The sequence below is a fragment of the Mytilus edulis genome, chromosome 7 (assembly GCF_963676685.1).
Source record: "Mytilus edulis chromosome 7, xbMytEdul2.2, whole genome shotgun sequence".
Classification (NCBI taxonomy): Eukaryota; Metazoa; Mollusca; class Bivalvia; order Mytilida; family Mytilidae; genus Mytilus; species Mytilus edulis.
The window spans coordinates 67,111,573-67,175,122 of NC_092350.1; the positions used below are offsets into that span (position 1 = coordinate 67,111,573).

General features: G+C 31.7%; 2 protein-coding genes across 2 annotated transcripts; both read left to right on the forward strand.

The window, feature by feature from the left end:
• Window positions 1–8,374: 8,374 nt before the first annotated feature.
• LOC139482033 (mannosyl-oligosaccharide glucosidase-like) lies at window positions 8,375–12,637 on the forward strand. Its single transcript, XM_071265673.1, has 2 exons — window positions 8,375–9,051; window positions 9,546–12,637. Exons 1-2 carry the CDS (start codon window positions 8,434–8,436, stop codon window positions 11,367–11,369), a joined length of 2,442 nt encoding a protein of 813 aa, XP_071121774.1. The 5' UTR covers window positions 8,375–8,433; the 3' UTR covers window positions 11,370–12,637.
• A 20,079-nt stretch (window positions 12,638–32,716) lies between these two features.
• Window positions 32,717–60,051, forward strand: LOC139483355 (uncharacterized). The gene is made up of 5 exons (XM_071267380.1): window positions 32,717–32,944; window positions 34,388–34,463; window positions 49,747–49,848; window positions 50,831–51,133; window positions 59,846–60,051. Exons 1-5 carry the CDS (start codon window positions 32,717–32,719, stop codon window positions 60,049–60,051), a joined length of 915 nt encoding a protein of 304 aa, XP_071123481.1.
• Window positions 60,052–63,550: the final 3,499 nt, after the last annotated feature.

The following is a 63,550-nucleotide window of genomic DNA, read 5'->3' on the forward strand; positions in this document are numbered from 1 at the left end:
ATTATTCAATGTGAAGAGTCAAAAATTAATTTTATGGTTCAATAAATTAAAAATAAATAAAAGCCATTCATTAATTAAAATCGTCTCGTTTGTCATAGATTCTGGTACTGAGATGACTGCTGATGTCAAATTCGGGGTATAAATCTATAAGCAGATGAAGCCGTCTCTTATGGTTTCTTTGCATTCTAGTTTTGTGGAAATATATGGATGGAACCGAATTACATTATTTTGGATTGTTAATGAAAAGAATATACAATAGAATCAGGTATGTGCGGTTTGGGCTTTGTTCATTGTTGATGGCATACGGTGACCTATACTTGTTAATGTCTGTGTGATTTGGTTTCGTGTGGAGAATTGTCTCAATGGTAATCATTCCACATCTTCTATTTTGTGTTAAGCAATCAATGCTCATTTAGGCAAATACGAACATGTAAAAACAGTTATAAATATTCAATTTATCCATGTAAAGTTATAGATTGGAATCATCTGCCACAACTAACAGTGTCATGCAGTACACTTAATGTATTCCAGACTATAATCCCAGAATTGCTCTCATCCATATTTTCTAACCTTAGTTATTATTGTTGTTAAATGTAAATAATTTTATCTAAATGTTATTTTGTTAAATGCACGTACATGATTTAAATTTTTGATTGTGTTTCCTATTTTGTGGTCACTTTGTAAATTATAAAAAAATGTATAGTCGAGGCACGACGAATGTTTTTCAATGATCGAAGGACCGTTAGAAACTGAAAGAAGAAAAAGAGAACATCATGAATATATCTGAATGTGACATTAGATGATCTGCCTTCTTTGATCTTGTTTTTTGACAAATGTCTGAAGGAACGCCGATTCATATGCAAGTTAGAAGAGGTCAACAAGGGGAGAGCACAGTTCGTCAATTAGGAAACTCGACAATTTCTTTAAAAAGTCTTCCTCCAAATTCAACAAATACGTTGTCAAAAAGAAACCCTAGCATACTGATCCCTTGTTCCTCAGTGTAGCATGTTTTACGCTTTTGTTCACCTTTAATAAAATATGCCGTATGGTATCCCAAAGTAATACAGCTATAGCGTATGCTACAAGTTTTGTGTTGAAAAGCATTGTAGATTATTTCTTCATGTTCTTTGAGACGATTTTTCAATTTCACATGGGGTATGGGGAGTACAGGGTTGAAAATATACATTTTGATAAAACTAATTTCAGGGAAAGATCGAGATATAAAAATCCTCAAGAAGTTCCAAAGAGTTGTTTTAAAAATCCACATATAGTAAATAGCACCACGCTAGTAACAATTTCCCAATTTTTCTAAAGACTCTCTATCACTGGTGAAAAAATATTTGTAATTTTAATTAAGTCGAAGAGGGAAGAAAGATACCAGAGGGACAGTTAAACTCATAAATCGAACGTGCTGATGAGGCGACAATGCACGGTGGTGTTATGAACGTGTTGAAACTTTGGTATCAAATACAAACAATGTTAGTCCTCCGATTTAGTACTCAATGCAATGGTCATTGAATATAATTCACCAAAATCTCATCCTTTTTAATTGATGTTTTTTGTATTTGGGAATATATAAGGGGTAAATAATTCTTATGATTTTACAACACACTCGTAGAAACCATGACGACCGTCTAGACACTTAGATGTAACTGAACTATGTCAATCGCATAACCAAACCCTAAATATTTCGATAGTATACTTGTTCTGCCATAATTTCTTGAAAACTCCAATGTAGATCGTTAGATTACAAAACAGATTCAAACCTACTATTTGCTTTTTAATTGCTCGTTTCTTCGCCAGGTCGCTTTAGTTGTACCATATCTGAATGCACCAACTTCTAATTTTTAAATTTTAATTGTAATTTATACCATTTCATAAGTGATTTGTACGTAAAATTTAACCGTAATTGCCTTTAAATATGTATTTCAACCGTTAGGAAATGCAGGATATATACAGATGACGTTTTTATTTTAACTCTATGTAATTTTAAAAGCCAAATGTAGAAATTCTAATGGGTCTGGATTGTGCACACTTTATTTGAAATACATAGAAGCAATATTGTGCAAGGTATTCTAACTTTTAAATAATGCAATGATCTTATAAATTGGTTCTATAATTTTATGTTTTACTATTTTTTCTTGAAGACAGCATTTTTGTGTCATTGCCCGGCAATTTTTTTTTTTTTTTAACGTTTATATATCTTCCAAAAATAACAAAAGATGTATAGACTTGTTACCAGGAAAATAAAATCATATTTACATGATCAAATAAATGTTAAATCACAAACATAAATCTATATTTTACAGTTGTTTTGTTGAATGAGTCCGTTAAGTCTGATATTATTCATGCTAGTTTTTTATTCTATAATTAAACCTCTTTAAATCACGTCAAAATGTTAAAGTGCGGGAAAATAGTTTGAAAGCCCTCAATTTCTACCAAACAGTCATAGTTTCAAGTTTATTTCTACATCTTCTACATATTTCAGATATGTTATTTTTGTTTGTAACATTTTTAGTTTAATTCATGTTTCTGTGCATGATTATTTGTGTAAAGTTTCGACTAATTATCTTTATTTCATTTTTTTATACTGTCCAAGTATACCTCTGGCGGTCTTCCAATCATAGGGTTTCGGACGCAGGTTTATAACTCCTGTCCACTACATATCTAGTATTTGATGTTGTTTGACCGAGTTAACTCGTTTTAGTTGGTGTTCCTGGCCGTCGTTGATAGAGACTTTGTTATTATTTGGTATCTAATTTAAATATACAACATTTATCAGCATTTAGTAATCATTTAATTGTAATTATTTATTTAAGTATTCATGCTTATGAATTGTATTTTCAACTTATTAAAATCTGGTGTCCTTGAAACCGTCTGGGTTATCGACAATATGAATATATTGTTTTGTTTAATTAAAGCCTATGTATTTAGGGGGAAAGACGTTAAGGTAATACGGGCATATATAGCATGTTTCTCAAAGAGAGGCGGAAGAAACCAGAGAGAGGCCATGACTGAAAAAGGACATACAGACAAATAATAGTACACACGACACAACATAGAAAACTAAAAAACTAAGCAACATGAACCAAACTAAAACAGGGGGTGATCTCAAGTGCTGTGGAAGGATAATCAGATCCTGCACCACACGTGGCCCCCTTTATGGTATTCATGTTATTACAAATCCGGTTAATAGTATTAATCGGTAGGTCGCATTCGTTAAAGGGGAATTGGATTGTAGTTACGATAAAAGATATGTCCGATATCATCTGTGAGACGGATATTCAATAACGGTCAACCAACTCGTGATGGCGTCCGTAAAGTCTACATACGGATAATTTGAACTTCACTATTTAGAATTCCTTGGGTACACCTTTTCTAACAATTCTGTGCAGTTTTTTTCCGCATTATTGGTATTTTAATGTAATTATGTATAATATATATTTTTTAACATATAGCTCTTCAACGATTTTCGGTACTTATACATCTTTGGATTTAAAATGTTTGGCTTTGAGTGTTCCTGATGAAGGTAAATCCAAAAAAGCGCTTCGGACGCAATAAATTATTAAACGTGTTGTTTTATATTTTTACTGTTCCGTATATCTTGAAATGAAAAAAAGCACAAAAAACACACAATTTGAACATTGATTATACCTTTCATTGTTGAGAGTGCCTTTCAAAAACCTTTATTACCTTACTGACTTTATAAAAATCATCATGTTTAGATGATAAATGAAAATCCTGTAAATACGGTAGATTTAAGGATTTTTTCACTCAGATATTTGTTTCTTTCATTGAATGAATAAAACATCTTTTATCTTTTGTTTATCTGTTCAGATCATTCACAGAGCTTTCAAAAACAGGTTTTTGTTTTAAAATCTATTCAGTAATAACCATTTTAGAGGTTTTTTTTGAGTGTTCAAATAGGGGGAAATGGTGCTTTTTAGGGGTGAAGATAACATAGTGCTTTTATGACGTCATGTCTTTATGATGTTATAATTTAGAATTATTCAAACGTAACGAAGTGTATATTTATTCTATAATAAAAGGGAAAAGGAAAAACAAACAATATAAGGTTGGTAACCAAAGACATTTATTGCGTTTTGAATCCTTTGCAACATATCAAATCTGTGGTGTTATTGATGGTGTTGCTACAACTACAGCTCCATCTACACAAGTTTGGAAAAAAAACATCTGTATAAATTTCACCTGCACCACCTAAACTTAAATTTTCTTATTTCAATACAGATTTGACAGCTAAAACCACCACTGAATATGTCTGGCGTGATAAACTGTGATATTGGTAATGATAGCGCGTGACTACTTTTGACTAGTTCAGGTATATATCCTACATGTATGTCAAAAGAAACAATGCGGAGAATAACAATAATGTTTATAAGACGGTTGTAGAACTTGCTGAAAATGAAACAGAACAAGTGGTTTAGAATTTAAGAAGGTGAAATCAAACTAGGGTTTAATGAAAATAGTCCCGTAAAATTACAAATAGATGGTACCGATCAGGGTGTGCATATATAAAGTAGGCATACAATGGGACAAAATTCATCAAAAGCATTGGTATTGCCTGATATCATTGGTTTTCACCTTGTAAACACACTTTTTAGAGGTGGTGCATGGTAACGCGGCAAGGTTGTGACATTAATGTCCATATCACGAGTACTGCACAGAAAATACTAGAAGGTATATATGATCCTTTCAGTGAGAAGTTTCTTTGGTATGAAATAGGTAAAAACAATTGACCAAACTTGATTTACTTGTGGATTATTGTACTACTGATAAGGATGCAAAAAGTGTACAAGGTTTACATGAAGTAATGCAAAAAAAATATTTAACCCTTTATGGACAGTTAATAGACTTGCAGATACTATACACAGGAGTCAAAGTCAGTACTCCGAGCAACATTTAGTGTCGGTATGTTCTCTGGAGTTGCAAAGGCACAAAGGAGTGATAATAAAATAGATTTTGCCAATGATTTAAAATTACGTTTACACGGTATAATGGAATCATTATTTGCAAAATATAATAGTGACCGACAACAAATTTCAAATGTTTGCCCCGTATTGTTAAGTCTGGTGTAAATTGTTATAGTGGTAATTGAAGTGATAAATGTAGATGGAGCATACCACTATGTTATGGTAGTATAAACACTAGCCTGTGGAACAAATCTATTAACCTTAGCAGTCATGGTTAACAAAACGGGTCTTTGAAACCAAACAATACAGACAAATTATTAATAAAATCATTGTTAAAAATGAAACTTTGTCAGACCGCATTAAATTAGATGCAATTTTCCCGCAATACTAATAAGTGTGAGTCCGTCAATAGCAATGCCATAGACTGTTAATCTGCAGCAGTCTTGAACGTCAGTAATAAAAGAGATGCTGTATTGGTAAAAACTCTAAAAGCTGTAGATTGTGGTCTAGTTAGAAAGTCTCGTGCGGTAGTGGCTCTTAAAAAAAATACGTAAACATGAAATATATGATTGTGCATATCAACACAGTTTACGGGTCGAACTTGACAGGTTAAAGGCTCGCAAAAAACATGCAATCAATTTCTTGTTAAATAAGATAGTGAGAAAAAGGCTGAGTGGATATAAAAAAAAACATCAGTTAGAACCAAAGCTATGTCAGAATGCAAGTCCTAAAACATTGCTCCACAGCCAGGTTGTAGTTTTTGGCCAGATTAACATTGGCATTTAAAGGTTACACAATTTTCTTTTCTTCATCCTTTTAGGATGCTACTGCATTTTTAGTTTATCTATTTACCTAGTATTCTAAATATCTTATCATGTATTAAAACAAACACTTTTTGCAGAAATGTATCAGCATGTTTTTAGTTAGTTGTGTTTTTTAATTAAAAAGCTCATTTTAAGTTTGTTATGAAAATTGGACACTGAAATAAACTTTGTATCAGACACAAAGACCACTTCGTATTTCCCAATGCATACGTGCATGCAGTCACAGTACATGCATTTATTGGAAAAGACATACAATGACATGAAAACAAATTATAAACCATGTAAAATGACTATTACAACAGTCACAGTTTGCCTTAATTTGTAACTTGATGTTATCTTAGCAATTATGTTCATTCTGTTACTCTTTATTTTGTTTTGTGTTGTCTTATTCTAATAATGACTGTATTTTGTTCATTTATTAGTCTATATGTTTCACTTTCATTTAGCTATTTAAGCATGTTTACTTCTATTGGTTGAATGACCTAATTTTCTGACACAGTGAATGAAACCATCAAGAGTTACTCCCCTTGCACTGTGGAAAAAGTAAAGACTGGTAAACACAACGCATGAATATTTTCCCGTGAGCTTATAATCTTGCATAAACATGCTACCATGTTTGTCTCAATGTCTTGGGGTATAAAGGTGGCTTTTTCTCCCATTTTCATTTTTACTTGTGTTAAAAACTCTGAAGATCAGAAATTCTGGATAATGATTTATGTGGAGGTAAAATGTGCAAGGAATGTTTACGTCCATGTGAATTTCTTTGATATAAATTCATATCAAATCACAATTTTAGATTCCACATGTAGTTAGTATAGTTTGTGCCATGCATAATATGTGTGGTGCATTGGTGTGAAACTGCACATATGTTTCTGTGATTGTAAATGTTACTAGGTTATAAAACAATATGGTCTGAATTGATACACAATGCATTGTGACACAGGTGTGAAGCATCTAATATTTTTTGTCTAAATCAGGAGATTTCAATTACAATTTGTTTTTCTAAACGTGCAACATTTATTTTAGTTCGTTTGGCATTTTGGTATGTAACATTAATCATCCCTAAAATATAAGTATTTCTCCTCTGAGTGGTCCCGGTTCAAATAATGCATGTCCCGTTTTTTGCCTCTTTACTGTTAAAAAACATAAAATTTGTATGTGTTTAATAAAATCAAAAGTATTGGAAGCTATTTTGTATTGGTTTTTTTTATTAAAACGTACTGAAAGAGTGTTACTGACCTTGATTTCAGCAGTAATTATCATAAATTGAAATCACTGAACCATGGAATATTCCAATGTCACTCTTTTCATTAAATCATCCCAAAATTCTTATCATTAAATTCATAAAAAAAATCATTTTTTTCTCATAATTCATTTAAGGTCAAATCTACATATTTCTTTTCTCATCGCAACAGCTCTATAAAACATTTTTTTTTTATTCATTTATGTCCATTTGTAAAATCACAGCATCCACAGTTGTATCGCGGACTAACATTTTTTTTTAATTAACGTTATCTGAGTTCCTCATCTCATGCTCCCCTAGTGATATTGACCCAGATATGAAGTGCATGGTTTGGTGTATCTAAAATTCAGGTAACCAGTGCAGTACATGCAGTACGGTCTGAGGGCCAAGAGTAGGTGGTGTGTGTCTTGTCAAAATTTTAGTTTACAACTGTCCTATAGTTGACAGAGGAATGTTGCACACGATATACATGTACCATAACTGTAAAAATACCAAAGAGCATATATTTCTTCCTTGTTTGTAATATTTGCTTATTGTATTGCTCTGTGGCTAAGCAAAAGACCAAAGCAGCTGGTCATAAAAAATACGTTGTCAATACAGATACAATCACGATATTTAATGTGTATTAATTAATAGTGATTGCCTTTATTCAGTTTTTTTTTCCATTTCACAAAAGTTGAACATTATTTACTTTTAAAATAGAAAATAACAAACCTTACTTTTCTTGTAATAGCAATGTAGCCCAATGATATTCTGCTGATTCGATGTGTCTTCTTCGTTATCTGATTGTATATGCTCCCCTTTCAAGTCACTATCAAATGTTACAATTTATATTTAGATACAACATATAAATTAAGGTTGGAAAAGTACTACTATTGCATGAGAGATGCCAAAATAAAAAGATGAAAAAAACTATGGGTAGAATGTTGTTACTTTTGAGAAAACTATCTTATTTAGCCGGTGACCCCTTCTCCTTATTTTCAAATATAGTTTCAATATACATATTGGAGGAATCAACTTTTCAAAGTATGAGAAACTCTAGATCTTTCATTTGAATTGTAGGCACCTATACCATGTATACCTCCTTAATAGTAATTATAGGCACATTTGAGCGTTTGAACCTGTAATGTAAAAAAAAATAATAATTTATAAACAGAAAATGTAAACTGCGGAGTAAAAAATAAAGGATGCAAAAAATACATTCTGACTGATATTAATTAGAATACAATTTTTTTTAAATGTAAAATACTTATTTCATTTTCCTTAATGTACTGGTTTTTCTATAAATATACCGACTAAGAATAATTATAAATGTGAAACACTTCCCGGATTTATTTTTAGATGATTATTAATCCATGTAATCCATATTCACCATTGGATACCTTTGGGTGAAAAACTAAAACAGTTATAATATACATCATAAAACTTGACAGACATGCAAATTTCCTCAACAAAATCTGGTTTAAAACCGGGTACGGAGAAATCTGACAATGGAAGTGACTCTGAAGATGATATATTCAAATCATCGGACATTGACAGAGGAAGTTTTAGGATTTATTTATGGATCATTTTTCCTATAGTTTCTATAGTTTTCTGTGTAATAGTAGGTCTCTACTATGATGGAGACACTGATGTCAACAACCAATACCTTCTAAATAAAACAGTTTCACCGTTAAATATATCAACACTAGTAGCATCTAGTTTAGGAAGTCAGGAAGATATACCTCAAACGAGCCTGTCGGAAACGTTCCCTCACAAAATGTTTTGGGGGACATATCGTGCTAATTTGTATTTTGGATTTAAAACTAGGTCACCAAAATCACCCGTTATTGGTCTAATGTGGACAGAAATCACTAGATTAAACAACAAAGGTCGACACTGGTGTAATAAGGCAGATGATATTCTCAAATATGGCTGGGTAAAACATGATGGTATGAATTTCGGTATCCAAGAAATATACGAAAAGAATTTTAATCTGACTACTTCGTTCGTTAAACGCTCAGGTGGGAGACATGGAGGTGACTGGTCGGCCAGAGTTTCAGCCGTATCAACGGTAAGTGTTTTGTCAATATATGTATCCGTAAAATGACGGAATGCTTTTAGTTATAAAATTAATTTACAGATAGGAAAAGATTGCACCCAAAATTAACATTCTTATTTTGAGACGAAGAACGAAACATCACGAAGCCCTTCTTGTCGGCAGACAAGCCACATATTTACATTTTACCTTGATAAGCACTCAACCAATGTCATAGTCTGATTACACATCAAGTTAGATAGCTTAAATACCATACGCTATTTTTCGAACAGTGTCAATAAGTGTGCACATATTTGAATTGATTATTCATTTGTTAAACTGCCAATTTTTTTCACAAATGTATTCGTGCATGAATTAAATCACAACTGTAGGTAAAGTGTCTTCTTGGGATAGTGATTTTTTGCCAATATCGGATTCATTTCTCGAGTGAAAATAAAGTGTAATACTGACTTATACTTAGGATAAATGGAATTGTTGATGAGTGATGTATATTTTGTTTTTAATTACAGGGAAAAAGTGGAATAATGGTATCATTTTTTACGTATTTAGCACTAGACAAGGACGGTCACATTATGCCAAAGCTAAAAAGAAATCGAATTGTAATGATTGATGGCTATATTAAAGAACTTGGAGATTTTCGATTAAAGTTTCCAGAAGCGTCTCATTCTCCTAAAGTAAAATACAGCTACTTAATCAAAGACACAGTTGAATTAACTGACATAACAAATTTGATTTCTAAAAACATGTTTTATGTTGACTGGAATATTACCCATAAATACAGCTCTTTGAATGGGAAGTACAATTTAAGCGATGCATTTAGGCCAACAGTTATAGTTTGCCAGATAACTGCTATGCTGCCCATTCAATTCGAAATTATATACAAATCTGGTAGTTTTCGTAACAGTCCTAACAAATTGCAAAATGATGTTTTCACAAAAGAACTGAACAAATATTCAAATAAATTCGAAAAACGGTTCGGTCAAGTGTTTCAGTTGGATAAAAAAGGATATAATGAGAATGAAATTGCTTTTGCAAAGGCAGCCATTAGTAACTTGCTTGGCGAAATTAGTTACTTTTACGGTTCGTCTCTTGTGAAATCTAAATACAAGGAGGAACCAGTAAAATACTGGAGTACTGGACTGTATACATCCATACCATCAAGATCATTTTTTCCGAGAGGTTTTTTGTGGAATGTTGGTTTTGATAACCTTTTGATAAGTCTATGGAATAATGAAATTTCCGAAGACATCATATGCCACTGGTTAGATTTACAAAATATTGAAGGATGGATACCAAGAGAACAAATATTAGGAGAAGAGGCGAAAGAAAGGGTCCCTAAAGAATTTATAGTACAAGACAATGAACACGCCAATCCACCGACGATATTTTTAACGCTCCAGCATATGATCGAAAACGGATTGGCAGATAAGAATTTTCTGAAAAAAATATTTCCAAGATTAAAAGTCTGGTTTATGTGGATAAATAGAACACAAGTTGGCAGTGAATCTTTTACCTACTATTGGAGAGGCAGAGATAACAAAATAACAACGGAAGTAAACCCAAGAACACCTTCATCAGGGTTAGATGATTTTCCTCGAGCGTCACATCCAAATTTGAAAGAACGTCACCTTGATATAAGATGTTGGATAGCTCTCGCAACTGACGTATTGACGTATATTGCAAAAAAAATCAAAGAAGACTGGCATGAATATGAAGCAACTAATCAAGCATTGATAGATAACGAATTACTTGACAAGTATCATTATTCAACAAAGGAAAGAATTTATAGCGATTACGGATTTCATGCAGACAACATTACACTTAATAGAACGAGCAAATCCAGAGTAATATTAGAGGAACCTAAATTTCAGTTTATAAACGCATATGGATATGTCAGTCTGTTTCCACTTATGCTAAAAATTATCGACCCACATACAACTCGGTTATTTGAAATTCTTTCTGATCTTACCAAAACAAATCGACTTTGGACATCATTTGGTTTAAGATCCCTCTCACATGATTCTCCCTTTTATGGAAAATATAATACAATTAACGATCCACCATATTGGCGAGGCTCAATATGGATTAATATGAATTATCTCGTATTGAGAGGTCTGCATTATTACTCTAATGTTCACGGAAAAAACCAAAAACTTGCGCTTGATATTTATTGTAGACTAAGGACAAATATCGTGTCCAATGTAATCAACCAGTACTACAAAAAAGGTTACATATATGAACGGTATGATGATACTACAGGCGAAGGGCAAGGTTGTTATCCGTTTTCTGGTTGGTCAGCGCTTATTGTTGCAATCATGTCTGAAAAGTATTAATTTCTCATGATTTTCAATCTTTTTTGCCTTGCTTATTCATTATTTATCGAATTTTCTTTTACCGAAGTACTGTTTCAATAATATGATGCATATTTGTAGAATTAACAATTTTTGTTATAAAAATATTTTATAATTATGTTACAAGTAGAAATCGGGTTTCAATCATGCCACTTATTCCAGACATGCACATTAAATTACCAACAAAAAAGAAGCAGGTTTTGTTTTCCACTTTCGTTGACCTCTCCTTTAAGCATTTCACAGTACATGGCAGATTATGGAAATACTTCTGTACTTCTCGTTAATCCGTCGTCTCTTATTGGCTCTTCGCTATTCGATTTGACCCAGGAGAAATTCAATACAGAATATAGGTTAAAACCGTTGTATTTGAACTATAACTTGTATATTTACGTAGTATGAAAAGAAAGTAGTTAGTGCAAAACAAATAAATATCAGGCAACCCTATGATATGGGTGGCACAACATAATTGTTATCCCACTGAATTTTTGGTTCCAATGCAATGTTTATATCATACAAAGGACATATATGTCAAAGATATTTTAAAATCAGCAGTGGATGGCTCAGAAAATGATTTTAAAATTCACTAACAATGCAACAAAATTTTGTATAAAATGAAGAGTTATCTCCCCTTTTCAATGAATTTTCAGTGCTTTCTATGTATTTGTTTTCCTTTTATTTGTTGAAGTTATTAAAAAACAAAATTTAACTTGGAGAAATAATGAATTTGTGAAATGAAATAGATGAAAAAAACTTGAAAACAAAATATGTCATATGCCATCCACTGCCTGGTTTTTCAATGAACACCCTCTTAAATGATAAAGTAATGAATTTACGTCTGGATTTGTTTATGTTTTGTCTAAATATTCTGCAAAAATAGTAAAAGACTTATTATTCTTCATTATTCTGATTATGCATTTGTATGTTAATCAAAATGTAACAATCTCAACTCGGCCTATATGTGTCTTCAATCATATATAGATAAATGAAGATGTGGTATGAGTGCCATTCTCAAATGTTACATTCTTAAAATTATCTAAAAACATTTCAAGCAGTTATGTTTTTGTCTTAAAATATGTATACTATTTGATTATTGAATTCTATGAATGCAGTCTGATGTAAACAAATGATTTTCTCCAAAGGAGACTTTAAAGCATTTATTGTAATATATGCAGACCAATGATAAACAAGATATATATATTATTTTCCAAATATATGATAAAAAAAGATATTATAAATGTCCTTATTTCAATTCAACAGCTAACTGATAATTATCATCCTTTTTTCCGTAAAACTGATTTTATTACAAAAATTAAATATTTTAAATATTTTAAATATAGTCTCAAACGATAATGTTTTTAAATTTTAAGCAGTGACATGAAGAATCTTCAGAAGAAAAAGATTCTCAGTACCAGTAATGTCTTTATATCTGTATATGGGTTCAAAACTTGTAGTTTATGCGCTTTCAAATTTCACCCTGTTAAGCCGAACCATATTTTTTGTAAGAGTTATCTTCATATTCACTGTTTAGCATGTGTTATCCCGTTCGTAAAAAAAAACATATTGACAAAATTATTTTTAAAAATTGTTCGTTACCAGTGTTTTCCTTTTTTCACTAAGGTAAGGTGGGTGTTTTAAAAAAATAACTTGCAACCGGGTGGTTTTTTTTTTAAATGTCCAACCTTTTTTAATTTACTGTGGGTGCACGTGGGGGTCACAGAAATAAAGATTAGTATTATATTCACATTTTATGGAGTTGAACAAACATAAATAGAAGTAGTCATATTAATTGTCAAATATTCTTTGATTTGATTTTTTCAAAAATTTATCTCTTTTATCTCCTCTTTCATTTACAATTTTATGCATCAGCATGGATTTAAGGCCTTTCGATCTAGGTTTCTGTTCTGTTTCTTGCTTTTGTGCCGTATTTTTGGCACACAGAACAGTAGTATCCTTCCTCTGTGACTATAAGTCATTTGAAGTCTTGCTCATATTTGTCTTCACTTGCGTGTCTTTTCCGTTGTTTGGTTGATTTTTGTTCAATTTCCACAACTTCAACATTACTATCAATTTTATTTAACTTATTTGGTCTAGTATTTTCTTTATCATTATCGTCATCTTCCTTTCTTCCCCCCGATTGATTAATGAAAACATTGAAATTTGACGATTGGACGCCATCTTTGTCAATGAAAACAAGGCGGGATTAGTATTCAAATTTTAACGGTACGGAACCGAAAAAAATTCGGATTTTGAAAAAAAAGCCGACCACCTCCTAAAATCAAAAGCTGGTCGGCTTTCAAAAGAAGGTGGTTGGCACACCCAGCTTAAATGCCGAATGGAAAACACTGGTTACATCCAGTTTTTGTCTAATTTGTATCGAAGCGATTCCAAGAAATTTATTAGGTATTATCTACCTTAAAGTTTACACAACAAATTTGTCGGTGTCTTGTTTTAACTCATAAACCGTTGACCGTATATCACTGGAATGGGTTTTTTCAGGCATATACTATCTAACATAGAGGTCAAGGTCAAACGTCAGGGTCAAGTTCAAACCTGGTTTTAACACTTTTAAAGATATATATAAATGAAATGATTGCTTTTTTGTAAAGAAAGATATGTTACATTTGGTCTGAAAAACTTAAATGACATTTTAAGGGACTTAGTCATGTTAGTGTCCACGAAATGTATAATTGTGTGGTTAATTGATTATTACTTCAACCTGGTTCATTATAAAGCCGTATGACCTTCTTCAAAAAGTTGGGTGACATATGACCTGGAAAAAACCGGAAATAGCCATTTTGCACTTCTTTCATTAATAAGTACTCGGAATCCATATGTTTTGTAATTCAAATACGTTTACTTATTACTAAAGACAAGAAGTGACTTTCGAAAAACCAGAAGTGGCCAATTATCTCCTAATTTACAGGCAAAAGTTTATAGAACCTATATATTTTTTGAATCAGAGTGACATAAGCTATCATCAAAAGTGTCACTTACTTCAACGGAAGTAGCACATTATATGCCGTATTTCAAGTATATTATAGCCACTTATTCTTCGCATCAGTATAAAGAAACTTATGATTTGATGCCAATTTCAACTGTGAGTAAACAGGAACTAGCTTCTTTTCTATAATTTTGAAAATTGATGTGGAAAAACCCTCAATTGTTCTCAGAACAGCTGGATTGTAATTATTATTATTATTATTATTATTATTATTATTATTATTATTATTATTATTATTATTATTATTATTGTCATTATTTTTCTTTTTTCTAATTTTTTCCGGGTTGTTTTTCAGTTCATTTTACAAGACATAATATTACTGTAGTTAATATAATATAATACCTCATTTTTATTTGCATTTTAATAAATAACATAATAAATGTTACAAAAAAGGACCACAAATAAATGTATGATGATATTTGAATATTTATTTTACAAACATACAGAAATTCTAAGTTTTAAAGTTTTTCTAAGAATGGAAATATTGAGGAAAAATAAGTGAAACTAACAAATTTTAAAATAATGAAAAAAATAAAAAAAATGAAAACATACAAAAAGGAAATTGAAAATAAATATAATGTTGTGATTAATATTAACATTCTATCATGTTTTTTTTTTGTTTTTTTTTTTTACATATGAACTATAATAGGACTTAAATTACAATCGAACACATGAGTAAATTGAAACCACAATTTGTTCAAACTTTCAAGTTTGTTGTTTCTTACTGCTATACACTTCTCTAAATTATAAAGATCTTTAAGTATAATTAGAAAAGTTAAGACAATGTAGTTGTTCACAGTATTCAGGTTCTGCATGATTTTGTTTTTGTGAAGGGTGGTGGCCTGCTACCAAGACAATTTGGAAATAAGTATTTCAGTTGTAAATGTCATTACAATTTCTTCTCGTTGATTTGCATCCAAATGCGCTATTATTTCTTTTCCGTCGCGTGTAGATGACATGTTTCGGTAGAGACAAAAATCTGACATCAAAAACAAAATATTAAGACAAGCGGATATAAATATGTATTGTTATTTGCACCTGATTTTCTGAAGGACACTTTGAACATGATTATGGGTTAAAACAAACGAGACGAGAAGACAGTGTCAATAGATTTAGATAGGAGGTTAAAAGGAAAAGGACATACATACACAGACACAATGGACATCTCCAACAAAGGAACACCGATGTCACCGCTTAACTATATAAGGTCCAAAATATTCGTCTGAGCGAAACCAAATATACTTTAACAGTATACGGTTACGTTTATGATCAAGTTCCAATAATTTGCAATAAAGTTAGGAAAACATTGAGAAAAAACAAACTACGTACCTGTCACAAAAAATATACTAACGCAAAGTTTTTATATGGAGAGTTTGTACAAATGACATTTCTCTGTATATCAAAACTCACATTACTTAAAATTTTCCAGGTGCAGTAATACTTCTTAAATATGTTTTATAGGCATAGATTGAAATATGTCATCAATTTGAAATCGTCTATCTTCTTCTGTATGGCAATCATAATCGCCTAACAATCTTGTCTCTTTTTATGGCAAAATAGCCAAAGATTGAATAAATGACTATTCTCTGTATATGAAAACTGTCATTACATCAAATTTTCCAGGTGCAGTAACACTTCTTAAATATGTTTTATAGGCATAGATTGAAATATGTCATCAATTTGAAATCGTCTATCTTCTTCTGTATGGCAATCATAATCGCCTAACAATCTTGTCTCTTTTTATGGCAAAATAATTTTTTTTTTCTGATAAATGATAACGGTATTTGTTTAAAAAAAAACGACCAAAAGATGTCTACCTTTCTCCAGATTAGAAAACTGTATTTACATATAACGTCTAATATGTTTAAGTTTATTTCACGTCTATAAATCTTTTGTAGATATTTAAACTTTATTAAAACCCCAAAATGTATATGTAAGGTATTGTCTGTAATGTGTACTTTCTTGATCTCATAGTAAAATTGCAATGAACAATATAATAGATTGTGACCTCTTAGAACGAACAATTGAATCTAAAAAGATGACTATTGATTGAGTAATTGATTGAGTAATATGACTGTCGTTATCTAAACACGAAAACTTAGTGTGAAACAAACTAACGATATTCATTTCCTGAGTTGTTCCGAATCATAGGTTTACAATGAGCTGACTTTAACCTAGGAGCTATACATACACATTTTGCAACATATGATTCAGAACTATACAGACTAATTCAACTACTCACTTTATCTGATTTCTTCAGACCAGTCGGAATAAAATGCATTTCTATGCTTCTCGAAATTAGTTAAAATGATCAATTACGAGTTTTATCATCTTACATTTGTCAACAGTTATTTCCCTCGTCTGATAATAATTATATGCAATACACTATTGACTACAGTGTAATTCACTAAATTAAAGATGAAGCGAATCAAATAATAATCTTGTAAATTGAAGATCTTAGGTTCAAGTCACTTTAAATAGATATACCGTACTTCGCTTAAGTTAGTTTGTTCGAATTATTACAAAAATATACAAAAATCAAACAGTAAATACTGAATGATGAAAGGGGAAAACAATGCTTTCATTTATCTTATTTATGGAGCATTTGAATCTTTAATATCCGTGGTATTTGGATGCAAAAGTGTTTTTTATTAAAAAATGAGATATTCTTTCTATCTATTCTTAATGATATCAATTATATCAGGTACGTGACAAACAAAGCAATTTTCATTATTCATTTCTGTTTCTATATTTCTCGTTTTGCTTCTAAATACACATTGTAAAAAATTTAAAAAAAGGATTGGATTCAATAAACACATTTTCAAAAACATTGACTGTAACATTGTAAAATTAATTATTAAAACCTGCAACCAAAAATAGTATATATGCAAATTAATTCTACAGGTTCATGCACAGGAAATAGTAAACAGAAAAGTCATCGGTTTGTATTGTTTGGTGGAAATAAATTGTACTGAAAATTAGAGATTGATTAATCTCAAAGTTTTTTAAGGGGTAAATTTGACACGTTAGTAATATTTTTAATCGGAAATGTACATAGCTTGCCGACCAGATGTGTTTGGGTTTTCGTTACACATTATTAAACAAAATTGTCTACAATAGGTTGGCCGATTGACAAACGATGATATTCAATAAATAGTTTTACTGAAAGAACGTTATGTGCAGGGAAGCGATACTGAGTTTACAAAATGATATTTAAAAACCAGATAGGATTGTTTTGAATGGACACAAATACGTTTTATAATTCCAATTCAATGTGATCACGGTTGGAATACTTCCCGTCTGGGATCGTATTTTTTCGAATGAATTTTGCCATTTTTTTCGAGTGATTTTAAATACAACTAGATTGATTCACTTTTTTTCGAAACTAGTAGACTAGTTTTCATGATAACTCGTGTTATTCCATATACAAAATTTAGGCACATGCGATGCCTAATTCACATTTTAATTAAGGTTAAATGCATTGTATTATGCTGTTTATGTTTTAAGGATATTTCTTTCAAATGTCTTGGTTGTTTAACTATGAGGATTATTACAGAAAGAGTAGGAAAAAGGCAATGCTGGCAAATGAAATCTAGATTATAACTGTAATTATTCAAATGGAAATATATCATATTCAAAATAAATGACAAAATATATTATTATGTAAAAAAAAATGAACTTTCATCAAGCGTATGTTAAGTGAATGTAATGAAAACATTTTACCATACACTAGATGCATACTGATGTATATGAAATCACTGAATGATCCAGAGGAATTTTTTTATCTGAAACATGCGGGTCATTGGAAGGAAGTGAAGAGGACTTCTAATATTTCTAATTTCATTTCATTCTGTCATTTTGCATGTTTCTATTTTTAAATGAATTAACATCAGTAATTGATATATACACAGTGCCTAATTCGGGAGATTTAAAAAGGTCTGAGAAAACTAAGAGACAGCAGTGAAAATCAGATAAATGCAATGTGAAACAAACCTGCATTGAACAAGTTGAAAGTGGCCACCCATCATCTCTCTAAAAAGCACACAATTAAAATGAAATCCCTTACAGTCTAGTTCAATGTATTTTTTGTGCTTTATAATTTACTTTATTTCATAGTCTAGAAATCGTGTTTCCTTATTAAAAAGCCTGGCAATCATGCAATATTTGAAAATAGATCCGTTACGTATAATGTTATGACTTTTATTTTAAAAAGCAAACTTCTTAAATTGCTTACGACCACACATGATTTAAATGCTATCATGTTGCTTCCTCGATCTTACAATACATGTTATGTATCTAACAGATTCAGCTGTATCGAGTAGTCGGCTAGAAACGTTAAGAAACATATTGAGTAAAAAACTTCAAAAGAAATGACATGTTTAATGAGTATTAGTATTTGTCGATGAGTAGGTGTGAATCTTTTTAATCAAACGATGTAGTATGAGTGCCAATGAGACAAGTCTTCATCGAAGTCAAAATGTATAAAAGAAAACCATTATAGGTCAAGGTACGGTCTCAAACACGGAACATTGTCTCACACCGAACAGCAATCTATCAAGGGCCCCAACAAATTACTAGTGTAAAAACCATCCGAACGGGAAAACCAACGGTCTAATCTATATAAAACAACGAGAAACGAGAAAAGCTCATGAACCACATCAACACGACAACTACTGAACATCAGGTTCCTGACTTAAGATAGTTGCAAACAATCGCTGTTTTACAAACCGATAACGAATTGTAAAATGTTGACAGACTTGAAGCAGAGATTTGCGTTTGAACAATGTAAAACATATATTATAACAAATCAAGTGTTTAACGACTAAAAACAAACAGAGACATGTAACTTTATTAAAGGAACAAAACCAACATGCCTGTCCATTTAGGTCTCCGTTGGTATTCAGAATACAAGTTACATTGCAATTTCAACTACGGCGTCAATCACGCACACATCGTGCTCTTTTTTTTATTGAGAACATGACTTTGTTTTAAAGCGAACAAAATTACATCATATGAAAAAAAAATATAATTATAGCCGGATGATTCAATAAAAAAATCGTCATTTGTTACAAAATAGTTTATATATACAAATAACATGTTCATGTTTTAACAGCTCACATCTTCAAAAAAACAGAAGAAAATGCAGCAATTGCCTGCATTAATCTCGTTTGTATCGCTTGACCGATAACATTTTAGCGGTAAATCAAAACTTGGATTTATTGATGGAATATAGAACGGCGTTTCAGCAGTCATGCAGGGCTTTTCTGTGCGCTTTTGGAAGGATCAAGATTTTAAAAGGTGGAAGTCCAGTTTCAGCATTACTATTATGTGTCTTTTTTTATTATTATTTTACGGGGAAAACATCCGCTTACTTGCTTCCTCCAGGAAATGAATTAAAGATTTGAGTTGTAATTTTACTTTATCTAAATCTGAAAAGTCTAAACAATAAGTTAGTTTGTCATTTTTGGTCTATCCGTAAATATTAAAACTAATCTACTGTGCAGCGGTAGATTACGCTCTGTTCAGATCATTTTTCCCTATTGTCAATTCAGTACACTTCAGTAGCTGTATAGACATTTGGTATGATGATGGTGTATACAGGGACGTAACAGCTATTGATCACTATAAACAGGTCTTAATAGAATGCAAGAAAATTAATCTCAAGATTACCAAATTTGATTAATCTGTAAGTTTACTACCAGCTCGAAAATTACATTATAATTTAATCTTTTGGATAGCGGTTCATGTCAAAATCATATGTTTAATCAATACTGATTTACTAGTGATTCCAATGAAATATAAATATCTTATCAACGCCACGTATTGCTTTTTAAGTCTTGTTTCTCAATATACGGACTACATTATTCTACTAATAAATAGAATGGTTTTCGATATCAACAGTTCATTACACCAATGTTTTCCGTCACTTATGCAAATATGAAATGAGAATAAAATACATCTTCCTATATCTATTAAAATTATTTTATTACTTCTTTTCGTTGTTTACAATTTTGTTGCCACTGCTGGTGGACGTTTCGTCCCCGACGGTATCACCAGCCCAGTAGTCAACACTTCGGTGTTGACATGAATATCAATAATTTGGTTATTTTTATGAATTTCCTGTTTACAAAACTTTGAATTTTTACGAAAAACTTAGGATTTTCTTATCCCAGTCATAGATTACCTTAGCCGTATTTGGCACAACTTTTTGGAATTTGGGATCCTCAATGCTCTTTAACTTCGTACTTGTTTCGCTTCATGAATATTTTGATATTAGCGTCACTGATGAGTCTTATGTAGACGAAACGCGCGTCTGGCGTACTAAATTATAATCCTTATACCTTTGATAACTGGTTTCATATGGCAGTTTGATTTTTTTTTTACCTTTTTTTCTTAAAATAGACATGTTAAAATCTATAACGTAAATGAGGCCACTGATTGGGATAGTAAAGTAATAAGATTCAGATCAATATGATCAAGTGTAATTCAAATGAAATGTAAATTATAAACACATTACATAATTTATACATGATTGTATTTATAATGTTCGTATGAAGTAAACAGTAATTATATAATTCCATCGCAATTTTCGTTTTTGTTTCTTTTGTTATCCTTTATATGTTATATTGACATGTATCGTCAAGGACGAATAATGTCGGAATACGCTTAAAAAAGGTAAGGCGTTTCATGCATTAATTTTCATTATACTATGCCAAAGCACTATAAATATTTCTTTAATGGTAACTTACGATAGTTACCTTTGTACCTTTTTTGTAGGCTTTTGTCTTATAATTTTTAATCATACCAACACATTGTATATATAAATATATATAGCATACGGGTGTGGTTATGAAAGAAATATCGTTTGTATTTTCGACAGTTTTACTTGTTACCCATAAACGCAATAATTTATTATGGCATAATATTCATATGTTCCTTGAAAAAATGTTAAAGGCGAAATGACTTAATTTGATCCGTTTTATTTTGAGATCGTCACGGTTGATTACTCCTTTTTACAACTTTGGTAGGATACTATACCTTAAACTATTATGGAAAAATGTGTGATACGTTACTCATAGCACAAGTTTTAGTTTAAATGTTAAAACTCTACCCATGCATACATTTACAAGCACCACTTGTACGTTGAAAAGTATTTGTTGGTGTCTTGTTTATATTAAACATGTTAGATTAATATTTACATTTGATAATTTAATGTTGAGACTTAACATGCTTAAGACATTAAAATAATGGATCCTCTCAAAAGTGCCCATTTCATTATTGAAATACTTGCTACATGTAAAAATTTGTAGTCGGATAAAATTTAATCTTAAAAAGTATGAAAACAACACATTATTAATATAGTTTGTTTGACATGTAAAAAAAACACGTCAATATTTTAATTACCCGCCTGCATTTCAAAGGAAAATCTTAAAATAACAAATCACGTTTGTCTGTGAGCGTTAATTACATCTTTACAGTTAATACATTTGATGTTGGATGCGTACTGATAAATATTTTAAAAGTCTTAAAAACTTCAGTTTTTATTAGTTATAATATAATTTAAAGCAGCTTTCAGAAACTGCATTTACTATTGGATCTGTATCTTATATTTGTTGTTTTGTAAGGGTTGTTATCTGCTTTGCATCGACATGAGGAGTTAAGTGATGCTCAGACTATCTAAGCTGAAACGCTTGTGTATTAACAGAAACATCAAAACAATAACTCATAATGTATAGTTTATGTTCAGGATGTCATAAAAGTTTATACTATCCAAAAAGATGAATTGGGAAATGAAGTTAAGAAAAGGTAGCATTTGGTTTCAGGCAAAACTGATTTAAAGTCACGTTTATTCCGAATAAAAATATACATGATATTTGCTAGACAATTTCTGTGGTTGATGTCAATCAAATTTGCATTATTATACAAAACATGTCTATTCCTTTTAAAAAATTATCGAATGCTTGACGTAGGTTTCATTCGTCATACCTCACTCCAACCATCGCATACTGTGAAGTTGCTTGAAGCAAATTCTGGTTGTGTTGTTAAGTACATCACGGTGTTTGTGTACCAATATGTGGCGGCTAACTGTTTAATTCCGGAATGATATTAATTTTAGAATACCTAGACGGCTTGACCAAGAGAGGGTTTTTTTATCTACATTTACTCGCTGGTCATTTATAGGACGGAACGTGACACATTTGACTAGCATGAGTCTTCTCAGAGGTAGTTAACGGGGAACTATACGTCAACATTTGTTTGTGGTTATAACATCCTGTCAGGGATTGGATAACATACTTGTACCAATTGCCTGCGTTTGATAGTTGCGCTCTTTGCATAATGTTTGAGTTGTCTTTATTTCTATAAAAGTTGCTAAAAATATTGCCATGAAAAAATAAGGCCTGGACACAGCCATGCTATATTTAACAATTAAGGAAGCACATCACAGTTAGGTGTGTAGTTTTGCATATTTACCCCGTTTGATATTTCAAATATGATAGCTAGTTTGCAAAACAAGTCATTTCTGGATAGCGGAAGATAAAAATGGCCTTCATCGTGGATTTTTGGGAACACCAAGATTTTAAAATGTATAAAGAAAGGCAACAGTAGTATACCGCTGTTCAAACTCATAAATCCATGGACAAAAAACAAAATCGGGGTAACAAACTAAAACTGACGGAAACGCATAAATATAAGAGGAGAACAACAAAACAACACTACAATGTAACTAACACACACAGAAACGGACCAAGCATCAGACAAAATCCCACGATAATATGAGAATATGTTATATGAGCTATTTTCTGTATGACAGTCTGTATTTCCATATCAATACAAAGTACTAGCCGGCCAATTATTGTCTCGTTTGTGAACAAATTTTACCAAAAAATGATGCAAAGGACACCTTTTTTTTTATTTTATCAATTGGTCGATTATTGTCAACAGTTTCAAAAAAGGTAGCACTAAACGGCATTAAAATTCTGGTTTTAACCCAATTTTGGGGAACATGTTACTTTTCCACCCCTTTTTTGCAATATTTAATGCTAGATATATGCAATATGTTCCATTGATACACACCAAAAAAAAACTTTATCAGTTCTTTGCAAGAACAAGGCAGAGTGCGATACATGAAGGTTTCAGATTTATCTATAATTGGCCTAGTAGAAGCAATATTGAATACTGCTAAAAAAAAAATTTGAGTGGGAAAATATGAGTGGTTGCCATGGTAACGGAATCACTATTTTTTGGCTGATTAGCGTGGTATGTAAGATTGATACAACTTGGTTTAAGCTTCATTTTAGTGAAGATTGCATGTCAACCAAATTTGTAAATTTTTTAAAAAATTTGGAAAAAAATGTATATTTTCAACTTTTCTGAATTGGGATTTTTGCGAAATTATCAATTTTTTTCTGGTGTTTTTTCAGAAAAGTACAAATGTGTACAGAATAGTTAGCACTGTAGTTATGAAGTTTGGATACTTCTTTACCAAATTGAATAAAAAAATGCGTGAGATTTTCTTTAGTTTTATCACCATAGCAACCGATGTTTTCCTTGGAAACGGAGTTTTTATTTGCATAATATCGCAGTTAAAGAGCTTAAATGTCCTGAATTGTTTTATAATCGATAGGAAAATACATAAAAGCTAACGAAAACTTTAAATTACTATCGTCAAGTGTTGTTGACTTCATTTATTACCATAGAAACACATATTATCAATAGCAACATATCTACTCTAAAAATGCATAGAAAAAATACAAAAAAAGAGGATGTTTATTTTCAAATTGGAATATGACTGCATGCTATGCTTCACTTACAGTTTGTTCTGTTCTTTTCATAAGGTTCAACAAATGTTATATATAATGTAAAATTGGGGTTGGGGTAATAAAAAAAGGGGGGCTGTAGATTTATATTTTAAAGATATCATACATGTAGATTCTTGAAAAGATAACGTTTGGTCGGAGAGCCTGGTTATAAAGAGAATCTTTGTTTTTTTCTTCAGAAATTTCATATATAACATCGACATAACTTGATTTTAGCTTCAGAGCTTAGTTAAAGGGGCACTAGCTGTCAAATTATTGGTCACCGATTTGACTCAAATTGATATTTAATTTATAACAATGTAAAACATTCATCTAAACTATCAAAAGTCTTAAATAAACAGTTTACGGAGCATGGGGTAGATAATACATAGGTTCGTTTCGTGTGTATTTTAGTTCAGACGCCATCTATTTAACAATCGATTTGACCTCAGATGACCATATAAGCGATGTAAACATAAGTAAAGATATAAATAGATTAAACCAACACATGCAATTGGATTTTTATAGGTCTGTTTGATTTTATTTTATAGATTAAAACCAGATGTTTCTCATTGCTTGTAACCGTATAAGAATGATTTTATGTGCATCGAGTTAGTAATCAAATGATTTACCGTAGTTTCACTTTCATTTTTGTCATTGTTTTCTTTAAATAACCTGAACACGTATAATGCATGCGTTGTCAATCTCTAGCGAGGGGTTAAATTGACATTCACTGGAATACGGATTTAAGGAGGTCGACTCATTAACTTGCAAGTGAATAACTAATTATCAATGTATCTTAGCGTAATTTGACAAAATTGAACCATTTTTTGGCTGAAAAAAAAGCGAATTGTTATTTCACTATTTCACTTTCATTATTGATTCAACAAAAAAAAATCAAACTTTAGATTTTTTATATATCTCGTAGCTAGTGCCCCTTAAAAGTACATAGTAGTTCGCTTATATTGTTTTGGGATTTTTGTCAGATTTTCGGAAACCTCAGGTTTTATTTATTTGAATGCCTTTAACAAAATGGCATTGACTCCCATCTTATCTTTTTATAAGTCTTTTACATGTATAATGATAAGCCATTTGTAAACGTCTTATAAAATTTCAATTATTCTTTGATAGTTTTTGAGAATGTTAACTTGTCAATGATAAAGCTATGTAACGCCAAGAGAGAATATTGTCCTGCCAAAATTTCAATGGCTAATATCACGAAAACAAGCACATTGACCTGTATATATTTTTTACTCTTTTGAATTCTTTATTAATTTCCTATCGATATTAATTAGTTAATATTAATTTGAAACTGATAAGCGTATTTCCTTCAGATTGCAGTTCAAACCGACTTTTAGATTTGTTGTTAAAATATACAAAGAAATATACAAAAAAAACACATATTTTCATTTTTTCTGAATCATGGAGTTTTGTTAAATTATCAAATTTTCCCATGTGGTTTTTTTTATTATTGAAAAAGCATAGCTAGCATTGTACATGTTGTAGTCACAAAGTTTGAATACTAACTTGACCAAAATAGATAGAATATTGTTTGGGGCTCTCTTGAATTGTATCACCATATTAACGTACATTGTGTATTTGCCATTGGAAACAGAGTTATTATTTGTTGAATTCTGCAGTATAGGTAATTCCATGTTCCCAATTGTTTCCAAACCTTTATGAAAATGCACATAAGCTTATATATATTCTAAATCTAAAATACAACGGTTAAGTATTATTACAAAAGTTGTCATGGTAACAACTATCACCCATAACAACAGTCAATCATTAGATATATAATATGATTTTGTGTTAAAAATACTTATAATTATGTCAAAAATTTTCAATTTTCTAATGGGAATATAACTGCATGTTTAATCTGTTTATCTCTCAGTCCTGTCTTTGCTCCTTGAGAAGACTCAACACATTTGAATTTATACACTGTGAGGAAGGAGTGGAGGTTAGGTAGTGTTTGTTTGAATATTTCATAAATCCTTATAAGGAAAGTTGAGAGGTTTAGATATAAAATCAGGTTTGATATACCATTTTCTACATATGAAAATGCCTGTACCAGGTCAGTAATATATGACAGTTTTTATCTATTAGTTTGATACGTTTGAGCTTATGATTTTGGCATTTGCTTAGAGACTTTCTGTTTAGAATTATCCTTAGTGTTCCGTATATTTGTTATATTACTTTTTTTTTACCACATTTGGTTTAAATCTGGTAATCTATAATTATTGATAAAATGTTATTAACAGGTGATGGACTTCATAGTGATTGTACATTCTAGCTTTTGTCAAGGTCCGTATAAAATTCGAACGTATTGCTCCGTCAATATAATGTCCTTTACAAATGGGAAAAAAATATAAAATTTTGGCAAAATTCTAATTTTCCTAGCGCAATTATTATCACAAATTTCAATTAGCAAGATACACAACTTGAAATCTTACTTTTAAATATAAGCGTACAAACCGATAATAGAAACATTTGGTTTAAGCATTTCCAAACTGAAACTGAAGTAACAAAGACTGACAGATGGATTGACAGGCCAAAAGAAAACATATAAAGTCTTGGTCTTTGAAGAACACTTCACACATAACAAAGGTAAAATCTCTTTGTTATTACTGTGCTACAACCAGGATAATGCAATGCTATGGTGACATTAACTACCTCAGATAAAATGCACAGTTCAAATGTACCCATACCTATAGGGGCTGATCTTAGACTTTGAAAGTGGTGTAATTCCATAAAATAAAATAAACAGCTGCACCACGAGCGCTTATTACACCCGTCGATTTTTCAAAGAATCAATTTCAATAACTTCTCAATGTCATATCACAAATTCATGAAAAACTAAGGGGAGGTTATGTTAATAGATATAAACCCAGAACCAAAATTCGGCCGTTAGGTTTTCTTGTTTGAATTGTTTTACATTGTCATTTCGGACCTTTTACATCTGACTATGCGGCATGTCCTTTGCTAATTGTTAAAGTACGTATAATAATCTATAGTTGTTAATTTCTGTGTCATGTTGGTCTCTTGTAGAGAGTTGTCTCATTAACAATTATACCATATCTTCTTTTTTAAAATAACAGAAAAGATAAGAAACAATCTACATGAAAATCGATAAAATATAATATTGTATGTTTGACTAAATAAAAAGGCCTCCAGAAAGGTTCTCCTAAGATCAAATGGTAACTTTTAGAAATTTCTTTAGTTAACCAGGCTATTTAAGGAAAATTATACAGTTAGCAGTGACACCTACAACATTCAAACTTGTATATGTGTATACATATTTCATAAGATTTGATTGAGGCAAACTAAAATTAGAAAATGGAAACCAACTTACCAACTTTGTGCCGATTAATGTACTGGCATACATGGTTAAACCTTCCACATCCCCCCCCCCCCAAATTGCTGCGCGGCCATAACAGTGTTTATTTTAGTTTTTGCCCTTGTACCTTGAATCTATCAAATGTGTGCAGTGAGTGAGACATTGGACATTTATTCTTTTATTTCACATGGGACACTAAAGTCTTGTTTGAATTTCATGAATGATTACAACTTGTTACTAGAAAGCATTGATAATAACAAGGAAAAATAAGATTGGTATGTACTGCGATGTTTATAGCGTTGCAGTTAATTGAAATAGAATGTGTTGAATTTGTCCTCAAATTGTTATTGTTATTGATCTTGTATTTATGCAGACACTCTCAGCTTAGTGGTTTCATTCCAAATCTCGGGATTAATGCACAGTCTTTCATAAAGGTTACAAAGACAAATACAGAAAATAGGGGCCTAATTCATCATTGTTCATGTAAGGGTAAAAGAAAAACGTTTAGAATAGCAAAACATTTTTTTGGAAGATTCAACCTAAAAAAAAGTGACACTTTTTTACTATCTTAAAGGAGAGGAGGGGGATTTCAGGAGGATAGTCCCCAACGCACACACACACACACACACACACACACACACACACACACACACACACACACACACACACACACAAAACAAGATATATTGTTATGGGAATCTTGAACTTATGAGATATATGTAGAACGTCGCTTAAATTAGTAAGGAATGATTCATACTTGATACAATTATTTTGCTTGATAATTTTGATTTGAAAATTTTGCCGGTAATAGCATAATTATTATATTTGTCTATCTCGGAGATCCTGAATTCCAATTGCGGGATAGTAGTACAACAAAGGAGTTGTATTAGCGATCACCAATTGACTGTTATCATTTTTTAAGTCACCATCAACTTAAAATGTATTCAATTTGCCTGTCCAACTATCCGTCCGTCCATCACACTTCAGTTTCAGTTTGGAAATGCTTTGACCAAATGATTCTATTTTTGGTTTGTACAGCTTAATATTATGTTACAGGTCAATTTTGTGATTTATGCTGGTGGAATAACATCTCAGACGGGTATGTGTCATAAGAAATTAGGAATGTTCTTACAATTATTAGGGCCATATCTATCTTGCCTTACCATACGCCAGGTTGTAATCCCATGAAGTCCAGCATCTGTTAACGTTAAAAAAATGATTATAAGATGATGAACTCGGAACAAAGTCCGACCAAATGCAATAATCTTTTCAAGTATCTACTTGTATGCAAATTAAATGAAAATCAGCATACCCCCCGACTGAATCTTCGTAAAAGAGAATTTAACAAACATTCTACATTAAACCGTTAGTTTTCCAGTTTGAATAGTTTTACACACGTCATTTTGAGGGCCCTTTATAGCTTGCTATTCGTTGTGAGCCAAGGATCCGTGTTAAAGATCCGTATTTTGACCTGTAATAGTTTATTTTTACCTAGTGTGACTTGGATGAGAGAATTGTCTCAGCGACACTCATACCACATCTTCTTATATCTAGTGTAATTATCTAATGAACTCCGAAATTAAGATAAAAAGAAGATTCGTTTGTGGTAAATACCATATCTTTAAGTTATTAGAGGGTTTCTAATCAGAAAATAAGCATAATACAATCATGAAAGAAGTTTTGTATTTGTATATAATATTTTTAAACGATTCATAACAAATAAATGTATAAAAAACATAAATAAATGTATTTTGTAAACGAATAGAAATATGCTATGAAATTCAATGAAAGCATTTTAAAATGTGTATACTAAAGGGAATCAATTCAGGGGAGATCATAAACACATCGGTTTATCGGACTTGTTTAAATTGGAACAAAGTGCAAAGGGTTATCACTCTTCATCTTGGTGATAAAGATCCAGTTTAAGTCAAATAAGTACTATACACCACTTCATAAGTATGTCGTGGCCTGCAACCAATGAATTCCGGTACCTTGTTTAGGACTGAGACAAATTCAATATTACGAGGTTGAACTTGGTTGTGTCTGCTCAACTTGTTACCAACATCCGATCTAAGCGATGGTGTAACACTTTAACATATGAACACACTGTAATCATCAGTTCGGAATAGCTCAACTAGCAGTTTTATACAGAAAATAATGGAATCGCTTACACAAAATAATTAAGGCAGTAGACAACAAAACCAATAAGCACCGGTATACCGAGTGCTTGCAGTTAATGAAATATATTTCAAATCCACCTTCGACTTATGAATTAATCATGTTCTACAAGATAAAAAATATTAATTGATTGATTGATTAACGTCTATTGGTAAATATTTCATGCATATTCAGGACGAGAATAATTAAACAATTAATATGATAGATAGGTCTTGTAATAGAGACCATCAGAGATGATGGTCTGGGAAATTGGGACTGCCACTGCTAAATGAGGGTTTGTTCGATAGGAACAGAACTTAGCCTTGCAACAGGCCACCTACGGACCCATCAAAGAGGTGTTGCAATGATTCCTAACGTGGAAAGAGATCAAAATATTATTCATTTGAAATAAAACGGATTTAGTGTGAGGTCGTCATTATCAGGCTAAAAAATCAAGTTTTTGCAAGCCTAAAGATCAATAATAAGTATTGAGATGTTATTGGTTCATGGGTACTTATAAACTAATGTATAGCATTATACTAAAGAAATGTTTTAAATAATTAGAATTCAAAATCAATATAAGTACACACATACAGATAAACAAATTGTGATATAATTTACTTTGTTCAATTAATAACAATTCAGAATAAGTATATTCCAATGATGAATTAGTGCAAATGAATCGTAATGAACATTACTTGCTCTATAAATAACATTGCCGTACAAAAAAAATGTTATATTTCTTTTTTAATATTTTTCTATACGAACAGCCGAAATGCCCAACCCCATCTTTGTAGCTATAGAAGAAATTCTTAAAAGTTTAGTCAATTAGTGGTATCGAATTCACTCATTGAATAATTCATTAGTTATATATAGATTAAATTCATTGAAATCTTAAACACGTGTGTATTGCATAAACAAAAAAAAAGAACTTTATTATTCAACGGACATACTCTCTGCAATAATAAATGAAATGGGTTGTCAAGAAGTCGAATGACGCCCTTGTAACGTATGCCAATTTTTGGTTAACTGACTGTTTGTATTTCTTAAATTTTTCATAAATTTTATATTGTTGCCATTAGCAATTTATCATCAATTTGACGTTATATTTGTAATGAATATTAGTTTTCGTACATGTTATAAATGAGCATCTTACTGTCTGTACATTTCTATGAATGTCATTTGTTGAAAGCTACCGCATAAATGTTTTTATTTGTATAGAGTGTGATGGGGCTTATTCATTCATTATAACATAAAGTTATACGTGTTTCTCGTTTCTCGTTTTTTTTTTTTTTGAATTTTATATAGATTAGACCGTTGGTTTTCCCGTTTGAATGGTTTTACACTAGTAATTTTGGGGCCCTTTATAGCTTCGGTGTGAGCCAAGGCTCCGTGTTGAAGGTCGTACATAGACCTATAATGGTTTACTTTTTTTAAATTGTTATTTGGATGGAGGGTTGTCTCATTGGCACGCACACCACATCTTTCTATATCTAGTAAGTAGTGTAAAAACTACTCTTGAAAAAAACAATACAGTGCTGGTGAAAATTCATGAACGTTTCTAGAAATAAGGAAATTGATGATAAACAATTGAAATAAATAACAGAAACACATTAAAAGGTTACTCGTTTGTGTTACTTGCATTTGTTTTTGAATAGACCACTAGGAGTGAGTTCTTTCTGTCGACGACTTGATCACTTTCATATATAGGTCATTAGTCTAATTGCCAAAAGATAAGATAGTTGGTAAGATACATTTGTTACAAAGTGTGGTACTGATCTAATATATATTGGGTCAATATATTCAATACAGGTTTCGAGTATCCCTTTTATTCCATATGTATTTAAAAACTTTATCAAAACTGTTTCGAATAAGCACATCGACATCGACATGCAAAGATTTGAAAGTGTAGTTTTTGCATTTCATTGTAATTCAGCGCTACCACCATCGCACTTCGGCGTAGCTATTCACAAGATAGCGTCACTATGCCACCATTTAACTTCTGCGTAATCAAAAACTCAATTCAGCGTCAAATCATCGCACTCCTTTGCGGTTTGGAGTACTATCGCGGTTCAGAGTCCTACATATATAAGTCTAAAGATTTGACTAACTGATTAATATGAGATGGTAATACACGAAGATGATGTTATAAAATTATGTTGACAAATATTTCGACTTATCAAATAACCTTTTTAATGTCAATATTTTTATTTTTTTAATTGTTTTTGTAAAATAGCTCAATAATCCAGGTACGTTTTGGTCTATTGATTGCTATTAGTAGTTCGATAGAGGGATTCCCCTATTATTTTACACTAATTATGCATACGTGAAAAATATTGAAGAATTACTGAACTTGAAGATAATAATAGTGGCAGAACATTTAAGAAGATAGCGATGATAATGAGAATTTCTCTACAAGAAAGTACACATAAACCTGTTGTATAGTAAAACTTAACTATGCAGGTGAACATAATATTCAACCAGTCCTTTATTTTCAATTTGAAGTTTCGTATTACATGTATTACTTTAACTTTACAGATATTAAAGAATGGACGGAAAAAGATCAAATCTTCAACTTATAGCACTTTTGACTGGTCCTTCAATTAATGCCTGTCGATTGAACTTCGAATCTCGAATTCTTAACGGAAAGAAATTGCAAGACTTTCTTAATGACAGGAATAACAAACACCCATTATTTCACCAACGTTTTCCTGAGATACCCTGCTGCTTGTGTATTGGGCCATGTTCGATAGCAGCAAACGGGAAAAAGGGTTGTCTAAACGATATTCAGTTTGAACTACTTTTTGACGACACTAATCCACCTACCCCTAATCATGAATTAAAGAGAGGACAAACCGTTAAACGGTATTGTATCTGCAAAATAACAGCAAACCAAACAACAAAGGTGTCTTCGCTTGATATTACATTAATAAATATCATTAACCATCATTGTAAATCATCAGTTGCATTAAACAAATATTGGCTTCACGAAATGAAGGAAATACGAAATTATCTTTTTCACCATTCATCAGACACCATGGATAAATCCACGTTCGACAACTTATGGAAAAAACTAGAAAGTGCCACATTAGGATTCGCTGCTGAGGTGGGTGAAATGCATGAAATAATAATTAAAGACGCGATAGAAACACGTAAAAACAACATATCTATGGATGAACTAGAAAAAATTGCTAAAGAATTTAAAAGTACAGCAGAAAAGGTACTGGTTGCCACCAAAGACGCACAGTCACATACCGATAATAATGTAAGTTAGTAAATAGAAACTATCATACATGTCTGTCGTAACCAGGTTTAAATTATGTATGGAAATTGTGATTTTTGTCTATTATCGGTGACGCTCGAGGCAGTTATAAAACCAAAATATTTAAAGAGTTGAGGAGTATTAAAGAACTTTTCCGAAAGGTTGCACTAAATACATATACGTTAATAGTATACCTTCGGCATAGAATACTTCTTTTTTTTAATTTCAAAGTGTTACAAATGTATTGAATACACTGAAACAGGTAATATATAATTATGACCATACAAATGGTAATAAATGTCAACACAGAAGTGCTGACTACGTATCGTTCATCATATTAATGTGAATATTAACGCCGGCTAGCTTCACACTAGTCTACAGATAATATGTTTGTGCTTATGATTAACTGATTTAACGGTACCGGTACGACACTTGATTTAGTTGTTGCAAACATAAAGTTTCATATCGTTGATTTCTTTTCGATTTTGATTTCTTTTATTGTTCACTTTACTCTCTCCCTCTGTCTACAGAGCCTGGACGAACGCCGATTTTTTATACATATAGGTATAAAGATAACATACTGATATTGTTAAAGTGTGTACAAAATATTGACATCAGACATCATGAAATGGTTTTAGATTGAATTTGTACTCTTTATTGCAACTTAAAGTATTTTTTTATATCATCAAGTTTTGTCGAGATTTCACCATTGGCTCATGACTATCAACTAACCATAATAAGCGTATATCAATGTTGGAATGAAATAAAAGAAAGGTACATTTGCAACGGCAAATGGTAAATGAGAATGGATTGCGACGGATTTGATGCTTAATGTTTAGTTATCTTCCTCCAACATGTCCAATATAGGAAGTCGTTGTATAACTCCACACCCTTTTCGATTTGACCTTCAATGACTGTTAATGAAATTCATAAATGCATGTTTTCTCAAATTGATAAAAAATCGTTTTTAATATATAATTATCCTTTATTTTATGAGATAAACATGTATTAACCAATTAAATCGAAACATTTCAAAAATGTAATGCGTCCAATACGCGTTTCATGAACGCTTAAATCAAGACATTTAAAAGCCAATGATGTATAGGAACCGAAACAGTTGACGAGTAAGTATACTTACAGGTGAAGAGCTAGGTATTCCTATGTTATAGCGTAAAACTTGGTTGACACATTGACCTTAAATCCTAAAGTCATAAAAGTGTCATGTATTTTTTTACTGTAACAGTAAAAGTTGTTAACACTAAAAAAGATAAAAATATATCACTTGTAAAACAACAAATCATATTCATCTGAGTTGATGCAATGTATAGTTTGAAATGCAATATGTGACTGTTCTAGCTTTTCTCCATTCAATGGTGATTTTTTTCTAATTAGTAATTTAAATGCGTTTATTATGCAATCATATAGAGTAAAACAAATTCATTTCAGTTGCAGTCAAACCGAAATGGACTACGTCAAATATCTGAAATAAAAGAACAGAATACAGAGATAGTCTCTCTTCTAGGTAATACATAATAATTGTTAAAAAACACACACAATTTTTGAAAAATGCATTTCCTGTACGCTTTGTGTATTGAATATACACTCACTGTAAGCTTAACTCTAGAGGTTGATATGTAATAGTTTGTTTAAATAACATGGCATGCTTCTGCACTGCATTTAATCTGAAATGAAAAATAAAGATAACACAAAAATGTGTGGTTCGATTTTAAAATAAAGGAATCACCACTACCGGACAGGTTTATGCTTTTTGTCCTTAAATATAGAAGCTGATAAACAGTTTAAATATATTCAAGCGATACAAACTTTTACTATGGTTTATACTAACTCAACATAACATTTCTGACATACAAGAAATTGATTCAATAGTTTTTTTTTCACTAAAAATGGTAGATTTATTTATTGCATTTATATAGTTCATTTACAAGTTTGTTTTGGAGAATAATGTGTGTACACCCTTTTGGGATTTTTTTATTTGTACATGTGGATGCATAAATAACGAGTCATTTCAAGATATTGAGTGTTTGATATGCACTAAATATTTCGGTTGGTAATATGCCCTGTACTATTACATATATGTAGGACAGTAACTCTAAAGTGCAATAGTACTCTAAAGTGCGATGGTCACGCTAAAGTGCGATGGTCTACGCTAAAGTACGATGGTGTATCACGCTAAAGTGCGATCGCTGTTTGTTTGCTAAAGTACGATTGTTTATCACGCAAAAGTGCGATGTACTAAAAGGGTTATGTTAAAGGGCTTAAAGTATTAAAGAATACGGATTTAAAAAAATAGTCTTATTGCGAAAGCTAGTACAAGGTTTTATGAAATATTTGATAAGCTTTATAATTACCGGTAGGCTTAAGTGATCATTGTTTTAAATTAAGAAGAACGACCACGTAATAACTGATAAAATGGTAATTCAGGTGTGCCAAAAATGTATTCGTCCTGTATATATTTTTTTTTAATCAGGCCGGTATCACATATTTGGATAATTAGTGTAGCTTGCCGTTCACACAGTCTATCACTAATGTGAACATCTCCTCTCAAAATCGTCATTGCAAATTACAAATACAAAATTCGTTCTAATTTTTTTGCCCACAATTTATGGTTTACGCATGACACATGACGTACCCTTTTTTACCGACTTTACTTTTCATTAAAATCGACAAAACTTGAACGGGGACGGCAAAGTAAACTGCAACATAAACAATGATTTCAATGTATCCGTTAGTTTTAAATAGAACTTGGATAAAGAGTATTTATGCGTATACTTTTGTATCTGGTTAGTAAAATGGTCGACTCTTCTTCTAGCACCGAATAAAATCACATTCAGCCGACAAAACACGGTTATCATGTTTAATTAAGTAAGTCATGGACATTTGCTAATCAAATATTCTACATTTATCAGTCGGCATGTTCATTTTTTTGTATAAAAGACTGTTCACGTTATAATCCATAGTACGTTTATTACGTCTATACTTTTGCAGACTATCGCACTTTAGCGTGTGTAGACATCGTACTTTAGCGTAGACCACCACATTTTAGCGTGACCATCGTACTGTAACGTCCCCATCGCACTGTGGAGTCCTACATATATATATACATCTTCATGCCTTATATATCATGTACTGCAGTACGCCGCTAGATTAAAACTGACGTGGAAAGGTAACACACGGCCAGCGAAAGATCTATTTTTAAGAGCCCAGGTGGTCGTGTGGTCTAGGGGGACGGCTGCAGTGCAGGCGATTTGGTGTCACGATATCACAGTAGCATGGGTTCGAATCCCGTCGAGGGAAGAACCAAAAATTTGCGAAAGCAAATTTACAGATCTAGCATTGTTGGGTTGATGTTTAGACGAGTTGTATATGCATTATGTACACAGCCATGTATCACCATCATTGATGGCGATCCGATGGATACATCTGTTGTAGGGTTGTCACTGACTCAGACGTACTTATAAATATAATTATTTTCTGTGACTGTATCTTACATTAATTTGTAGGATCCTTTACTATAGATAATTTAGCTGATCTGTAACAATAACATCTTCATGCCTTATATATCATGTACTGCAGTACGCTGCTAGATTAAAACTGACGTGGAAAGGTAACACACGGCCAGCGAAAGCTCTATTTTTAAGAGCCCAGGTGGTCGTGTGGTCTAGCGGGACGGCTGCAGTGCAGGCGATTTGGTGTCACGATATCACAGTAGCATGGGTTCGAATCCCGGCGAGGGAAGAACCAAAAATTTGCGAAAGCAAATTTACAGATCTAACATTGTTGGGTTGATGTTTAGACGAGTTGTATATATATATATATATATATATATATAGATATATAATGTCTGAATTATAGCCAACGATAAATCTTACGGGGCGATGATTCATAACATTATGATACAGTACACAACAAAATATATATAATAAGGAAGGCTAACAGGGTAGAAAATCACCAAAACAGAAATTAAATCATGAACAAGTGTCAAATATTTCAGATTACTATTATCCTGCATTTTTGTTTCTTTGATATATCCCGGAGTTTAGTATGACGTTCATTATCACTGAACGTGTCCATTTATACATTTTTGTTTAGGGGACAGCTGTAGCAGGCATCCTGGTGCGTGGATTTTCTCATTGCATTGATAACCAAATGTGGCCTTCGGCTATTATTTGCTCTTTGATCGGATTGTTGTCTCTTTGACACATTCCCCATTTTCATTCTCAATTTTATGTGATAGTGAAACTGAAATAAATTTTTTGACCGTAATTCAAATTATCACGAATTTATACGCGATATATATTGTGATATATTGTACATATCGCTAGCTAATTAAAACAGATGAATTATTATTTAAGTTTGATCAAGTTCAAAATGTATTTCTTTTTGTAAGTTATAAAAAAGATTTCTCTCTGTTTCCTTCATTTAATCGGCATCAAGACTACGAAGCTGGTGAATCCAAAATCTATCCATTTCTGTTGGTAAGCCCTTTTTGTTTTAAAGGGGATATTATTTTCAAAACATAGTTCTGTTTTCATGAATTGTATCGTTTATATAGTGCACTGTCTATCCTTAGTATATATTCACCGTTAATGCATTTAGTGTCATGGTAACTTTAGTTTTTGTTTCGCAAACATATTGCAGTTTGCACCTACCACAAGTAAGAAATAAATAATATTGTCCGTCTTACAGATTGGTGTTGCATAGATATTGTATCGATGCTTTGTTGCTGTACTGTGCTGTGCTGGTGACAGTGTTTGCCTTGTTTGCCTTGTTTGACTTTGTACAGCACTTACAATTGCTTCAACACGTTTATTGATTTTAGATATATCTTTTATTCACTGTTTGATTTCAAAGAAATTCTCAGATTAAACAGTTGTAACTACTTTTTATCTTAATAGATATTATACAAGTCAAATTCTTCGGACTGAGGTGCTTTGATGTTCCAATCATTTCAAGAATTTGTTCTTTCCAACTAGATGTATCCGATGAGTCGTCTTCAATAGCTGGCTGATGGCATCGACCTTTCTTACATAGTCTTATATAGTCTGTAACTGAGGGCTTAGTCACACCACTATGCCGGAATCTTCTTTTATTTGCTGGTTTGTTTTGGTTGTGTTTTCTGTACCACATTTTCTTAATTCTATTCATTTCAAACACACCAATGAACAATATCTATAACATCATCTACTCTTATATAATGATAGCGATATAGATGATTGATTTATTGATTAATTAGTTGATTGATTTGTTTTAAACTCCCCTTTCAACACTTCCGTGCTATTTTCTGGCGGTGAAGTTGTATAATTGTTTAACTATGTTTATGTACATACTATTGTAATTACACATGTCACTATAATAAATAATCTACTTAATTATTTACTTACGTACGTGGAGAGTCTGACAGTGTTAAACTTGTTAGCGAGGTCCCAACCCTTACCATAACCTGGGACATTGGTGTTGCAGTAAAACATAAAAATGACCTATACAATCAGTTAAAAAGGCTTAACTCATCTTGTGGATACAAATATAAATACATCTAACAAAAACACAGAGTGGACGTGGCCGGATACTTGTATATCCAAACAACACTACGACACTAATTACTGATCTGAGAGTACTGGCAGTTACTGAAAGCTAGTTCAAAGCCACAAATAACTAATAAAAACATCAGACTGAATTATCAATCAGTACACATTCCGCATCCGAAGAATTTAGTGTAAAGACGTCATAAACAGTCAGAGAAAATCATGACCATTGTGCAGGTATCGACATATTGTAGATCCATGAATGTGTATACTAGTATGTATATAACAATAATATTTAGTTGGCTTTTAAATTATTGATAAAGAAATCAATATTAATATCAATAAAAACATTGTTCAATGTTATAACTACAGTGTTGAATTTGTAACCTTTAAGAATAAGTTTATTTCAAGGATCGATAAGTTGACCAGGATCGCTTCGAAATTTCCTAGCACGGTTAAGAACATTTCCGTAATAATTCGGTAGTTCTATCCCGTTTGGAACCAGTTTTCTAAAGGTACAACCGAAGTTCGAAAGCAGATCTTTATATTTATGGAAGAATTTAGTAAAGATGTTAAGTAATGTGTGGTGACGAAATCCCTAGCTTGATAAGTTATCAATTATACATAGATAACGTTCTTTGAAATAAAAAAACAAAAAAAACGTCTCAACAGACACGGGCACAGCGAAGTAGTTGTGAAATATAAACACCGTAAGATGGTACCTAAGGAACATCACGATCCAAAAAGTGAACATAAGCAATAGGGAACGAAAAATCGTCCCTATTGTCGTCAATTTTAGTATGAAGTTTCCCGTGTAAAACCGAAATATTTCAGTCTAGGAAAAAAACAGTTATTACCGTTTATATTAGATTTATTTTAAGTAAGTTCTTTTGGGTAAATTCCGGCAGTATATTAAGAAATTTTTATATTTTTTAACGAAAAATATCATCAAGACAACGGTAAGAGTTGTTAAATTTGTCAATTAAACACAATATAGACAGATCTTTATTGAGTTTGGCCACAAACTGTGATTCATAACATTACAAAAACAAGCCTGCTATTAAAGATGCGCAGTTAATGGCCATGGGAATACCTACAACCTGTCGATACACTTTGTTGCCGAACGTAAATACATATTATCAAGGCGAAAATTAATAGCTTCAATCATCTCATCCCACCTCAAGTACGTATATCTAGCATACATACCTTTCTCGTTAGAGAAGAAGGCGTTAATTGAATTGCAGCAAATATACTTGCATTCAGATTTACTACACGACGATTAAATGAGAAAAGAAAAACTATAAAATTGTGTGGAAGTGTAGTGTAAAAAGTAGGAGAATTAACGGTATGTCAACGGAATCAAAAGGACCATCAGAAGCACGTAACTTATCTGAAACATCAAAAGAATTTTTTACACTAAATAAAAGTTATTTCATATATTTTACTACAATACTTTATGATAAGGTCTTTAAAAGTAGTTCAGGAACTTTTTAATAGCACAGACAGATTAGTTGTAGAACACTAACTAGAGGCCGCGATGAAACGATATTGTACTAATTTTTGTATGTAGTTTATGTAACCAATACATTGTAGGTACATTCAAATGTTCAGAAGAAGTCTGAAGTTGTGATGTGGTTATGATATGTTTGTTTACTATATTACTCTATGTGGAGCGTACGGGCTTGAACATGTTGAATGTTGATGAATTTAAAACTTCATTTTTAAGAACATCTTTGTAGCAATAACGGCATACAACATCCACATTGTTGGCTGCTTTATCAAAAGGTACAAACACAAACCGCTTTGAAAATTCTTGAGGTTTATTTCTTATTCTGGAAAAAGGTGTACAGTATTATGTTCTCTTTTATTAAATTCTGAATTCTAGATATAGAGCCTGGCATAAAAGAATTATATCTTGAATCTAATAACTTAAACCGTATGCTCATTATCGTAGATCAATCTATAAAAAAACTAAACTTTTTAATTCACTGTTTAACAGTTTTCCAACAATACCAGTTGTGATTTCTTTCATCTTAATATAAAAAATAAGATGTGGTATTATTGCCAATGAGACAACTATCCACAAAGACTAAAATGACACAGACATTAACAACTATAGGTCACCGTACGGCCTTCAACAATGAGCAAAGTCCATACCGCATAGTCAGCTATAAAAGGCCCCGATAAGACAATGTAAAACAATTCAAACGAGAAAACTAAGACGAGTTACCAACATGTCAAATTTTATCTCTTTATAATTCTTAACTATTTTCCATTTTTTTAGTCACGATGGCTACAGATTTTAACCGGGTTAATAGTAATGCCACAGAAGCAGATCGGATGTATTTATTACGTTGACAATAATCTTACCAAGCCTTAGCATGTTCATTGACCATAACGACGATAAAAGCACATTATATAATAACGTTTCTATATCATAAAATGTAGTAAACCGAACCACTTCATATAAGGTTACAATCACATAATATAATGATGCAAATACATCAGATGTTTGCACATAATATAAGGTAAATTGAACATAAAATAAGAATGAATGCACAACATTTAAGAATGTGTGCACAACATATACCTATATGTTCACATCGTATAAGTATATTTGCACATCATATGAGGATCTTTGCACAACATGCACGGATATTTGCACATCATATAAGGATCTTTGCACATCATGTACGGATATTTGCATACCATACATGATATAAGAATATTTGCACATTAAATAGAAATTTTTGCACATCATCATATAAATACATTTGCACAACATGAGTATCTTTGCACATCCAATAGATAAATTTACACTTCCGATAAGGATACCTAAAGGTGCTTGCAAATCATGTAATACCAAATGCCCATAATATAGTCATCGTTAGCATGTGCATTACCGTAAATTTTGAAATTTTGGCGTCGGGATATTTTGGCGGTTTTCTCTTGAAATAAAATGTGTTGCGTTCACTTTTCTACATTTGCTAGAGGTATAGGGGAGGGTTGAGAACTCACAAACATGTTTAACTCCGCCGCATTTTTGCGCCTGTCCCAAGTCAGGAGCCTCTGGCCTTTGTTAGTCTTGTATTTTTAATTTTAGTTTCTTGTGTACAATTTGGAAATTAGTATGGCGTTCATTATCACTGAACTAGCATATACTTGTTTAGGGTCCAGTTGAAGGACGCCTCCGGGTGCGGGAGTTTCTCGCTACATTGAAGACCAGTTGGTGACCTTCTGCTGTTGTTTTTTTCTATGGTCGGGTTGTTGTATCTTTGACGCATTCCCCATTTCCATTCTCAATTTTATTTATTTTGGGGTGAGAAATTTTGGTGCTTCGTCGAATTGAAATGTTTAATTTTGGAACAATTACATTGGCAAGCTCATTCATATTCAGTTTATTGACAAAATATCATTGAATTTCTCAAACCAGAAACACAACAAAATTACCCTTATGATGGAATTGGATACGGATGCAACTGCAAATAATGCCGTATATCGATGTTCCAAGCTGAAAAAAAATAGGAAATACAATATATAACATTAAAATTACTTTATAAATAGATTATTATTTTTGTTGCAAATATCTTATGAACTAAATTTTACACCCGATTTACAATAACCTTGACAAATTTCACTACTTACCTTGTAAAATAGACCGCTCGACTATCTTCTCTACTATTTGATTGTCTATTCCACCTAATTTACAATAACCTTGACAAATCTCACTACTAGTCTTGTTTGTAGTCTTGTATTCTGCTTGACTGTCTTCTCTACTACTTGATTGTCTATAATTGTTCTTTGTACACCAATGAATTCTTTAGAAATATATTTAGTAACGCTTCGAATACCGAGAAATTAGTTTGTTTGGTGTATATAACTCATCAATTACTTGATTACTCTTTGTTGCCTTATCTTGTTTGCTAATGAATCACATGTAACTCTGAAGGCAAGTTTGTTTCGAGTTCAAGATTTTTTCGTTTGAATTATTTCACATTTTGTCCCAAGTCAGGAGCCTGTAATTCAGTGGTTGTCGTTTGTTGATGTGTCATATATTAGTTTTTCGTTCATTTTTGAACATTAATAAGGCCGTTAGTTTTCTCTTTTGAATTGTTTTTCTTTTGTCATTTTGGGGCCTTTTATGGCTCACTATGCGGCATGGTCTTTGCTCATTGTTGAAGTCTGTACAGTGACCTATAGTTGTTAATTTCTGTGTCAGTTGGTTTCTTGTGGAAAGTTATCTCATTGACAATCATACTACATATATACTACTATATACTACATACGGAAGACCTCCTTCAGTGGCCATTTGAAATTGAATATTTCAATATTATGGATACAGTGGACCTTCAAATGGATTTTGTCTCGTTTTTGGTGCTTTATATGAACCATAGTGGATTTCACCACAGAAGATTCGCCGAAAATACCATCATATGTATTGTTGGACACCGTCATACAGATTTATCATATACCAACCTTTGTATCACAGAGACTTGAATACATGGAAAAAATGTTTTAAAGTTAAGGACTATTTCCATAGTTTTATGAATTCCGCATGTGAATTGACTGAGATGGCTATATATATATATATATATATATATATAAAATGACTGAATAAATAGTCAACGATCAATCTTACAGGGCGATGGATCATGTAATATGATTCTGTACACTACAAAATATAATATATAACAAGTCAAAAAGGGTACAACATCACCATTAAATAACTATAAAATATACAAATATTAGATATTTCGGATAACAGATATCCTTCTTCAATAATAGCACGATGTCAAATGAATCATGTCAATATATTCAAACTGAGATACTTTTTCTAAATCTTGAATTTATACAATTTAAGCGAACACCACAGACGCTGATACAATTTTAAAATTTCCAAACACGGCGCAAAGATTAATAAGATATGCCAAATGAAAGTAGTTATTTTCGTTGTGAACTGGCACAACTCTAGATTTCCAAAGGTTGTGACAGTTGAGATGTTATAACTGCATTGAGGGCAGTCCTCAAACAAAAATATCAAAAATGTGCTAACCGATCCAGGATGGTATAAATTAGACAACGGTAGGGCAATTACAACAGAAACTACATATTTAAGCCTCCCAAACGAATAGCAGTCTAATAATGATTGAAAAAATAAGTTTTATATAATGAGGTAAAATAATTGAACGTGGCAACGTACTTATACATCATCCCGAATCAATGGAAACCAGTAATTTAAACTGTTATTTTTAAAAATAATTTCGAACTGTAAAGCCAGTACTAAATCCGGCGTTGTTTGAAACAGGTGGTCACAGGAAAATGAAGGACTCGTTCTATGTTTTTTCATTTATGCCCTCTGGGGAAACTGTCCGTAACTTTCTTATCCAAAATCTTTCCCGAGCGACTCTGTCGACCTTCGACCAACCCTCGTTGTGGTCTATGATTGTGATGGTAAGGTTTTTGAGATCAGCTTGTGTGTGTTCAGGTGATCTCAAATGACGACTTACGGGTAGGTCGGGCTTGCAAGTGTAGTCACTTCGATGACCATTCATGCGTTTGTTAAATGGCTGCTCTGTCTCGCCAACATACTGCATGCCACATCGACACTGAAGGAGGTATACAACATTCTGGGTTTTGCAAGTTACATTGCAATATATAGTGTTCACAGACCCAGTCGAGTGTCAAGTGAATGTTTGAGTATTCAGTATTTGTTGACAAGTCAGGCAACGTCTGTTACCACATGACTTGCACCATCCTGCAATTGAACAGCTTTTATTTAAGGAGACGTCAGCTCTAACAAATAAGTCTTTCAGACTTGCTGGTCTCCGAAAAGCTAAGACAGGAGGATTGGGAAAGATCTTGGATAATTATTTAATGGTGATGTTGTACCCTTTTTGACTTGTTATATATATATATATATATATATATATATAAGTCTGAAAATTACACCAAACAGTGTTAGAGTTAGATTTTATACTGACAAATTTTTGTCCGTCCCTCAACGGGATTCGAACTCACACCTTTGATACACTACAGCTTATATATATAGATATGCGACGGTGTAGAACAAGTTGCAGCATTAAGCTTCTTTTAATTAACGTGTTTTTTTTCTAAATTTGTTTTCATTTCCTACCTCATTCATTTTTTTCGATTGGATGGAAACGAAAGAAGAGAGGAGAAATACATTTTTTGGATGTTATATTATAAATTATTTTGATATAAATTGTGTGTTGGCTAAATTTGTAAGACGAATAGTGCTCTTCACGGTTAGTTCGGCCATATTGGATAGGGGGCAGATTTTCATAATGGATGTAAAAATGGTGTGAAAAATAAGGGAAAACATCAGTTAATCAGAGCACTTGCTTGAAAACATGCAGTGGATTTCCCATACTTTCATATTATTTCATAATCTTTTAAAAAAATCTGCCCCTATTCAATATGGCCGAACTATTACCGTGAAGAGCCCTATTAGTTCAATCTTTCTGAATGTTGGATACATTTTTGGACTAGCACTGTACTTACCGCACACACAATATTTGACAAAACGATATGGTGCATTTTAATAAATCAGACAAAACGTTATAAAGAACTAATAGAGGAATTTAAGTGTGGTCTGAGGCCATGCAGAGATCTATTGAAAGTATAATAGGGAAAAAGAACTTCGTATAATTTCTGTTTATAGATCTGATATAAGGTGAACACTACTATGTCCAAACAGTTAAATAAAATAAAATTTGGTTCTAGGCTATTTATAGTAGAATAATTACTTATCAACCCATTGACGAGTTTATACGGCCAAGTAACTAATTATCTGGTATTTGAAGCGTTACTAACTAAATTTCCGAAGAACTCATTGGAATACAAAGAACAATGATAGACAATCAAGTAGTATAGAAGACGGTCGAGCAGACTACAAACAAGACTAGTAGTGAGATTTGTCAAGGTTAATGTAAATTTGGTGAAATAACATTTGTGTCCCCATGAATTCTTTAGAAAACTATTTAGTAACGCTTCGGATACTAAATGATTAGTTGGCTTGGTCGTATAAACTCGTCATTAAGTTGATAAGTCATTGGTATGTCATAAAAAGCCTACAACTAAATTTCATTTGTCTAACTGGACAGGGCATGATATTGGTATTCATTATATGTCCGAATTATAAATAAACAATCATTTGAATAAAATGAAAAAGATGTGGTATGATTTCTAACGAGATAACTCTTCGCAAGAGACAAAATGACACAGAAATTATCAATTATAGGCAATGAGCAATTCTATACCGCATAGTCAGCTATAATCAATAGAAAAATGTTCTTTTTCAGTATTTTAATTTCAATATATCTGTTTAACTCCCCCCTCAAAGTTTACATAGCGCAAAAGAATTACATGAACGCATTTTATTGCATTATTATAAAGATATGTATATGATATACTAAATAAGTGTTTTTACAAATAACCATATCAACGAAATATAGAAATAGACTTTGAAGCGTATACTTGTCCTAGACCGTCACATATAGCCATCACAGTCAATTCACTTACGTAAATCATATGTTTATACTCCAATAGTCTTTCATTACTTTAAAGCATACCTCACACGTATTCAAGTCTGGGTGATATGGAGGTTGATATAATAAGTCTATGTGACGGTGTCCCGGAATAAATATAAGTGTAGTTTCGGCGAATCTACCGTCACGGTGGTGGAAGCCACAATTGTCAATAACAACAGTGTCCCCGGGACGTAAGCAATAATTGAAGGGCCATCTTAAACATTAAAATAATCAATTCCAAATGGCCCATGAAGGAAGTTTACCATGTGGGTAGTATTGGAAGCATAGTTTTGTACCTCTATAGCCTTTCCCCTACTGTTGCATGTCCATAAAGTATATTTCCAGTTGTTTTTATGACAGATGATTGGTCAAAGAAATGTAAAGAATAAGCATTAATTGCAAAGATAGTATTTATATATTCGTCAAATCGTCGTTGGTTCTCAGCACTTAAAGCTTCCTTAGCACATACTTTTAACTTTTTGTGTGACATTAGGCAGTCATTTCTCAAATTTATTGAAATTGTAGAAAGACTTGGCAAACGATCATTTGTCGTTTCTCCACCAGAAAATAACTTACTTTAAATTTCTTTCCCATAAATCGATGGCTGGCGTAATTTACAGTATCTTATAGCCTGAACAATGTCTTCGGAACTTTTAAGCCTTGTTGCACCATGTTAATATGTTACCGGAGATACAGACCCATAGAATTGATATTTATCAATGACATTGCAAACCGTATTGTGGGAAACGGCATAGTGTTTTAAAGAATGTATGGTTTCCTGAATAAACATGTCTAGAATATTTGTTTTTGTTACAACATTAGAAGCCTTTCTAACTTCATAGTATCTTCCAAATGAATTTTGGTTGATCATATTACATGTACTGTGATGGAATATGTACAACTGTTCATCTTTTTACTTTGAGCACCGTTATATTTGAAAACCGTTATTTTTCAACTTATAAGTACAATGTACAAACATATTCACCATTACAAGTACAAGTACATGTATATAATTTATCTATTTATTTTAAAAAGCACTCACATGCCATCCTTTCTAATCTTATTCATTTATATACTTCCAAAATGGATGATATGGCAGTGAATGAATTTCTTTCTCAAATTTGGTAGAAATTTGTACAATATTCGGATTATTTCGTTCAACATGAATTTCTGAATGTCTTTTCGGTACGCTGTAATCACATTCCGGATGACATGAATTCATTATTGGAATTGTATTAACATTAAGAGAAAGAGACAAATTGAAAATGCCCTCATGGAATTAAAAAATGTCGCCGTAAAAGAAAAATAAACTGGAAAATTTGAACTTGAATCTTCGATACTTAACAAAATTCCCGGAAAGGTTGAAGACAGACTATCATAGAAAAAGATAGAACTGTCAGATTAAGAGCACCAACTAAGACCCCGTTTACACTGACAAAAAAATCCACCTTTACTTAGATCGATCTTTGGTCCAGTGTAAACGGGTTAGATCGATCTTCAATCGGACTTAAAAAGTCTGCCTCTAGAGGTGGTTTTAAAAAGACCGATCTTTTTGTTGGTGTAAACGCTTAGGTCGATCGCGATCGATCTTTTTTTCGGGTGAATGTTATATTTAGATACAAAAATAAAGGTCAGACCGGTTCTTTTTATGTTGTAGTGTAAACGCAAGGGAATTAATAAGATCGATCGCGATCGATCTTCCGTAAGCAATGTAAACACAAACTGTTTTTTTAAGACAGATTCAAATAAAGATATCGATTCAATTAATTTGTGGTGTAAACGGCGTCTTAGACAACTGGGAATGCCTATAGAAGAACCACCACCACAAGGAAATTTGAATTATAGGTAAATGTTTCTTGATGTACCTTCATCAGGAACGCTCAAAGCCAAACATTTGAAATCCGAAGATGTATAAGTACCGAAACCGTTGAAGAGCTATATGTCCAAAAAAAACTTAAAAAGATAGCCAAATTCAACCACTCCCCCCCCCCCCCCCCGCCCCACCTGAATATACAGTGGTCGTCCTAAGACAAACCGAGTCAAAATAAAGCTGATTACTATAGATAAAAACTAAAGATAATCATACGACCTTCAACTTAACAAGTTGTCCCGATACCTTGTAGACTAGATCAAACGAAAAGATCAACACGAAAGAAACATGCATTTTGAGTTACGTGTTATTCATTAGCAAACTAGATTAGGCAACAAAGAGTTATCAAGTAAACTTGAAACACCAAACAAACTAATTATCTGGTATTCGAAGCGTTACTAAATAGTTTTCTAAAGATTTCATTGGGACACAAATGACAATAATAGACAATCAAGTAGTAGAAAAGTTAGTGGAGCAGTCTATTAACGAGGCTAGTTGTGAGATTTGTCAAGGTTATTGTAAATTTGGTGTAATGATCTCTATTGCAGTATACATGTTAATCTATTGACGATCAAGGATTTTAATTTTAATCCTCATGCCTCTGGCAGTACATGTTTATTTTAAAATTGAAGATAAAGGATTCTAGTTTTGATATTCTTATTACAAAAAAACGCCGTCTAATCAGAAATACCTTTGTATATTTATGACATGTGTCAAAAGTTTAATGTTGTGTTAAAAGATTCCGAAAATTGACAATTGAAATTGATAAAAAAAGAAATGTATAGAAATGATGTCAAAGTGTATCAGGTATGTATTTGCAGATTAGGTTTTGTATAGTATTGTAGTAAATAAACGGAAGATATGATAACATAACATTTTCCCCTAACAATTAACATAACAATATTGTTGTACCGACACGCGATTTTGGCGTTTCAATTTGTATTGCTTGATTAATTTCCATGTGTTTTATTTTGGCACTTTCATCGGAGGCACCAAATAAACCAAAATAACAATATAATCAAATTAACCCAATTTACGGTATATATTTCATATTTTATATTTGGTATGGACCGAGTTCATAAGGCTCAACCAGGAAATCTTAAAATTACGTCTTTTATAATTTTACGTCGTAATATATTGAGTTTCGACATTTGACCCAGTTTTTATTCAGCTTGGGATTATATCCCAAATTGATTATGGAAATTAATGTTTCAAAATATAAATAATCAATTATGTAATGCTGTGCCATGGTTCAAATTAAGAACATGATTCTAACCTCTGATGTATATTTCCAATTTCTTTATTAGACCCAAAGAAATTAAGTCAGAAATAGGCAACCGAAAGTCTTCAAACTACTAAAAATACATATGTTTCGTCTAACATATCAAGCAAAACACACATTTTGGAGATAATTCCACTCGAGACAGTTTCATTTTCAACTTTAAAATACGAGGCGCACTGCGCGTTTTAAATATTTAAAATTTAACTGTCGAGAGTGAATAAATATTGTTTTGCATGAGATTTTGCGGTAGAATCTGTTTCTCTTCTGATTTTTTAGACGAACATCTGACAATACTAATCCTTCTTCTAGAATGATCTCCAAAAGATTTGTATTCTTTCATGTACGCTAATCAGGCATGTTCACCTTTTTTGTGGCATCACAATAGGAATTTTAGAGGAAAGTAAGGACATTTGACGACATACTTGAATTTTGACCAATGGCAAACTAAGATCAAACGAACCACACAGGAACTATTAAGAGATAGTAGTGTTATTTAAATTCAATACGGTATACTATGATTTCTCCAACAAATAGTCCTATCACATATCTATAAATTGTAGGACAACTAAATGAAAGGATAGGACGACTAGAACAAAGTATAGAACTCAACGAGTTAGTGAGTAGCAACGTCTGGCAAAGACCCATTGATGATAAGGAACTAGGTAATTTATGTTGTATGTATTAAGTACAAATCTTCACTTCTACTATTATTCCCTTTATTTTTCAGACATTAAAACCCAATCGTTATAACAGATAGTAAATATGAGGCTTTTTATCGCGTGTTCTCGTACCACATTTTCATCCCGTACATTGATCATGTTCAATGATTACCCATCAAATAATTGCTCAAATGTTGTTGTGGATCACTGCTGTTTATGTGAAAATATATAACACTACTCGATTGCACTTAGAGTAATCCTAAACTTTCGTAATACAAAAAAATAAGATGACTATTTTTTTTTTTTATAGTTTTTGATCTTAATTTACATTTTATGATTATTTTTATAAGCATTTCAAAGTTATTTGTATATTGAACATGTCAACTAATTGATCAAAATTTTAATTAAGAACAAGTTTCTTTATATTTAAGCTCATAAATGTATTCACAGTACGTGAACGAACAATACTGCAGTGCCTAAGATATTAAGAAAATCAAATGAGCTAGTTTTTACTATTTTAAGGTACTGTTGTAAATTTTGACTTTCTGTCAAAAAATGAAACTTAAATTTTTTAATACAAATGAAACTGTTAAGACGTTAATTCCTTAATCGAAATAAATACAATACCGTACAGAAATGCACTTGGCAATTATCGAATGTATTTTTAACTTTCGTTTGTCTGATCTTTATTTATTTCATTCTGGAGTTATTGAACCAACAATCAACAAATAAATTTTATTTTAGTCGGCCATGCTTTGGTATTACACCTTACTAAGCTGGTCGAACGAATTTTTTGTTTTGCTTCGAATATGGAATTAGAATTTTCTCTTATCCTTACACTTTCATAGTAAAATCAGTCAAAAACGTAGTTTGATTACATTTACGCATCTTGTTTTTTTAATCAATTAGGCTATTTGTTTGAAAGATAACAGATTATGCTCTTTGAAACTCTTTCTTTTTTTACCTATTTATGTCCTTTGTTTAGTGAACCAGCCAATTTCCATGGAAGCTAAAGTGACCGGGTCTTTTCCAAATGAGAATGAAGCTATTAAACGACTTTCAGCGACAACGGCAGACGACGATCAAGATAAATTTAAATTAAACTATGCTGGGAAAGGATGTATACTATTACAGATGACTTCAAATAAGGAAATCTTCATCAATGAAGAATCGCTCCGTTCGGCAATCAGGTCACTGGCTACAAGAATAGTAGAAGCGGGGGAAATCGACACTTCTGTAGAGAGTTCTATGACAATTGTTCTTACATTCACGTCGCCAATAACTAAAGGTAAAACTATTTAACAAATGTTTTCTCTATATAATTAAGATAAGGCTAGTCATCTTGTCACATGTTCGTAAGATGTATTCAAAGTTAAGGACTTTTAGAAGAAGAAAATTACAAGTTATTAATTTGAATTATTTGAACCTTAACAGTATCCAAAGTTGACAATATATAGAAGGGTGCCCTTCGAATTTGATCAATTTGGGTAAACAAAATGTAACAATCGGCTGTATTTTATATCAATGGAAAGAGGAGAACATGTCCCATCTAAATATTGTTACTGTGGTCACGATTGTTTTAAATTGAGGTCAATGGTCAAAGTTGATATTTCAAAAAAAAAAAAACAGATTCAATTTTCAAATATGCGTTTATAGCTAAATAAATTAGAATAACTCAAAGGATTATGACTATAGTTTCTATATATTTATGACTACTTTGATGTTTCTGTTGCTAAATATCGTTCTTGCTTGATATTTCTTCTTATTCGGTGCACATTTAAAATGTCCATTCAGCTGTTAAATATCATTCACCTTGGCATATTAACATTTCTAAATTCGGACTTTTCACATAAGATTCGATACAAATATAATCATCTATAAGTTGCATTAAATAAAATCTTTCCGTCTTTTTATAGAAGGTGTTCGTGATGGTTTTCTTCTGTGAGAGTGTGCGAGCATATATCAATTGTTCATAACTCGAAAACTTGTGATATATGAACTCAGAATCAGATCTGAGTATATTATCCCATTATAGAAATAAGTTATAAAAAAACTACAAACAGTGAAATAGGAGAGGGTTTCTGTCAAATTAAAGAAAATATTTTTCCGAGTCTTTTTCGTATGCATCTGGATGAGACGTACCATGATTTTGTGGTATTACACCTAAACTACAAGGAGATATAACTTCATTTAAAAATGTATGTTTATTCAATGAAGGGGTATAATTGGTTTGATAATGCAGATCAGTACCATTCTAAACAAATACTTTAAGATCATCACAATAACAAATGTTCTTATTAATGCAGTCATGGAACTACTTTGGTTAAACTATGGAGATGGCAAGATATGGATAGGAATGTTGTCTTTTCGCGTTATAATCAACTTCTGTTAAATCCCGAAAGCGGTTAATTGTTGTCTTTGTTATTTATCTTATAGGCTTTTTTCGGGTGTTGGAGAGGGAGGGGATGGGGGTTATATTGATTACCTCTGCGTTATTGATTTCATTTAATGCATATTGTATGTAAGGAAAAATACAGTGTTCTAATATATTTGTTTTCGTAAATAAATTGTGTAAATCAAATGTAATACATTTTTATAGGTGGCATTTCTGTAAATATAGACAATGCAATTTCCGATAGGAACTTCCTTTGTGGCTTAAACTGTGGCACTTACTAGGAAGTTTCGTAAAATATAATATTCTAGAATTTTTGTTTCAACTTATACTGAAATTATTTACTACCCCTACTTTTTGCCTACTTGAGAATGGTTTTTCACCACAATAGTGGGCTTTTATACTGGTAACAGTCCTTACATTTCTCTATAAGATGAAACACCGATGTCATTTCTAGGAACCACTGTCAACAATCAAATTATCTATGAATATTGTACATACAAAGTGCAACCCTTAATCATTTTACAACTGGCACAAGTTTTATACGAAATATTGTATTATCCAAACTTTTAATATATTCACGGTATATAACGATGGTAATAATGTAACCTGTCCAAATTCAACACCATATTATTTATATATCAGTAGGTCGCGTAACGTTTTTTTTTCAATGCGAAACAATATTTCCCTTTTAGCTTCATTTGGTGGTGTTTTTTTTTTTTAGAGATTTTACTCAATACTGGAAATTTGTTTTTTACATTTTATACATAAAAAAAACAACAAAGATCTAGAAAAACACATTAAGGGGGTAGACCTCGGTACAGGGAGATAACTCTTTAAATCAGTTATGTGTTTGTAAAAGTCAAGTTTCCTCAATGAATTTTAAGCATTTACCTGAAACAGATTGAAAATAATCTATGTAACCTAGAAGCTTAGAATATATTTATGAAAATGGTTGACACAAACGTACTGATGATTTTAAGAATTATTTCCCTTAACCTAGGTCTACCTCCTTAAAATGTTATAAAATTATTTTATCAAGATAAATACCGGGTATTCAAATTTGTAATTTACAGATACATAGTTTATGCATCATTCTTTTTTTTAATTTTTTTTACTAAAATGTATTTTGGTGCAAGATTATAACTACTTATCTTGTATTATTATATAGCAGATTAAATAAATAACAAAATGCGCCAATTTTCATTCCGATTTCAAATTTTTGTATTCTTAAATTGATAGGTCGACATATAAACTTTATTTTTGTTTAATTATTTTAACCTTCCAATGTCATTCGCTAATTTTTTTGATTTTTTTTTTTGCTATTAACAATGATAGATAATAAGAAATACAAACTATTATAACAGTAGTCATCTATATTATTCGCGTCTGAATATAGACTGTCCTTATGCAAAATCTAAGGTAAGTTAAAACAATTGATAACATCAAACCGAATATGTAAACGTGATTGTTTTTTTTTTCTTTTTATTTATAGGTTAGACAATACTTGGTCAGGTTTTATGGAGATTTAAACCCAAAGCGAAGCCGAGTGATTAAATCTTTATGAAACATGACCCAAGTATTGTCTGACCAATTTAGAACATATTCACACTTTTGAGTGACTTTACATAACTATCTTCTCCAATTGTAATATTCAAACCTAGATAAGAGTTCACTTTTTATAATGAACTAAATATAAAACATAGGTAGTGATCATTTCAGTGGATGAAATGAAATAGCACTGACATAGTTTATGAAGGATAAATTGTTTTTCTTCTGCTTCAGGTAAAATTTAATACTTACTATATATCTTTAGATTTTTTTTATTTTAAAAACCAACACAATGCTATGAAAATCCTTTTTTTTAAATTTGATTTTTTTTTATAAGTATAAAACTGTCTGTATGGGTATTTGAATTCAGACCATTCAACATTAAATGCTTACTTTTTATTGATAAATTTAAATGTATTGTGTTTCTCCGAAAATAGTCCTTTGCTTTATATATCAGCAGTCTGGCATTGTGTATTTTTGAAAGAAAAAGGAAATAATTCTCTCAAATGTAAGGTATACATGGTATATGTATATAAATGAAATAAATATCATTTTATCTATCCTTACCAATTTTTTTTCGTGTATTCTATATATGTGTTTCATAAGAAAATGCATTAAATTTTGCAAAATTCAAAAAAAAATATTTTAATCTTTGCTCTTTCATATTTAATCAGTAGGCTATTTTCCCAAGAAAAATGCCTTAGGGGATTGAACACTTCGTTAGTGCAACTTTAAGAGTTCACTTTCATAATTAACTGATAATGAAAAGTCATTCATGTATAGCATTTCATAGTGCATGGAAAACCATGTACTATGAAAATTAGAGGGCTAAAAACTGACTTTTCATTGGACGAGAAGGGGGGAGTATGTTTTAAATGAAGAGAATGATAATCCCTTTCTTCTTGATTAAGTAAGAGCGAACGGGAGTACGTTTCAAGAAGAAAGAGTTCATCATATCTTACAAACTTTGAATATTGTAAATTTCTTAAGGCTGAAAGGATCACTTAATTTGTTGTGTTTAAGAACTTATTTCATTGTCAGTGTTAATTAAATGTTTATAATTGATGCATGATGCATGACTTAATTTTGCAACATTCCATTAATCAACTAGTTTTACTGATGTTAGAACTATTATTTAAGGACATATTTAAAAAAAAACACACACACAAAACAAACGTGTTATAGACAAGATTTTAGTGCCACAGAAGTACAAAATATAAAATAAAAAAAAATACTGAACTCTGAGGAAAAAATCAGAAAAGAAAGTCCGTTATCAAATGACAAAATCAAAAGATCAAACACATCAAACGAATATATAACAACTGTCATAGTCCTGACTTAGCCAAGTCATTTTCTTGTGTAAAAAAACTGTGGATTGAACCTGGTTTTAATGCTACCTTAAGCACTCACTTGTATGACAGTTGCATCAAATTCCATTATAAAGATACAAAGAAAAGGTAGAAATTGTATATAAGTTTCCTGATTGTGAGTATATTTGCATATTGTATAATACTTTATCGAGGAATCATCTTTTTTTTTTAAATTATAGTTTCAACTAATAAATACATTTCAGTTACAACAAATTTTAATTCCTCAGCCAATATTTCGGTCTGCCTTTTTAATACTAATTTATTACATCAGGGATTTGTTCTAATGAAATGACTTTAAAATTTGAAATTGAATGTTTTTACTGCTTGATTCCAATTATTGTCAAATTGATATTTTATATAAAATAGGAAGATATCTGTTGGGAGTGTTTACATAAAATTCTAAACATAACGGAACAATAAAAACACTGTCATACACATGAGAGTTATTTGAGGCTATAAAACAAGGGTTTAACCAACCATTTTAATAAAAAAAAATGCCTGTACCAAGTAAGAAATATGTTTTTGCTAGTACCTTTGATTGGTAGTGTTTGATTTTGACAGTTTAATGAACTTCTTTTGATAGACTTATTAAGAAGGGATATAGTTACGATACTGTTGTCAGGTCATTAAAGATTGCATATTTTGGCGTTAATATTGATTAACTTATAGGGTCTTTGCATCGGAACTAAAAACATTTATTTAGAAAACAGTTGGTGGCAAGGCATGGGTTATGTTCTTCTCATATATGTTATGATGGTATGATACTTAACCCCTAACGGGTAGGATTGTGCCTGATATTCATATGATGAACACATAATCTTTCAATCAGTTTAATTGAAGTCTGGAGCTAGCATGCCAGTTTACTGCTAGTAGTCTGTAGTTATTTATGCATTATGTCATTTTGTTTATTTTCTTTGGTTACATCTTCTGACATCAGACTCGGACTTCTCTTGAATTGAATTTTAATGTGCGTTTTGTTATGCGTTTACTTTAATACATTAGCTAGATGTATTAGGGGAGGGTTGAGATCTCATAAATATGTTTAACCCCGCCGCATTTTTGCTCCTGTCCAAAGTCAGGAGTCTCTAGCCTTTGTTAGTCTTGTATTATTTTTAATTTTAGTTTCCTGTTTACAATTTGGAGTTTAGTATGTCGTTCATTATCACTGAACTAGTATATGTATATATTTGTTTAGGGCCAGCTGAAGGACGCCTCCGGGCGAGGGAATTTCGCGCTGCATTGAAGACCTGTTAGTGACCTTCTGTTGTTGTCTGTTCTATGGTCGGGTTGTTGTCTCTTTATCACATTTCCCATTTCCATTCTCAATTTTCTTCTACATTTGTATTTATATTTGCTTTTTTTTTATTTTGTTAACTTTTTTTTATATCTTGGGGTTGGATACATTATTCGATTGTTAAATATTAAATGTCTAGGTGAAACATTTTTTTCAACAAGGAAAAACTCTCAACCTTAAATGCAAATACTGTCTGCTTTAAATGAAGTTTTAGAGGTATGTATCATTCCTTTTAGATTCCACTGCATTTATCGAACATCTATAAAGTAAATATTGTGGCTAACCCCTCAGTTACAGCACCTTAATTTCCCTTTGAATGTAACAGTAGACAAAGAACAACAACATGTTCATAGAAACTTGGAAATGTTTAGGTTAAGAACTATAATGCTTAAACAGCTTTATTGATGTGTCAACAGGCACGAGTCGCTGATTTACAAACTTTGCACTTAAGTTCCTTTGATGTTCAAATTGAGAGTTTATCATTCTTCTAGTGTTCGTGCAATATCAATCTTTCAATATTATCAGTCCAATTCTTAGTATAAACTGTAAACATTTCACACTTTAAAGAATTGGAAAATATATCGTTTTTCCTCACCATTAATGTTCTTGTCCATCTAAGTACATATTTATAAACAACTGTGTTAAGAAATCATTATGCTTCCTCTAACATATCCTGGTAAACATTTCAGAGAGCAGTGAAAGAAAATGTAAATGCATTTCATGACAAAATTCAAATCTAAAAACAAAATCATTTAAGTCAATAACTCCCCTTGCAGCCAAAGATTAACTATCTCTAAATATGCTATGATTATGCATTTATATTAACATAATTCATATAGATCTTCTTGCTTTGGAATACGTTTTTGCTTATATATACTTTTTTTTTTGGTTTTGATTTAATTTTTTTTTAAACAAGTCACTGTCGGATACATTAATGTCAGGTGAACAATTCACCTCAATGTGTTTAATTCGTTTAATAATGAAGCTATAACGCTTAACTGCTTGAGGGGAACGTCTTGGATAGTTGTAGCGTTGAATTTACTCAGGAATGTCTGAATTGACAAAAGAATAATTGTATTATTGTAACGAAAACCGAGCGGTCAGGCTTTGATGTTAAACTATAAATGTGTAACCCTTAGTGTGTTGCTATAAGAATGTGTTTTATAACAATGTATAAGTATATATAAACTAAAGTTACAACTGGCGACCCTTCTTTGGTAGCGTGATACTCTGGTATCGTGGTACTTTGCGGTATTCCGGTAGATCTAAGGTTGGTTCTGTATAGGTTTTGTGGTACTTAGTGGTATTCTGGTAGATCTTAGTTTGGTTCTGTGTAGGTTTTTGTAAGAATAACAGACTCGTTAAATAAAAATCAACTTGTATTAACTTTAAGATGCGTTAAATATCAACAATACGTACAAATATTAAATAACTTAACAGTATTTTAGTCTAACAAATAAATACCCTACTTTATTAGAATATCATGTATTAAAGAAAATGGATAGCGGAACTATATTATACCCAGAAAGTTTACGAACGTCAGCATGGTCAGTTTGGTAATCGGCAAATGGTAACCGAAATTCAATGTCAAAAGATAACGTTTCTCTCTAGACGTTATTCTCAAAATACAACTTGTTATGGAACTAACAAGCCCACATTATACGGAAATAGTCTGGTTATTATTTAGTCTGGTAAATGGCTTCGGTGCATGTATATTTAAATCGCTTGGAATTAGCGTGTGTTACTTGCCCAGGGTAAAGTCGTACTGAAGTCTTATCCTTTCTCTCCTCCGTATTTATACTTTGGTAAAACCATTACCGAAATGGTTTACAATTTACCATTTCGGCTTACCATTCACCTAAATTACCAAACCCAGAGCCAACGTCATAACAAAAATAGGTTATGACGTCATTGTGTTGAACGTCATTTAAAGTAAACAATTCACAGCTGTTCCGTTTGTAAAAACATGGACAAGAATAATAAAAAGTTAACAAACATAGTTACACAGGAAATATATAATAAAAACAGTTAATCAACGGTAAGGTTTTAACAACATCATCACACAATTTTAGGGAAAACAAATTCCATTTCAAAGGACCCCCATTTCGTTACATTATGTTCCTAGAAATTGGTGTGTATTTTGCAATTTCTTTTTATCTTGCAACAAAACAAAACAAATCTATCCTTAAGAGCAAATTTTAATAGAAGTTTCAACCAAATCTAACCCAATCCTCTCCTTATAAATATGCTTGAGAACTTACTAAAGCTGAATGTTTTACCTTTTTTCCCACATTATCAACATATTTTGTAAGATATGTTATTGACGGGAACGAACTAAATAGTACTCACCAACAATCAGATACGTGAGTGAGTATACAGTACCAATTGAAGCAGACAGTAAGCATGGTAAGGATGGCATCATATTTACAGGAAGAGAATGTTTGACACGGACGTTGTTGTTCTTTGTTTGATCTTTTTTTACCCACGAAAATCACGTCAATAATCCTTCCTGATTTGTTTAAGAAATATTCAAATCTTAATAAAAATATTTAGGTATAAGCTAAAATTTAATGAACAAAAGTTCTAAACATACTAAATAATCGAAAAAGTTAAATGATATAACATTTTTGAACATTATCATGAATACTTGTTTTATCAATTGGTTAAGATTTCGCTTCGTTATACAATATCTTGGTTCAAAGTCACATTGTGATCTACATTGAATGTAGTTGGTATGCCCTACATTAAACCTCAATGTTCAATAAGTTCTTATATATATTTTTTGTAAACAAAATTGGAGGCTTGTACATAATTTTGTAAGGTTTTGACATGAAGTTTATTCATTTGTCAGTGTATAATACATTCTTAAATGTGTTCTTTTGCTTCTATATTTGGAAAAGCATCTTAATTGGAATATAATCATTTCCTAATTCAATTCAAGTAATTCTTAAAGGCAGGTGACTGATAAAAGGAAATATCGTCATTACTGATCTTCTTCCGACCGGCAGTTAAACTATTTTCAACGTAGGGCGTGTGGTTGGTTGTATCAAGTCGCAGTCACGTTAATTTAAATCCGATGCATCCACTGTGGAGTGAATGCGACATTCTCCGCGCGTTCAGAATCCTTGCAACAAATATTTATTGTTTATTTGTTCTTGCCCTGAACATGCATGAAAAATTTCCCCTATATGTTAAGCAACAGAAATCAACATCATTTCAAAGAAATTACTCAAAATTATTCTATTATTCAATTATATAAAACAAACAACCAACCCGAATCCGTTTATTTATCTATGCATATGTTGATCGTTTAAAAGGAAAAAATAGTAAATAAAAATATTTAAACGAGCAATATCTGTAAATATGAATTAAAATTTTTAGTATATATTTCAGAGGAGAGAAATATTGTCTGTTTCATGTTGTCAAAGTATGGAATTTTAAATGAAGCTAAATATGCTTCATCTTACCAAGAAGGCAAAAATGAAGTGGAATTTGTAATTTCATCTAGAATGTGCATGGTGGCAGAGGATTCTGACCCTACAGAGGAGCAAACAAAAGACCTACAGACAATAGGTATATTGATGCAGAGACAGCTTTAAACAATTTACCTTCTGGTACAATACAATTATGTACCAATTAAATTATTTTTTTCTCGAGGAAGAGTTATGTTCAAATGTCTATTTTCATGTCAAACAAAACATACAGAAAGAATTACTGATTTGTATAGCTATATAAATACATTATATTCTAACAACAACGCCAAATATGTTTACACAGAAATATGCACGATAAAGAAAGGGTAATATCATCGACAGCAATAGAAAACAATATGCTATTCAGGATATCATGTCTATAAAAAAGGGACGAAAGATACCAAAGGGACAGTCAAACTCATAAATAGAAAATAAACTGACAACGCCATGGCTAAAAATGAAAAAGGCAAACAGTCAAACATTAGTACACATGAGACAACATAGAAAACTAAAGAATAAATAACACGAACCCCACCAAAAACTAGGTGTGATCCCTGGTGCTCCGGAAGGGTAAACAGATCCTGCTCCAAATGTGGCACACATCGTGTTGTTTATGTGATAACACATCCTGTAAATAGTCTACTTTGGTAGGTCACATTCATGAAAGGGAATGGGATTGTAGTTACGACGTAAGGAACATATCCGATGTCATTTGTGAAACGGTTATTCCATAACGATCAAGCAACTCGTGCTGGCGTCCGTAAAATTTACGAAGGGATGATTTCAACTTCACCATTTGGAACTCTTGGTTTAATAGCTTCCTTGTAAGCAGCAACCCTCTATCAAGAAAAATCATGATAGGAAATGCAAGCACGGGAATATCGTATCAATTGGGAGATATATACCCCGTATGCAGGTGCTGCTTGAATATTGCTACTCAGAAGTGGAAAATTAACAATTGGAAAGCTGAAATCATCTCTTTTGTCGTAAAGTTTGGTTTTCAACCGACCCTCATTGTCAATTTCTAAATGTAAGTCAAGATATGAGGCCGACTTAACTGTATCTGTAGTATCCTTTATCTCCAGTTCGATGGGATAGATGCGTTCCACAGAGTCACCAATCTTGAATTATTTAGTGAAAGAACATCATCTATATAGCGGAAAGTAGTTAAAGGATATCGCTAACTTATTATTATTTTCCTGAGAAGTTCCTGCATGAAATTAGCCTCATAATAATGACGAAACAAGTCGGCAAGTAGAGGGGCACACCTTGTTCCCATTGGAATGGCGACAGTCTGTTGAAAAACACGTCCTCCGAACGTAACAAAATAATATTGAACTGTTAAAATAAAAATGTTTATACATGGTAAAAATCCATGAATATAACAAAATTCTTGGACATGTTTTGACCATTTAATACCAGATAGATAAATAGTTCTTTGGGAAAATATGGGCCCTTTGTACTAAGGGAGTAACCATTTGATTTTTTATGGGGGGGGGGGACAGGAGTTTTGAGTAAAAAAAAGGCAGGATGTGACAGTGCAAAAAAAATTTAGGTAAAAAAAAGTCAGGATAAACTAAAAAAAAAAAGGCAGGACCGATTAGAGTGAAATATAAAAAGGCAGGACAATAATTACAGCTAAAAAACATGCAGGACAGAATTTTTCATCCTAGCCCCCCCCCCCCCCCCCCCTCCCCATATAAAATCAAATGGTAGCTCCCTAAAAAGTGTTTTTTTTTTTACAAAAAATATATTATAACTTATATCAGGGACTTTCTATACTTACTTACTTAGTATAGAAAGTCCCCGCTTATCTTGACCCTTCATAAAAGGGATATTTATAAAATTAGGGAGTCGTTCCAAAACTGATTATGACTTGGATGGAGAATTGTCTCATTGTCAGTCACACATACGTAGACCAGATTTAATTTTTGAGTTATTTCTTGGTGAGCAGGGAAAAATAACTTCATAAATTAATGAAATGTCAAAGTACAAGTGATAAATCAAGTTTTAATTATTGTCAAAACCTACTATTTTATGTTTACAAAAAAAAAATCGCTCGCCTTAACTTTTCAAGCTTCGCCTCAAAAATTAGCAAATTAAATATTTTTTAATTAAAATTTTCAAATCGCTCGATCGCTTCAAATTTTGGAGTCCAAAAATCCGTAGAACAAGAAATTAAATTGGTGTGGCCCTATATCGGATTTTTTTTTCAAATGTAAATGTTCTATTCCATGTATAACTATCAGTACATGTTATAGAAAAAAGGGTTCAAATTCTGAAAAAAACCCACAATGAACAACATGAAATGATTTACGTGTAGTTTTTAATCGCATTAAAGATATAAACAATGAATATGCACTTTTGTTTATTTTATTTCTGATACACAGAATAATCAGACATAGTGCATTAAATCGAATGTTGAATTGAAACATCAGCATAAAGAAAAACTTTTAAAACATTCCATGTTTCTATTCAACATTCCATTGTTATGTTATCTTAATGTAGTTGATGAACCGCCAACAATTATGAAAAAAGAAAAAGATACTTCATTGAAATTGATTGAAACAGATCATGATGACTTTTCCAAAATCGAATCTAATATAAAAGAAGACGAAAATTTAAAAATACCAAAAGAAGAAGAAAAGAAGAAATTACACGGAATGACTAACAAGCAAGGTAACGAAACGATCCCCTTTATAATAAATAACAACACATGTCATATCTCATCACCCTTTATTATGTATGAGTGGAGTGATATTAGGCATGTTATCTATTTGTATGGATCAATCTAACACAATGTTATACAAAAAAGAATGGCACAATACGTTTTCATTGTTGATTGTAATTTACCTTATTAGGAGATAACTGTACATGTATTGTATTTTAAGCTTGGCCTTCGTAAAACGTAGATTTTACTGTCGCAAATTAAGTTTACGTAGTGACGCGTAACGGATATTAGCGACAGTAAATTAAAGTTTTGCTAAGGCCAATGCAAGCCTAAAACACAATACAGTTATCTCCATTCTAATGTAGGATATTAAAATAATACAATTTAATAAATGTATTGGCTTTAAATACAGAAATGAAAAAGTCCGCGAATATCCTGTATTGTGTTTAGCATTTAAACAATGTGACGTCATGTGAATACTAACGATGTCAAACATAAACACTAGACATCTTTATACCTTTCGTACGCTTCAGAAAGTTTTCAATATTGACAAAAAGAAGATTTTGAGGCTCAAAGTGCGACTTTCATATTTGGTGTGAGAAATTCTATACCAAAATAAAAGTGGTGTTCTTAGTTACGGAGTGGTAAAACGATATGTGGAATTTACCCCTTCAAAATATTTGTCAAAGTCCAATGAAAATTATCGTTACGAATGAATTGCATTAGAATCAGAATTTTATGACAATGACAATGACAAACAAGGTAAAAAAAAAATAATATACATCATTCACATTATTTTACCATATCATAAAAACAAATAAATGTTCTTTCTTTTATTGAAAACGACTCATTGACCCCACGTAGAACTTGACCAGGCCCTTATTATGAGGTAAGTGTTACCTGTGTAAGAGGACAAAGTCCGTATGCCGAATTCTACCGCCTTTGTATTGTCAT

Excerpts from the sequence above, each read along its gene's own strand:
- LOC139482033 (XM_071265673.1), top strand. The coding sequence starts at position 8,434 with ATGCAAATTTCCTCAACAAAATCTGGTTTAAAACCGGGTACGGAGAAA. Across the intron at positions 9,052-9,545 it reads GAGTTTCAGCCGTATCAACG|GGAAAAAGTGGAATAATGGT; the intron begins GTAAGTGTTTTG and ends TTTTAATTACAG.
- LOC139483355 (XM_071267380.1), top strand. The coding sequence starts at position 32,717 with ATGGATAAATCCACGTTCGACAACTTATGGAAAAAACTAGAAAGTGCC. Across the intron at positions 32,945-34,387 it reads AGTCACATACCGATAATAAT|TTGCAGTCAAACCGAAATGG; the intron begins GTAAGTTAGTAA and ends AATTCATTTCAG. Across the intron at positions 49,849-50,830 it reads CATTGATGATAAGGAACTAG|TGAACCAGCCAATTTCCATG; the intron begins GTAATTTATGTT and ends TCCTTTGTTTAG.